This window comes from Hermetia illucens, chromosome 3 (assembly GCF_905115235.1).
Source record: "Hermetia illucens chromosome 3, iHerIll2.2.curated.20191125, whole genome shotgun sequence".
In the NCBI taxonomy this organism is placed as follows: domain Eukaryota; kingdom Metazoa; phylum Arthropoda; class Insecta; order Diptera; family Stratiomyidae; genus Hermetia; species Hermetia illucens.
This window is the reverse complement of record NC_051851.1, coordinates 52,295,149-52,367,237: the sequence shown is the minus strand read 5'-3', so window position 1 is coordinate 52,367,237 and position 72,089 is coordinate 52,295,149. Positions and strand designations below refer to the sequence as shown.

At 42.2% G+C, this 72,089-nt stretch overlaps 1 pseudogene; it reads right to left on the bottom strand.

Moving 5' to 3' along the window:
• Positions 1-12,097: 12,097 nt before the first annotated feature.
• Positions 12,098-61,477, bottom strand: LOC119652016 (annotated as a pseudogene).
• Between the last annotated feature and the right edge of the window lie 10,612 nt (positions 61,478-72,089).

Below are 72,089 nucleotides of genomic sequence, written 5' to 3'. Positions count from 1 at the left end.
TAGAGTTACAACAGATCGCGTCGGTTGTAAATACGCCTCGAATCGTACCAGTTGAAGGAATTTTTATATAATTAATTATGCAGAACAAAAGAAAACCTCTCAGGAAGTAGCGTGCCGAGAAAATGAAAAATCGCGGTATGAGGGTACTCCAGAAGTAGCAGAAACTACGAAGCGATTGGAAGATTCCCCTGAAAAACATCAAGAAAAAAATAAGGAACTGTAGTGTATCATGGCGAAAAGCTAAAGCTTCAAAAGTGGGTAATCAGCAGGTGACAAGACAGCAAAAAGAAAGCAGAGAAGCAGAGGTTGTATGAGAAACTAGAAAGCGGCAGAGAAGTCTGACCGGGAGTGTTTCAAAGTAGCGGCAAAATGACGCGAAGCACCGAGAGGTAAGAAAACGGCAATTGCCAAATTCACAGGAAGATGCCATTCGAGTGACTCCAAAAGGAAGAAAGGTGCCATCTGAAAAGCTGAAAAAGGACTAACGAAAATTTGGGGATAAGCGAAGAGAAGATGAAGAAAATGGTGATATTGGCAAAACAGTAAAGAAAAGAAAAATAAAGCAAAAGAATACAACGAAGAGAAGAAGAAGAAGAATACAACGACAGGAGGAAAGGAAAAAAAGCTACAAGCGTTCCAAAAACAGGGTGCACGCATTGATAAAAAGCGGAGACTGGAAAAGTCGAGAAGTTATGCATCGAAAAGACATAAGACAACAAGTTACAAAGCAGAACGAGATTATTCAGAAGGTTCCGAAACTGCAGGTGGATGCTGCTACAAAGAGGCAGAAAGAAACCGCGAAATTGCATGAAAGTTCCAATCGGAATATTGGAAAGTTTCGAGAAGTAATCGGACATAAGGTAATTGAAGAGGAAGAGCAAAATTACGGAGAAGGAGTAGACCATGGAAAGGAGGTCATAAATGAAGATGTAAACTGGCAGAAGGAAGAAATGCGAAAACGTAGGTAATAGCAATAAGAAATTTGTAAGCAGGGTGAGAATACTTGGCAACATAATGCAAAGCCGGAGTAGATAGTAAGAGATGATGAGTCGACAGACGGAAAGTGTGAAGAGGCAAGAATCGAATGACAAGAAAAACTTGAGACCGTTCAGGACAAAGGCGGCAAACAAGGATATGCTGAACGGCAAGGAATTTAACAACAGTGTAAAACTCGCTTAGTGACTTGAAGGCAATGGTTTGCCAAGTTGTAAAATTGTTGAGCGTAACACTTATGCTCATTTTTAGAAGCGGGTGGCATGATTAGAGTAGAGGAAGGTACGTAGCACGGAATTATAGAAAGCATCACAGGAAGCGGAAGGAACCAGAAGGGTTGGATAAATGAACACGGAAAAGGCAAGAGTTTTGGGATAATTACTGTGAAGAAAGCGAAGTGATATTTAGAAAAATATAGAGAAGAAAGGAAGACACACGAGTGAGTATCGTAGAGCGATCCAGTAGTGTTTATCGTTCTAGTGCTAGGGCAGGGAAACAGCTGACTTTCAAGCAAGCATTGCAAGACTCTAGAAAAGTGGTACTAGTAAAGAAAACAATTAATTTGGAAGAGCAGAACAAAAAGGAAGCTGGGATGATTTAACGGTCAAAAGCTGCTAGAATTTATCCGGCATGACGACAGGATCGTCTGCAAGTGGGTAGACACATTTTCGGAACGTTTCGGAAAATGAAAATCAAAGGGTAATAGTTGTGTTACGAGCAACGGCACGGGGCATCATTTTGAAGCACCATGAAAAAGTAAGCAGTGAAAATTTGGATGCCACCGAAACCATAACGAAGGTTAAACGGCGGTTGGGCTAAATGCTTAGGATCATATTACATGAGATTAAGTGAACAACATGACTTTGCAAAATGGCCGAAGAGACGTGTGAGGTGGGAGCTACCTTCGGAAGTTTTATAGTTGAGGTAAAGCAGTCATCAGAGAGCAGTAGGGCAAAATTACAACCTTCAAGTATTTGATGTAAGAACCAGCTCTGTTGGCTCTTTCAAGGTTCAATTGGTATTGCTCCAGAGTTTACAGCACAAGAAAGGGAGAACACTAAAGTTGCAATGGAAATTGGATGTGCTTCGTTGGCAAACTACGGAATTTCGTTATGACGTTAACTAAATTAAACGTAGTGGAGTACCTGGTAAAACGGGCACGATTCGGAACACCAGGCAGATAGCGATGATTCTCGTTTGGAACGAACAAGTTTAGCTGGTGGGAAGTGTGTTGAGAATCACTTTGGGAAAATTATGTGTGACGTTACTGTAAATCGTAGAAATGACAATTAGCCAGGACACCAAAATTATACACAGTAGGGACAATATTTAGTTAGGATAATTGTTAACAGATTACCCCAATGCCAGTAAGCACATCTTATCAAAGGCACAAAGTAGTTTTCTAGTAAAGTGTTTGCATGCCTTTCTGGAATTTTCCGTGGGGCCCCTACGGAGTCACTCTAGTTCTAGAGTTAGAAGAGATCGCATCGGTTGCAAATATGCCTCGAATTGTACCAGTTGATGGAATTGTTCTATAATTAAGTACGGTTGTGTAACTTATGTAAAATAAATAACATTAAAGTATAGAACGGGCTTTTGTCTAATGCTATGTAATCCAGTGATACGAGTCTACCTAAAACAACAACATAACAATAGATAATAGAAAGGAATCCCAGGAAAATAGGATTGGAATTCTTTTATAAGGTAACTGAGTAATAACTTGACTCATCTAGCCGTGATATCAGAGGCGAACTGGAACTAGGAACAGTGGACGCGTATCAATTCAGTTAAGACAGTTACTTCCTCAGGTGTGGCAGTGACTTATTGCATAAACCATCAAATAATTACCTGCCCCCCACAGCAGAGAGAGTGAGAGTAGGGACCATTGGTCCCAAGAAAACGTACTTGGAACTAAAAGGTAAGCATTCCAATATACAATATTTCAGTCGGCTGAACTTACGAGGAATGGAACCCTCCAAGGAGCTCATAGGGAAATATAGTCCAAAGCGCTTGTAGAATTTTTGAAACCTCACCAAGAGAAGCATTAGAATCATAATGGAAATATCTGTGGACGCTAACTGCAGATACTGGGGGTGGGGGCAATGAAACCCCAGGAATATTATGGGATCACTCCGTCACATCTGTGTAATACTTAGACGCAAAGTTAACACATTACTTTACTCACTATAACTATCAAAATGCAGTACAATTTCCCTCGCATCAGAGCGATGTTGGGTTTTAAGGCAAAGTGTGTGCGACCATGCGAAAATGTACTGCAACAAGGTTACCCATCTCGTTCGTTCGCTCCTCCCTCTGCTGTTTCGCAAGGCCCTCATCCAGTTTTTTATCAATGACCTCGCCTCTACCCTCTCCTGCCCGTGTTTACTCTAAGCAGACAAGCCTCAATTATTTGCCTCTGTTTCGTCCCCGCTGGACTGTGCTTTCTTGCAGTTCAAACTTGATTCTCTCGTCCGTTGATATTCAGTTACCAAGCTGGCACTGAATGCCAGCAAATGCCACTGAATATGCTATTCGCTTAAACCCTCCCAAACATCCTTCTGCTATTCTCTCGATGGAAAACTCTATTCACTACTGACCTCTTTCCAAGACCTAGGTGTAATATTCGATGACAAACTTCATTTCAATTCCCACTTCGTTAACATCATCAATAGAGCTTCCAAAATGTCTGGTTTTATCCTACATTCCTCCTCCGACTTTACCACAATTCAGCCCTCCTTCTCAACTCCGTTGTCAGAAACATCCTTGAATACAGCTGTGTAGTCTGTGCCCCTTTTCACATTTGTGACTGTTGCGCTCCTGAAGTTGTACAACGCCCATTCACCTGGACCCTCTTTTACAATAAGAACCTTCCCCGAACTGACTATCCGTCACGACCCCACACCTTCAATCTTCCTTCCCTGCAGCAACCGTGCAACTTCCTTCATATGCGTACCCCTTTCAAACTGAGTCATTGCGTTATGGACTGCTCTGCCAAGTTTGATATTATTTGCCGCACCGTCTCTCATAATACCCGTAGTGCAGATATTTTTGAAGTACGCTTCGCGATGCTCGACATCTACTTTCATGCTATGCCGGCCCTACAGAGAGAGCCTTAATGTTACAGTGCCCTATGGCTACCTCGAAAGCTAACGAAGATATTTGGAGAGCAGCCGCTGAAATACTGTGTGATGTCACTGCAATTCATCCGATAGGCCCATTTCTCTAAAGTTTCAGCTTCGTCAGTCGCAATCGTTGAAATATTTCTTGTAAGTTGTTCACGTGTTCTTTAAACGACCTCTTGATAATAATGGCATGATGTTAGTAGACAAGGCAAGTTTTCCAATTGAGAGTGAAATCTGTTAATCTTTCGAACGCATAACGTTGAATTGCAATAAGCCACTGTCCACAATAAAAGTGCCTTTCTCCTTATCTTTATCCGCTATTTCCCTTGACCAGCAATCACTTTTAAGATCGTAGAGAACCATTGTGCTTTCGTGAAAATGTCAATGACGTCATCAATTTCTGGTAGTGGATAACTGTCCTTTTTAGTCACTTCATTCAATCGTCGGTAATCCACGATTACTCGAGAGGTCCACAGGCTTTTGGACTCCTCGATGATACCGTCCTTCTGCATCGCCTGGATCATAGAGGTGACTTCATATCGTTTTCCCAGAGGAATTCTCCAAGGAGGTTGTCGTATTGGTGTTCCACTACCAGTATCTATTCGTTTCCAAGATCGTTATCCCCAGTAAAAAATATATCGCCGAATTTCTCTGGCAGCTTTACTGTCTGTTTGAGTTGATTTAATTGCAGACTACTGACTCGTAGAAGTGCTGAAGTGACCTTCTTCCTCGCTTTGTATTGCTTAGTGGCGGATCCTGGTATTCTTCGTCAATCCTGGTTACTTGAGAAATCTGTTCACAGTTTCCAATGATGTTACCTTTTTTAATGCTCATAACTTTCTCAGAAATATTGACGGCTCTAATTGGAATTTTGTGAACTCCATGAGAGGGATATTTAGCGCATATTAATTTTCACAATGCGGGTGTTACCTCTGGTCCAAACAGACAGGACTAGTGGTTCCCGGGATCACCATCAAATTTTGCAAATATTAAATTTTCTGAGGATTTAGGGATATCAACGTCGCCCAGCACAAGACTCAATTTGGATTTCGATGTTTCGCCATATTAGCACCCGTGAAGTTAAATCCGATTTACAGTAATATGTAACAAGAAAATCCATTCCTAGTATGGAAAAACTTCGCCCAGTTTAATTTCCCCTACTATTTCGCCATATAATTTAGCCGTTTCCCCTCTCTTCTTTACTGCATTTGTAGCCAAAGTGTGGTGTTTCAAATCCTCACTTCGACGTTCCACACCTTTCCCTTCACATGCGGGACAAAACTTTCTTTTCCGCTTTCTGTGTTCGCGTTTCAGATGTGCAATTTGATCAGAATTGCAAAAACATCTTCTTGAAATCTAGAGTGGTCCCCTGATGTGTGTTTTGCGGCCTCAGATTGGAGACTGCATGCCAAGCTTCTTTGCCGGCCAGTTTCACCTACTGCAGTTCTGTTTCACGCAGAACCTGGATGAATGCATCCGCAGCAGCTTCGTTTTTATTTCTTTATAGAAAAAATTAAAGCATTGGCCCTTTCTTGTTGACTTCACCCACTGCTTATCGCACCAGTCTTGAATCTTGTCAATATTCCAGGAAGTTTGTCCATCAAATGCTGGTACTTCTAGGTTTTCTGACCAATCATTTCGGTCTTCATATTTCTTAGAATTAGCCAAATCTATTTTTAATAGTTTGATTTCCAGGCTTTGTTTTTCAATTTTCTCGTTGACCTCGTTCTCAGAAACAACTACAGAAAACACCCTACTGCTGCCTCTATACGGTGTTCAAGCCTCAAAATACTCTGCATGCTGATATTTGTTCAAATTAAATGAGGCTTAAGTTTCTCCTAAAGTTCCAAAAATTTTCATTAATATAATATGAAGGATGATATCCCTGGTCGAAATCGTACTATTACTAATAAGGTTACAAAATCTGAAAGTAGTCTTTTCCGTGTAAATTTACTACATCCCAAAATACTAAATATCTTTATCACATTAAAGTGAGCAGTTTGACTTGTTAAATATAAATATACAATACAGGCTACAGACAAATGAGATAGTTCTGCACTCAAATATATTTACATAAAAACAACCAAAACCTTTCATACCTGAAGTGTCTAGTTTCCGGGTTCCCGATTTCCAGACGCTCCTACATATCTCCTCTTCCGATGTGGGAAATCCAGTACAGTACAGTATTGTATTTCAGAAGTATGGCCATTTTCCCCATGGTTAGGGTACATATTTTATAGCTGCAAAGCTTCCAAATTTTTTCTTTTTCGGTCAGAGTGTGATTCATAATTCCATTCAAAATATTGTGATTGATTGTTTTATTCTCAAATGATCTACAAATAACTACATATACAATTATTGCCTAAAGGGAATACTGGACTCCAACGATAGTAGGGTTCCGAAAGATTCCTTGAATATAAATTCTCTTCCTACAGTTCCCGATCTATGATAGGATTTCACCTGAAAATACTTTGAAAATCAGAGCATTCTACAACCCCGTTTCACTCTAATGAGCTGGATGTGTGCATACATTTACATTTTTCCTTCAATGAAATCTAGCAGTGAAAACTCATTTAAACCTCAGCGTCCGCTAATATAGATAACAACGCGCTATTGCAAAGGTAGACAAAAGACTATCCACAAAGTCTCATTGTTTTCCAGGCGATTGTTGGATATTTTCATTTAGCTAAAAACTTTTATTATTCCCCCGGAGACTCAGCTCCTAGACTCTTACCCGTTTGAAGCGTCTCCTTGCCTCGCTTGCTGTACACCTTTAATAAGGACGTTTTGAAAATTATGCTTATCTCATCCCTTAGTAGCTATCTACAAGAACTACTATTGTTCTCGATTTCGGTCGTACAGTTTTGGATTTAGAGTAAAACGAGATCTGATGACAAGCTTTTATCTAGTCTGAAAGTCAGCTAATTTCACTTGTAGACCAGGGAAAATTTATATTCAGTGCTAAAATATACGGTCACATGATGCTATTATAATACTGTTAGGATAAGGTATTATTCGGGTGGTAGCTTGTGATATCTTTCAACGTGGGTGGTGTCCTTGTAGTTATTGACGACAAAAATTTGATTTAGCAGGCACTGTCGCTGTGCATCCCGTTCAACCGGGTAATACTCAGGATAATTTTAACTTGACTTTAATCAGTTATTTTCACTCTTTATTGATCCTCAAATTAGAATGATATGCTTACGATTTAAAAATATTCAGTTAAAAGTTGGATAGAAGCTTTACATTCCCGCATCCGATCAAGGAAGCAAAACCGTACAAAACTTCGAAGGAGAAATGATAAAAGGGGTACTGCTGAAGATATGAGGAATACAAAAAAAAATACCAATGTTTCCAATAGCCGTTCACCAATGAATTATAAGACCCTGTATCATGTTCAACCCATGCGAGTGAATATCAAGAAACAGAGAGGAGAGGGAACCCACATCGAGTGGCTGTGGTATATTCTGATTTACCAGGAAAATTTTATTTGTGCTATGTAGACAAATAGCAACCTTATCAAAATTTAAGATTAGTCTACTATTTAGGGAAGACAGAATTAGTAGCAATACTACCACTGTTGATGACAATCATCACTTCGAACCACACTGTATTATCAGGAAAGCACGGCACTTATGGAAACCGTCCAAAGAAGGCATATAAGAACCGTGAACATTTAAGAAATAACATTCTTCTTCATGAATGTGTCTCTATTGGGTTGGTGGAGAACAAGCATTGCCGCTGTGCGCTCAGATTGTAGTGGCCCACTGCACCCGATACAACAGGACTTCCACCAGCGGATGTTATACAACCCGCCACAGCTGGGGTACAAAGGTTTGATGCCAGATATTTCCATAGAGAACGTTCCGTAGATTTCGCTTCCTCTAACAAGGTGGACTCTTATCATCTTGCAAAACTCCTATTCTGAACATATGCCCAGCTTCTGAAATATAGCCAGTCAGAATGCCCATAATTTTTGTGCAAGTCTTAATGCTTTTTGGGAGGATAAACTTTACATTATATTCTGGTAGGAAAAGTTTGGTGTGAATAATGGCACTTGCCCCTATAAGAAGCTGGTCCCCAGTTTTTGATAGCAGCATGAGTCAATGCTACGCACACTCCAATTGCTGGCTCCAGTCTCAACATGGGAAAGATGGGGCCTATTTTGATAAGGCATCCGAAAGTTTTCCCTCTAGGCCCCAGTGACAAGGAAACCAGAGTTGTTACACCATGCTCAATTTAGGTGCAGAGTTCAAACGGCTCCTCCAATCCTGACCGACTTTTGGCGTGCTGTTCATCGCTTTCAAGCAACTTAACTATCGCAGCATATGGCGATGCGTCTGTCCTTTAATCGCTCATCAATCATCCAGGTTGCTGCCCTTAAAATCGTGTACATCTTAGTCTGGAATACCGCTATATATTCTCCCAAGGAAAAAGCCAACTTCTCCGTTTTATCCCAAAGGTAGACTACCAGTAAAGAATCCTATTCTGTTTTTGAGCTATCCATGTAGAAAGCCTTTCATGCCCGTTGTTTTCCCATAGACCTAAATAAATTAGTCTAGTTAATCATCTTTTCGTTGTGAAGAAACTTCATCTCTAAGATAACTCCTAGATATATCCCATCTCGGAATGTTGAAGCGTTATTTCCCTCATCTTTGGAAGGCAAATGCCATCCAGTTTCCTTTTTTCTATAAATGCGTAATACCATCGTGGTTTAATTTCGATTTACTGAAATCCGATGCCTGAGGCTCAACAGCGCATTGTATATTTCTACACACCGTTCCGAGGTGTGATCCATAGCTGGCGCAGCCATGCCATTCGCATAAACGCAGAAGGTTACGCATTTCTAGATATATTCCATCCATGCCAGGTACTTTGGAAGGCTCAAAGGGTAGTAAAGTCGCCAGACAATTTACCTAGGGTTCCGTTTTTTTATTGCAGTCTCTTCCTCAACGATAATCAGATTAAATTCTAAATAACCACCCCAGTCTCTCAACAACTCTCACATTTTTTAAGTGCAAATGTTAGGTCAATCAATTACTCCATTTCTCCTTGGCCCGAACAGAAGTAGTCCTACCATAAGCGTCAAGGCAGCATTGGAAAGTAAAACTCGAATAAATATATAAATATATAAATAAATGAATATATTCTTCACCAAATGTATGCTTATTTATTATCATCTTCATTAAGACAGAAATTGAAGAACCCTAGAGGTGGCTTTATTGTATACGCCGGAACAACAAAATCGAACATTTCAAGGTTCAGATAGAATCTTCAGAGCCAGTCCGTAGTATTTTCGAAGGATTGCAGCTCACCCACTATGCAATTGGAGGTCCCCAAAGAATTATTCATCACGCGTCCGCAGCCTGGCTCTAACTAGAGCTAGACCCATCACAGAAGAGATGTTTCCTCTCCACAACTTCGGAAATACTAATTGTAGGATACGCTGCGTCTGGCGGCAGGGTTTCCTATAATCGACTATAAAGTGGTAAGAGTAGATTTTAACCTCAACCCAGCCTGGCCAGTCGGAAGGAAACTTCCTCTGTCACCGTGTCGCCCAGGATATAGTCGTCACTGAGTACAAAGCCTTTATACAAAGCCTATATTACGCCTGGTGGTCACACCATGCCATCGAGTATCTCCAGTACCAAAACCTAGAATACACTGGTGAATCTTTGAAGATTGAATAACTCGATTACACTGTTTATATTCGAGAAAGCGCCCGCAGTTCCACAGACAGTCTTTGATCGATTAGTGAAGAATACAATGCCATAAACAAGGAAAGCCTGGGAGGCGCACACCAGATTCTTTCTGCGTAATCCGTTGAGAATGCAAGACTTTCCGATATCACACACTACGATGCCACTATAGCCATAGCCCCGTTCACATTAGAAATCGCGTAATCTTCTGGGCATCAAATAGTGGACACTTGTCGATTTTGTCGAAGTTTTCGGTTGAGCAGTTTCTAAGATAGAGCCTGTGAAAGAAATCATCATTTTATAGCCTCTGCAGTCCCTGCCGTACAACAAATGTCAAAAATTAAAACTTCAAAAAGTACTAATCGAGGCCTTTCCTCTGAATCTCGACCTGACTATATTTGGTGGAAAAGTTGTTAACTCTTCTTACTCATTGCATGCGGTATGATTCACAGTTCCCACGTTTCCACCAAATTTCGCAGCAATTGAAGAAATTTTTTCAGAGAAAATGAATGTGACAAACAGACAGACAGAGAGATTGAAAAACAGGTAGACGGACAGATAGACACACAGTTCTGGACGCAATGAAAAGATTCCGGGATTCCCAACAGGCGGTGAAATTGGCAATGAGATTGGCACCAAGCACATTCCCATAGGTATTCACTAACTGGATAAAAAAGGGTATTTCCCCGCCGAGTAGAAATTACAAAAGCTTGTATCGATCCTGAAGCCTGGTAAGCCGATAAGTAAACCAACACCCTATAACTCTGGCTTTTTAGGGCCCCAATTGCTTAAGAAAGCCGTTGTCTTCGGATTCGCAGATGACGACCCCGACAAAGTCGAAGCAACATGCATAAGTGCAGGGATAATCCCACTGGATATTTCAGCAGGTGAGGCAAGCCGTTTGTACGAGAAGCAGGAAGGGAGTCTAAGCAAACAGAGTGGTTACATTTCAAACAACATGGGACCATTGAAGAATAGTTGGACACAGAGGCTTATCCCAAACATAGGTACTACACGAAACCACAGTGAGACGAGTTACGATTTGACTCAGTTCGCAACTAGGCCCAGTTGATAAATACAGTTTCGATTAATCACCCGATTGTGATACATGCAGCCGAAGATATAGAACAGAAAGCTCACTTGCAACTGACCTAAATAGCATTGAATGGTGAAAAATCTGGTAAGGTGCATGGAGCAATTAAATTCCCCATGAGACGCGGTAGTTACAATGGTGCAAGGCATCCATCAGCGGCTAAAAGGAACGGAAGACGAGCGGAGACATAGAAGGGAAGCTACTGCAATTACCACCACGCAAGGGTAGTACCTCATGTGGACTGAACAATTCATTGATGGATTTCCCTCAGCTCCAAAAAAAAATTGACAGACAATAAATGGTTTTTAATAAAGTTTTGCTTTACACAAAATTTTAACAAGTCAGAAACCGAAAGCTCGGCTCTTCAGGTTTTTGTTGATTTTTTATGTAAGAATAATTCGGTGCACTATGGTTTCATTTATATAATATATAGCTGGCAGTGGAATATACCTGATATTGAATTCGACGTGCTAGTGACATTTTATCTCCAAGGGAGTAACAATTTCGTGGGAAAAAGACAACATTGATCTACCAAAACTGAATTAACAATAGTAGAATTTCATCCAAACTCTCCTATATGCTGTTCCATATTTAAATTTATAATACTATTTTCGGATCTAGAATAAATTTCAGAATACAGTGCTTACTATACTATTGTAACTTTTTTTTGGGCAGACACTAAACGGAGAGTATTTCGAGGCCTAGGTACCATGTGCATGCATTACCACATTTTTTTTAAATTTTTCAGTTGAGAAGTTTCTGAGGACGGATCTTTGAAGTAATTAACGCCTTTTCTTTGCCTCCCAATTGCAACTAATGTCAAAACTAATACCTGCTACGGAAAGTACTAGTGAGGACTTTTCATTTGATACCCCATATGGAGATATTTGGTAAAAAAAATGAATGTGTGGAAACCCTCCTCGTTTAAGTGCAACGTACAGCAATGCAATTCACCGCATGCGTGGGGTTCACAGTTCTAAACTCTCTACCGAATTTCGTGCCAGTAGGTATAACCGCTCCTGAGAAATGCGCATGTGACAGACAGAGAGACGGCCAGACAGATGGCTTGTAATGAACTTATGGGGGGAGGAAGACCAGACGATCATCCTAATTGGCCGAGAACGACCTAGGGGGAAGAGCTATCGCAGAAACCTAAAAAGTTGGCGAAATTGACCGTAAGCGGGCACAGATCAAAATCGCTTCAGCCCTCTTCTCGCTCTAGCCTTAGCCTTCACTCCTTCTGTGCGAACTTCTTGGATGCCTACTGTGATTTTCTCAAGATCGGGCTGCGAAAACGACACTTTTGGTTTGCATTGTGATATTACCGGAATAATTATAACACCAGAAGGTCCACCGATCACCAGAATATCAACGGTATTCACATCAACTTTACATGAGTCAGAAATGAATTTTCAAGCACGGACAATATCCAAAGTTGAAACACCGGAAAGACGACGAGGATAGTACTTTCCTTTGGATTTTAGAACTTCTGCGGCAATTGGTACACACGAGTTCACAGGATTTGTAATAATCGCAATTAAAGCCTTTGGACAATTGTCCGCAATGGCAGAAGTCAAATCGCGAACGATACCAGAATTGGTGTTGAACAAATCATCTTGAGTCCTTCCAGATATACGTGACACGCCCGCGGGGATAACAACTCCATCGGCGCGTTTAAAACAATAAGCAACTTGCTCTGCTCCAACGTATCCTTTTACACCACTGGCTGTGCCCATGTGGGAAAGATCGGCTTCAAGAGTCAGTGCAGTGGCTGCTCGATACCACCAGATACTCCATTGAAAGTCCCTCGATAGTTACCTCCCGTCTTCACGGCTGACTCCGGTGCCAATCCAAAACTTTTTCCTATCTTACCACCAAGAACCGGTCCCCATGCCGCTACGCTCGCCTTGAACTCTGTATCGAAAGTAAAATCAGTAATGCTACAAAATAAAGTTCGAGTCAAAGTGGTTCAATTCAGATTCCGCCAGAAAGGACATCAATGGAGAAGAGTTGAGTTTTCTGGTGTTATCTGGTATGGACATTAAATTGAGTTAAAGTGGGCTAATTATTAAGGTTTTGTGTAAAATACAACCTTAATAAAAAAAATCGATTTGGTGTCTCTCTGTCTATCTGTACGTTTGTCTATCTGTCTGTTATTCTGTTCGTCGCACGCATTTTTCTAAGGAAACGGTCACAGCGATTGACATCAAATTTAGTGGAAAGTTAGAAACTGTAAAACTGTGTCATGAGGAGTATCAAATGAAAGATCTCGGTTAGCACCTTACGAAGCTGGTCTTAGTTTTCACATTTGTTGATCGTTTCTTTCACAGACCCATTTCTAGAAACTATTAAACCAAAAATTGAAAAAAAAATCAATAAGCTGGCACTATATGGTGCCTAAGCTCCGAAATACCTTCCATACCCTTATCTGCTCAACTAAAGTTAATAATATAATATTACTATAATTTTTAGTAATTGACTATCCCCCTTAAGTTCATCCTAGAATCAGGAAATTCTGCGCCAATCCCATCAAGTTTGGTGAAGATCGCACTATTACTAACAAAGCTGTAATAGATCAAAGTTGTCGCTCCGTGCTTCTGTGTGTGGATATTCTCACATAATATATGCATATATTACGTATTAGGTACTAATGGGAGAAATGTCCACTCAAATATTTTTATAAAAGAAATACAAATAACCTTTCATACCTGAAGCGTCCAGCTTCCCGTTTCCCGACTTGTTTCATTTATATTTAATGTATTAGGTTGTTGCATATAAAATGGCCGATTTTGCAATCAAGTTAAGTTAGTAGCAATTTTGCTGTATGAAGCCATCACCGATTGGCGCTGTTGGTGTCAGAGAATGAAGTATAGATACTCCTACATTTAATCAAGGAGTCATTTCAGTTTTGACCATCGTTGAGATAACAGGGAATAGAAAGGAAAAAAAGGATGGAAAAGCGCCAAGAACGTATACTTTTCCTGTATGAGTTCAAACTCGGTCATAATGCAGTGGAGGCGACCAGGAACATTAACAGCGCATTCGGAGCTGATACGGTAAGCGAACGAACAACACGGCGGTGGTTCGAAAAATTCCGGTCAGGCGACGTATACCTTCAAAGTGAGCCACGTGGGCATCCAGGACCATCGATTGACAACGACGAACTGCGTTTGCTAGTCGAATCCGACACACGTCAGTCTTTGAGAGGCATTGCAGAGGAACTGGACGTACATTATTCGACAGTTTCTCAGCACTTGCAACAATTTGGAAAGGTGAAAAAGCTGGGACAAATGGGTTCTGCATGCCCTTATGAAGCAAAACTTGCAAAACATACTCTCCCGCAACAGAAGCGATTCCTTTTTGCACAGAATAGTGACATGCGATGAAAAGTGAATATTGTACGACAATCGTCGTCGATCAGCACATAGGCTAGATGCTGATGAGCCACCGAAGCATATGCCGAAACCGAGCCTCCTTCCGAAGAAGGTAATGGTGTCTGTTTGGTGGTCTACAGCTGCAGTTGTCCCCTATTCTTTTTTGGCACCTGGAGAAACGAGGAAATGCACCAAAAATTGAGTATTCAACGGGCGAAATTGGTCAACAGAGGTGGTGTGATACTCTTTCACGACAATGCACGACCTTATCCAGAACAATGGTTCAAAAGCTGAACGAATTGCAGAATGAGACTCTGCCTCATCCACCATATTCACCGGACCTTTCGCCAATCGACTACCACTTTTTTAAGCATTTGCATTATTTTTTGGCGGAAAAACAATTTAGAAACGAAGAGACTGTCAAAATTGCCTTCGACGAATTATCAACGAATATCAACACCCGACAGTTGGACTTCTACGAAACTGGCATACATGCTCTTGAATCTCGCTGGGAGAAGTGTTTTGAATCGACTGACACCTATTTTGATTAAATAAATAAATTTTTGTAAGCTTTACTGTCATTTCAAATGTTAGTACCAAAATGGCCATTTCATTTGCAACGACCCAATAGAACAAGCAATATCGACAGACAAACAAAATTTAAAGCAGAAACAAAAAGTTGCTACGAGAAATTCTCAAATGTTGTTTCAGTTGAGAACGGTTTGAAATGAAACTAACCAGAATAACTATATCCACACTAGAAAGACTATATTCGAATAAAAGCAGACACCGTAGCCTCTTCATATGAGCATCTTTGTGCAGCTAGCAATTATGAGAACCGCTATTACGTTTAAATTTTTTTTGCAAACTTTTATATGAAAAGTTCATATAAGTTCTCCTAATTCAGGCTTTGCTTATGTAAATCATTTCCCAAAAAATATTCCTCACTGGCACATGTACGTTATCACAAGCTTCTCCTAAAACCCTTACAGAGCTCTGCTTGTTTCCAAAACTCATACGAAACAAAAAGGAGAGTTCAAGGATGAAAAGTTTGAAGTTTCAAATTTCACAGTAGTACAGAGTATGACCGAAACACCACCCATGGCAGAATGAGGAGGTGGAAGCTCCGGTTTTGAAAATTGCTATTTTCTAAACAAACTTGATTTAAACTCCGACAGAACGTATCAGGCATGACAAGTCTCAAGATAGAAAGGATTCCTTCTCTTCCTTCGTTTCTTTGCTTTTTCTCAATGGGGGCGAACATACAAAATATTTTCAGCTGAATAGATGATGGCGAACTAGTGGAACTTTCCAAGGGAAAAGTTTCTAGATGATAGCTTCCTGGATGCTACTATAGGAGTATGATGAAGTTTGTTGTCTTCTGGGTGAATTCTTATGCAGCGATGGAGCGCTGGGAGTCGGCATTCTGTACCCCCTTGCCATGTGTTGATTAGATTACAAGTTTTGAACTGGTTAGATTATAAAGTTTGATATGTGGCAAATTAGAAATATGGATTGTTCAATCCCTCAACAATATCCTTCTGGTTTCAACCGGGTTTGGAACACATATATATCAGTATTATACAGATTCAAGCTTATTTTCAAAAACGTCAAATAAGTGAAGTATTTATACAAACCTGAAGAAGTTGACGAAGACAAAAGAGTTTAGAAGTATCTCGACAGAAAACATCCTTGTGAAAGTTAAGCAATTCAAGTCATTTGGCAGCGATTGTTGAATGTTGAATGAAGCTTCAACTTCACCTTCCCAAAATCATTAAATTATTCCATCGCCCTGCCAAATTTCTTTCATAACGGTACAAATGTATATTTCTTTCTTCCATAACGGTATATATATACATTTATTGTAAAATGTTAGATTAGAACATTAAGAAAAATTTTGAGGACCGATTCCGGTGTTTTTTTTTTGTTTCTTCTTCCTAGTAAATTTTAACTGTAAATAAACGCCCAGATAAAATGGGTTACACTATGCCGACAAAATGAATTGCCAATGACTACTATTGATCGCGACTTTAAGGGGGTCATCCCGTGGGTCGGATCTCAGGAATCGAATCATTGTATCTAGATGTAATAAAGAAAGTGATTTTTTGATATTCGGAGTCGTTCAGAAATTATAGTGTTAAACACATAATATGTCACATGTCGATCGCCGCAATAAAGCACGTATTTATCGGTCCGAATAACGTTCAAATGATTTTGCTAAAAGGACAAAAATTTAAGCCAAGGCTGTACATGTGTTTTTTCAAGAAACCTAAGGTTTATGGGCTAGGTATAGCAGATTAATGGTCAGTTAAGATTTTAAGGCTAAAAATAGCATTCTACTTTTTAAATGAGTTTTTCTCGAAACTGCATATTGAAAATCTGCTGCCACCATAGGCCAAAATCTATCCAACGAAATTTTTTCAATCACCACTTATTCAGGACATATTTCTCTACAAGTCGCAAAGTAGGATAATTGCGATTCATACAGCAGTTTTTTTTATTCATTACAGACGTCCTAAGAAAACATCACAATTCACAAAAAAAGTTTATCAAGGCACCAAAAATCTAACTTTTAATATTTTTCAATAATCCTAGTTTGCGGACTGTGGTTAAGTTCGCACGTTAAAATCCCGTTTACATTTTTTCTTTAAGATGATCAATGCGCCCTGTAGCGTGGCAGCAGAAAAACACATCTTTTTGGAGATAGGTGTGTAAATTGCTCTATATTTCAATAATGAACTACGCTATCGAGCTGGAACAAATATTACGCATTCTCAAGATATCAATAAATATATGGTGAATTCGCATTTGTATCTTTATCCAGTTCTTCGGAATAAATTTCTAAAAATGCGCGAAAAAAACGGGATGACCCTCTTAATTAAAGGCTCATTTAATGTTGAAATTCCATAATTTCTTTCTGAATAAAGTGCGTATGACAGACAGACCAATTTATATACAATGTAACGATCCCTACGAGGTTACACCCAGAAGGGAAATATACACTACTTTGAAACAACAGTTCAGTTGGATGAATTTGCGTAAATGATGCTAATTGCAATGAGAAAACGAAGTTTATTCGAATCATTGCAGAAGCCATAAATTCCATAAACTGACTGTCCAGCAAAATAAAAGCGAATACAGGATGGCCCAAACGGGCTCCATATACATATACAAAATAAAAGAGAGAATGTATTATTGAACAGCACACCAATAGCCACCTTATTTTTCCATTCGGTTACTCTATGCTGAAAATTCCCAATCATATTCTGGGGAGTCTTCTTTGTAATTTACGTAATTTCACTCCAGATCATAGATTTCAGGACCTTTTTTGGTTAGTTTAAATGCACCTTGCTCGTCAGATCGACTCCCTCTCAGCAGCATTAAACCTTCGTGGCAATATGCTAAGTCGCTCCATTTTGTCGGAACCATATTCTGGATAAAAATATTCACCTGCTACGTAAAACGGTGATAAACAAATTAACACGTCCAATTAACCACTACCGTTGATAGTCACGTTCAATACTTCCTTTTCTAAAAAGTAAGGCTCTATGGTTACCTTTGTCGAGACTGCGGCAAACAATGACGCTAGAGGAATGTTTCTTTTCTTTTGATATTCCCAGCTAAATCCAAATGAGCTTCACACATTGGAAAAACTTCTTTCCAATCGGCCGAGTTTTCGCCGTTTATATTTAAAATTCTCTCCCAAAATTCCAGCTCAATATCAGCTATTGGGTCATCTGAATTTTATACGGGTGCATGTTCAGATCCTCTTTAACGATTCGTCGCCCAGAGGTGAAAAGAATCTTCATGGCTAGAGAATCTCGACGCATTGGTCTGTGCGGCGTTCGTTTCGTCCTGCTTGCACATTTTCGATAGTGTTCTCGGTCATAGTAGAACTCAGGGCCCCGTGATTTATAACCCTCGACGCTCTACCTCTTCTTCTTTTTCTTCGGCCTTTGTCCCGTTCACAAGGGGGGTCTTCGCGGTCATTTCGCCTTATCAAATGACTGATTTGGATGCAGTCGCGAGGCTTTTAAATCCCCACCCAACGTATCAAGCCACCGTTGTTTCGGCCTGCCTTTTGGTCGCTTAACATTGACTTCGATGATCAGACCAATCTTATCATCATCAACGGCGCAACAACGAGTATCCGGTCTAGGCCTGGCTTAATAAAGAATTCCAGAATCCTGGTTTTGCGCCGAGGTCCACCAATTCGATATCCCTAAAAGCTGTCTGGCGTCCTGGCTTTAGGCCATCGCTCCATCTTAAGCAGGGTCTGCCTCGTCCTCTTTTTCTACCACATATATTGCCCTTATAGATTTTCCGGATGGGATCATCCTCACCCGTACGGATTAAGTGACCCGCCCACCGTAACCTATTGAGCCGGATTTTATCCACAACCGGACGGTCATGGTGCTCATAGATTCCGTTGTTATGTTGGGTTACGGAATCGTCTATTCTCATGTAGGGGGCGAAAAATTCTTCGGAGGATTCTTCTCTCGAACGCGGCCAAGAGTTCGCAATTTTTCTTGCTAAGAACCCAAGTTTCCGAGGAATACATCATAGTCTTGTACAGTAAGAGCTTTGACCCTATGGTGAGACGTTTCGAGCGGACCAATCTTAGCAAGTGAATTTTCGGCAGCGCGAATTACGAAGACATTTCCCTCGCAATTTTTCCACGATCGGTGCAACCCCACATCGATTGCGGATATCCTCATTTCGGATATGGTCTTCGTCTCCATTAGAGAGAGTCAGTTCTTTTATAATTGATCAAAACTCACAACCATAGAGAGCGCCAGACATTGCGGTAAATTTTAGGTTTGAGACGTTCGTTGGTACGTCCATCACAAAGAACATCACCAACTTCATAACGCAGTCCTCCATTGGCTGATATCATTGGCCCGAAATATTTAAATCGCTCAGTTCTGGATAGATCACTGCCCCTGACAGTGACTGTGCCTGTTTCATGGGGATTGCTAGTCAAAAATTCAATTTTATTTAGATTCAATCTGAGATCGAGTTTCATGAAGCGATCGCTCCATTTTCAGACAAGTTGCTCGAAATCAATTTTTGCTATTAGATGCTAGGAAAACATCATCTGCATGTAGCAGTGTATAGGGCGCTGGACTTTGGATGTTTCAACGATCTCGCGAATACGGTTGTCAAGGATGGGTTCAAAAATCTTCATGGTATGGGAAAGTAGCCGGATCGGACGGTAATTTGAACATTCTGCTGGACTCCCCTTCTTTTTCCATATAAGGACTATAGAACTTTTTTGCCAGTCAGATGGTGTACATCCTTCCTGAATAGCCCGATTTAAGAATTCACTGAGCGGCAGTGTTGGCTCCCAGGTCTTCACTTTCCAGAGCTCAGATGCGATTTCGTCAGGTCCTGTGGCTTTCCCCGATTTCATCCGTTTTATTGTTTCCTCGACTTCAATTGCGTTGATAGGCGGAACTCGACATCAGAACTCGTTCTGATGTCAAAATTGTTATAGGTAAACATGCTGCGGTCAACTTACAATACCAGGTTAATGGTAAGAGGAGAAACGTCATAGTTGCCTCTACCTGCTTACCCTATGATTCTTTGTTCCCTCCGCCTACACAAGAACTAAGGGATCTGGTAGTGTGTGCAGAATCAAGTGGCCTTGAACTTTTAATAGGTTGTGATGCGAACGCTCAGCATATTTGTTGGGACAGTAGCAAATGCAATCCTAGAGGAGAGAAGCTGTTTGATTTTATCACTTGAGCTGCTCTGATGACCGCGAACATAGGGTGCCCCCCTACGGGATCGAGATTTCGGAATGGTGTATAGAAATTCCCAATGCGCCGTTGATTTAATTGGCAGTTGGTGTCTCAGGCATGGACTCTCCGTAAACCCAAATAAAGCCACAAAGATATTATTCACAAAAGGCAGGAAACTGTGTAGGCGGACCTTTGCCTCGATATAGGAACCTAGGCCACAGGTAGTAATGTGGATACATAATATGTTACTAAGGTAAAAGGCAAAAGGTAAAAAAGGGTTAAGGTAAAACAGAAAAGTTTGCGCTGTAAACTAGTCACACTGCAAAGAACTGTGTGCCTGGGTATCACTGGTGCCATGAGCACCACATCCGGCGCAGCTCTGAATGCTTTACTCAATTTGCAGCCCTTGGATTTGTTTATTCAGAGCACTGCAATGAGAGCAGCTCATAAACTAATTCGATTAGTCTATGGGAAAACAATGTTCGTGGGGGACACGGAGCAATGGAAGAGGCATTGGGAGAACTGAATCTAGTTTTCGCAATGCCTTTCGATTCTCATATCCCCATACATCTGTTTGATAGAAGTATGATGTTATCTTGAAACGGAGAGAAAACTGAGACGAACCAGAAGAATGCGTGTCAGGATATACTGACGTTTTCGATGGCTCAAAGACAGAAAATGATTCTCGAGCAGGAGTCTACCTCTCGAGTAAAAACGAGAAGTGGGCTTTTCCTTTGGGACAATATACAACGGTCTTTCAGGCTGAAGTGTATGCGATCCTAAAGGCAACCGGGATGATTGACGAAGGGTTAAAAGGCAAGCGCATCGCAATCTGTAACGATAGTCAAGCTGCATTGAGGGCGTTGAGTAGTACTTTGACCACTTCAAAAATCGTTCAGGAATGTTGAAACCGATTGAATTCTGTTTCCGGATTCAATATGGTGAATTTACTCTGGGTACCTGGTCATTGTGGTGGAGAGAGAAATGAAATTTCGGATGCCTTAGCAAAAGAGGCCACAACTACTGCAAAGTTTAGCTTGCCGAAAAGCAGGAGGACTTGCAGAAGTATTGTGAGCATTCTGACTGGCCATAATTCACTAGCTGGGGATATGTTCAGAATAGGAATTATCCAAGATGAGACCTGTCCATCCTGTGATGAGGAAGCGGAATCCACGGAACATTTTCTATGTGAGTGACCCACTTACGGACGCATCAGAGATCTGATCTTTGGTGCTGATGTGCTCCAACTGCAGCGGATAGCATCACATCCACGAACGGAAATCCTGCGATACATAAACGAATCCGGGAAACTCCGTTAGACGGGGGAATCGAGTGCAATGGACCACTAAGGTCTGAGTGCTTAGAGGCTTTGCCTCTCCCCCACCTCAAACACAGACACACACACGTTGCCTCAATCCCTCCTCCTTTACCTGTGCTTAGAACCAGCATGCTATGTTAACAGCATGGCATGGTTAACAGGTTAATAAATACTGACCTATAGTTAATTTATTTAAATTATATATTTATATCACATACCAATATTTGAATTGTCTTTGCTTCAAAATTCCGCCGTGTTCAGCTTAAATCAAATTAAAGATCTTTTGCTTAGCGTCTGTCCATTTGAATATTCTTCCTTATTAGCATTATTCAAAACGAATCATCTAAATCGTCGTCAGTCTAATTAGTCAACTTTCAACTTAGTGCAGTCTCCGGTGATTAGGAGACTAACACTGTTTAAGAAAATGACTGCAATCGAATAATTGCCCCTAACTTCGTTTGGTAACCTTTATGTAACCAATGCATTCTTGCTTTGAGCCCATCCTTACAAAATTCTATATGCAAATAGACTCTGAAAAGATGTGCTTGGTCTTTGCGACACAACCATCCACAGACACATTTAGAATCTACAGTATCTTATCGTGTACCAACATAAATTGAACATCAACAAAAACTCATTATTATCTCTTCGTTTTTTCAAGACTCGCGTTTTTCATCTTTTTCTCGTCGTTCACTACGTTTTGTTTATGGCTCGATTGTTGTATGATATCCTGACGATAAAAATCCCGATGAAAAGGACTGTGCCATTGTCTCTTCGCCATAAAATTGGTTTCTAGCTAATAAGGACGAAGTCATTAGAAATAAATCAGACAACAAACAATGGTCGAGCAGAAACTGTAGAGTAACATGGCGTCGGCAACCAGGGATGAAACATCCACCGAACGAGGGTTACTCTAAGGGAAATTTAATATGGGATACGACTTTGAAAACCAACAAGAATATTATGCGACACTGAAGAAGAAGGAGAAAAAGGCTTTTCTCTATGTTTATAAATATATTCTACGGCTTCGTTCATAATTCGCAATATCCGATAAGGATCTCATACATACACACATATATCGCAGGGACAATACAGTTAGGATTTCGTTATTTGTTGCTGACTTGAAAGTCGCGTAGTTATTCCATTCAATTCATTTTTCGATGATATTCGATGTTTACTGGGACACTGAAAAGATACGAGAAAAAAACTAAAATTTATGTTGTTGACGCTTCGTTCCTTCCGAAAATGTCGTGCTAAGAATAAGATAAATAAAATTACAGGAAACTACACAATAGTAAAGTATATTAAAGTGGCAATAAATAGTGGGAGCAGCGTAAATATATTGTGATGATTCCCATGAAGTTCACACATTTGCGACCCTATATTGGCTATAGGGACTGTTCACATTGTATTGTATTGTAGCGTATGTTTAGACAAAAAATATGGATAAATCGCAATACTATAATAAACTGCTATGTACATATTTTGGATCCTCTGCATTTCATTAATGCTTCCTATAAAGGTGGGTTGCAGGGCAGTAATTTCAATTGGATGTTTGTTAAAGAAGTAGTGTTACAGATTACAGATAAGCAAACAAGGAGCCTTTATTGAACGACCTACCCTCAGGGAGGGGTTTTATTTGGTATCGTTTGTTTCAAGAAAAAAATAAACTCAATTTGTTGAATAATAATAATAATAATAATAACTCCGCCGAAGCCGGTCCCAAGCCCGGTTGTGAAAGGAGGAGGGATGGATAGCTTCAGTCTGAATGGCTGTACGCCACCGCAGCGTCTCAGGGGGTAGGTGAGGAAAGTGCAGGAACTTTGCAGTCTTGCAGATTACTCACTAAGGAAGCTATCTACACACCTGGCAGCTAGGGATAAAATGCATCACCAAAAAAATGAGAAGGTCCGGTACGGATAACCGGCGGGAGTCGTCTGACTTGGTGACTGGGTCGGGCTCTCGTAATGGACAGCACGGCGTCGAAACCGCTAGTCGTGGGGCGGTTCGACGTCTAGGCGCCACGACGACCAGGAGCACAGCTCCGCCTGCTGCAGCTGTTTCGCCACAATCTGTGGCGACCACTTCAGCAGGTTCGCGTAGGAAGCGGATGAAATGGACTGAAGAAATGAACCTCTTCATCATCCGCTCCTACTACGAAATAACGGCGGGGGCGGGTATAACATCTTACCGCCCCTTGTTGCACCAGAGATTCATCGAGCGTTTCCCGCAATTCGCGGACGTGACTGTGCAGCGAGTCGCAGACCAGTACCGCTTCATCACTCGCAGTGACACAATCCCGGCCACCATCAGGGAACGTGTTCGACTTGAAGTCATCGGGGAAACTGGTGACCGAGAGTCGATGGGGGCAGAGGCGGCGGCATCAACAACACCACGCCGCACTGCAGGCAACAGTACTCGCCGAAGCACTCTTCTCCACCGTCCAGCTGAGGTTTCCGCTGAAGTTCGGGACGAATTCCAAAGAGCGTGTATAGAATTCTCGGATATGGATCCTTTGCATAGACCAGGTATTCCCAGGCTCTATGCATCTCCAGCAACTCCGGGAATTCTATCTCAAATCAATGATGAGATTGCATCTCGACTGTGTGCTGATATGTCGCTGCTGCAACTACAATCACTTGTGTATTGTGGTGCAGTTGCGGCTATCAGATTGCACGGTCAGAAGATTCGCTTTCGCGTTATTGGTTTGAGTGACAAAAGAGATCCACCATGGAAAATTCGTCTGGAACGTCGGCGGGACTCACTAAGGCAGGATATTGCTAGACTGATTCAGATCAGCACTGGCAATGCCAGCCGACGGGTGAGAAAGAAAGTGCAGAGGGTTTACCGGAACTATGCCATCCTCTGTGAGACACCCGTAGTTGAAATTCTGGACACACTAAAACAGAAACTTTCTGTCATATGCAGTCGGTTACGACGGTATGGCGAAAGTTATTCCAGACGTGTCCAGAATGCAACATACGCGAGGAACCAGCGGAGCTTTTTCAGATCTCTCAACGAATCCCAACAGAGCGCCCAGACAATACAGTTCTCGGTGACGGAAGCGAAAGAGTATTGGGGTGGACTTTGGGGGTTACCTGCCCAGCATGCTGAGTGGATCACCGCCGAAGGCACCCGCCATGCCAATACACCTGGCATGAATTTCGCGGATGTTACCGAAGAGGAAGTTCGACGAGCTATAAACATCTCGAAGAACTGGAGGGGCCCAGGTCTGGATCGGGTGCAAAATTTCTGGTATAAGAAATTTACCAGCGTACACAGTCGGTTGGCACGCAGTATAAATGAGGTCATGAGTCGGCCGGAGGAATTTCCACCTTTCCTCACTGCGGGAATTACCTACCTTATCCCTAAGAAGGACACGGTGCAGGACCCCGCAGACACAAGACCGATCACTTGCTTACCAACCCTCTACAAATTCATCACGTCCATTATTAGTGGAAGGATCAATGCGCACCTCGAGACCAACAACATTCTGTCCGAGGAGCAGAAGGGCTGCCGAGTTGGGTCAAGGGGTTGCAAAGAGCAACTCATTATCGACTCGGTAGTTGTAGGACAAGCAACTAGAGGCCAAAGAAACCTCTTCAGTTGCTATATCGATTATGCCAAGGCTTTTGATAGCGTTCCGCATACCTGGCTAATCGACATCCTACATCTGTATCGCATTGATCCGAAACTAATAAAGTTTTTGGCGACAGTCATGGAAGGGTGGCATACCATCTTGTCAGTCCGTACATCTGAGGGTGCTAATACCTCAGAGCCCATCCGTATTCGGAGAGGCATCTTCCAGGGGGATTCATTGAGTCCTCTTTGGTTTTGTATGGCACTGAACCCCCTTTCATGGCTACTGAATAATGCTAGAGGGCATGGCTTTGCAATAAAATATGGCCTACGTGCTAAGTGCGAACTGACACACTTGATGTACCTAGATGACATCAAGCTGTATGCTGGTACTGACAACCATCTTAGAAGTCTGTTGCGAATAATAGACATGTTCAGCCGTGATATTCGGATGGAGTTTGGATTAGACAAATGTCGAATCCAAGCCATTCGCAAAGGTCATCACGAGCCGCATGCCGGACATAGCATTGGTGACCTCCACATCGAAGCTATGACCGAGACAGACTTCTACAAGTACCTAGGAATTCTGCAAGGAACCCATGCTCGAGTTGGTGATCTGAAGGAAGCTCTGCTGTCCGAATTCCTGCGACGTGTGAAGCTGGTGCTGAAATCGCATCTCTCGGGGAAGAATAAAATAAGCGCGTTGAATGTATTCGCTATCCTTTCACTGGCTTATGCATTCGGAATATTGCCGTGGACGAAGACTGACCTGAAAAACGTCCAGCGGCGGATACGGACAACTATGTCCAAATTCCGAATGCATCACCCAAAGTCTGCCGTGGAGCGGATGAACCTGCCTCGTGACATCGGAGGTAGGGGCGTGGTTGACGTGGCGGCACAACATCATCGCCAAGTCGACTCGCTGCGCGCTTATTTTTACAGTAAAGAGCAGGCGAGCCCCTTGCATGCGGCTGTCTGTAAGGCAGACTGTGGACTGACTCCACTTAACTTGAAGGATCGATCTTTCAATCCTCTGAGTGGGGTGAAGTCGGACCAGGAGCGGATCGAGGAATGGAAGTCGAAGGCAATGCACGGTAAACACGTTAATTGTCTTTGGCAGCCATTTGTCGATTTGCATCTGCCGAACAGGTGGCTGTGTGCTGGGGAGCTCTTTGCTGAGACGGAGGGGTTCATGTGTGCCATTCAGGATGGCGTGGTCGCCACCCGAGCTTATAAAAAGCTCATCATGAAAGAACGGGTGGAGAACGACCAGTGCAGAATGTGTGGTTCGGCGTTAGAGACGTTGGACCATCTCATTTCTGGCTGTACTGTTATGGCACCGGTGCAATACATCACCAGGCATAATGCTGTATGTAAGGTTATCCATCAAAACCTTGCATATAAGCATGGGCTAATCACGGGGACATGTCCGGTTTACCGATATGAGCCGCAAGCCGTACTTGATAGTTCTGCTTACAGCATGTATTGGGACCGGCAAGTTCTGACTGATCGCCATACAGCACACAACAAGCCTGACGTACTGTTAGTTGACAAGACGGGTCGCTCCGCGTATATTATTGATGTTGCTGTCCCCCATAATAGCAACATTGAACGGAAATACGTGGAGAAGAAGGTGAACTATGAGCCATTGGCTCGGGAAATCAAAGAAATTTGGCGTCTCGAGAGGGTGGTTGTAGTTCCCATAATATTGTCAGCTACAGGTATTGTAACTAAATCCCTCACGGCTTCCCTTGATGTCCTGGGACTTTCGCACAGTCTGGTTCAAACCATGCAGAAGTACACCATTCTGCATACGTGCTCGATGTTGCGGGGGGTACTCGACGGATTCTCCCACTGACCTGCCACCGGCCGCCACCACCAGTGCCCCTTTAGTTTTTAAGTAGGTAGGATCGTCCGAGCCTAAATGCTTGGCACTTAGTGCTAGTATTAGGTAAAATCCGGCATCTGCCGAGATTGTGATAACTCGGAAATAATAATCGTTGGCACAACAATCCATGTTGGATCAGGGCCTTGAAGTGTGTTAGAGCACTTCATTCAAGACCGTAACGGTACACTAGGAGGCAATGTGGTCAGCATTGCGCTCGCCCGAGATTATTACCCTGATTTGACTCAGGTACTCATTCACAGCTGAGTTGACTGGTATCCGACGTCAAATCACGATACAAATTCCACTGCCACCAGTGAGATTTGAACCGCGACCTTCCGTACGACAGCCTTGCTCTCTAACCACTCAGCTATTCGGAATAGTGGAGAGAATGAAATAAAAAGAGTTTTCAGAAAAGCCGATGTTTTAAAAGGGATCCAGTTTTACGAGATCTAATTTTTCTCCATAGAAAAGGAGGAAAGGTAAAATTTTGCAGTATACAGGTTTTACTGGCGTTTGCTTAATGTTCTCTTGTTGAAAGATTTTATTTCTTTAAAGTACGTCCATTGTCCAGAATTGCTACTTTTCTTATTATTTCGCTCTCTCAAGAATTTACACAGAATCGGATCAATATGTGTATGCCTCAATTAAATTTCTGCCTCAATCACTTAATTTACTCAAAAACATAAATCTATTGCCAGGAATTTCAGAGAGTCTATGAAACCATTTACAAGCAGAGAGGACCATGAATTTTGTTGAATTTAAGGGAGGATTAAACCCGATAAGGGGAGGATAAAGGCGGGGCAAGAGACGATTAGCTCCGAACCTGAAACTTTTTAAAGAAAAAAAATAACAAAGGAGCATAGGTTTCACCCCGCACATGAACTGTCACCATCATCAACGATGCATCAACCGGTATCCGGTCTTAGCTTGACTTAATACCGACAACTTGGTTTCGCGCCGAGGTCCACCAATTCGATATACCTAAAAACTGTCTGGCGTCCTGGCCATAACTACTACCGCCCCCCCCCCCATATATGTGTTCAATAACTTACGGTCAATTTGGTTGGAAGTGGTCTCGTCTGGAGAGGCCACGTTTGTTTGTGGGCCGCTTTCCTAGCAAAGCAGGTGCTTCCAAAAACTACTTCCTGTGTCACTGCTAATTGAATAATCCGTGGTCCATTATCATTGGCATTTTTCAGCAAGCTGTGCGAACCAGCGTATCATTTAAATACGGAATCCATGCCTACTTGATTGTTAAAATCTCCATGTCTGATTTTGATTTCGTGTCTGGGACAGGCTTCAATACTTCGCTTTACTGAATCGTACGTGGTATCCTTCTCCAACTCTGTAGTCTCCTCTGTAGGGGCGTGAACATTAATGAGGCTTAAATTTAAAAATTTACCTCACAAGCGCAGAATGCATACCCTTTTACTTATGTTTTCAAAACCGATAACAGCAGGTTTCATTTTTTGGTTGACTAAGAAACTTACTCCGAGCACATGGCTTACTGGATGGCTACTATAATATATAGTATAGTGACTCTTTTCCTGGAAACCAGTCCCAACTAGCACATCTATAGTAACGCTGGCAGGAGCGCGTTTTCCATGTGAAAATGCGCAAGTCGTTCGTTTGTTTCCATTGCTGGGTTCGCCGTTGTAATATCCTCCCAGGGCGGGGCTTCATAACAAGTTATTTTCTGTGTAGGGTTGTCAGTCCTACCCAACCGCCAACCGACGGCAAATAGGAGAGTTAGAATTCACAATGTATGCTGTGTTTGAAATAATCTTGAACAAAATGGATCCAATTTTAATAGTTATAATTAGCGGTGACAGGAAAGGACATGCCACCATATGTGTATCATGAAGGTAAACACACAGGTCATTATGCTGAAACAGATGGAAACAGAACCGGTGAATAAATCTATGCACCAAAAGTACGCCGGATATGAGCTCATCCACGATAATTAAGAACTGAAAGTTCAGCCTACAGATCAAAAACGAGCCCCTAAAGTGCTAAATTTTCCGTTTTCACACCACACAAATCCAAACCATCCACCCAGCCCATATCAATATTGATTAGGGAAATAATAAACGAATATTGAATTGAATATGTTGGTTTAGCAAGGCAAACTGGAATCAATGTAATAAGTAAACTTGAGGTGTTAAACGAGTTGAATAATAGCTAACACCAGCTTAAAACCGTTAATGTTTAAGTCCCAAAAGTAAGCCTGGGAAAAGTAAAGGTAAATTTTGCTTTACATAGAACCTTAAAAAGGATGACTGACCACAAAAACTCAAAAACGACCGACCTCCTTGTAGCTTGAATCCAACTTTCCCCAAAAAAGGCCGCAAATCCATACCTTCCGCAGTATGGCATCCCTGGAGTATCTAATCAAACAATAATTTCGCAGCACCTTTAACTTGCAACTTCAGCTAATAAAAATCTTTTTAACCATTATTGGCAATCTACAGTAACTCACCAAGCTAATCAAACAAATGGAATTCATTATGTAGACCTGTAAACAGTAGACCTGGTATTGAACTAAACAATAAACAAAAAATATTGTATGTTGATCCTAGCAAGGTTTCAAATGTGACGTCAGGGAAAGCAAACTTATTTGAATTGAAACTATTTTTTTGATAATCTCTACTGTAGGGGTCTACGAATATTGATCTTTTGCCTATATATTAAACGAAATAAACGTAAACTCTAATATGGTCTAACTCTTCCGCGCTCTGAAATAACGAAACCATTGCATCCAAAAAATTATTCAGGTCTGTTTTCTCTGACAAACGGAAGTGGTACTTAAGTTAACTAGTTACAATGATGAGGCACTGGTTTTCACCATCGGGCGAAGAAAATAACCCTATAAAACTCCAAACTTCATTTTAGGCTAATATAGGCGATACTCGCACCCTCAAAATGTTGCCCAATTCGTTTCCTTTCGAAGTATTATGCTTATCAGTAATGATTTGTAACGGCTTATCAACCTTTTAATGCGAATCAAAACATTACTATCGAAATTTTTCTAATCTCTGCCGAAGAAATTAAAATAAAGAGCCCTTCGATATCATGCGGTCAAATAATCGGCGCTGATGAGAACTTTATGGCTACAATTGAACGATGTTGATGCGAAACAACTCAACGGTCGGCCGAAACATTGATTGCTTTATGTCATTTTTCTTAAACACCTCAACTACGCTTATGACATTTGCTAGCCCCCGCATTGAGTCATGAGAGTCGACCTGATGATGAACACCAACAAAACCAAGGTTCTCAGTCTGATGGGTTATTCCACTCTCCCTATCTGCATTAATGGGCAGAGCATCGATTGTCAATCAATTTGTATATCTAGAGCGCGTAATGCCTGTTGACAGTGCCATCGAACTGGATGTCGCTGGACGCATCACGGAGCAAAATACGCTTCGCTGCCCTGTCTAAAATTTGGAAAGGCAACACCAACACCAAATTGAGCTTGTTCCGTGCTAGTGTTGTTTCTGTGTTACTATGGGAGTAGCACATGGAAAGTAACCCCCACTGTCACTCGAAGGCTCCAAGTCTTCGCCAACACCTATATGCGTGGTCTCATCAGAGTATGCTAGTCTGATACTATTTCAAATGAAGAACTTGGTTTGCACACAGACCTCTCACCCGTACACGATGTTACACATTAAGTAAGGACGAAAATTGTATTGTTGCCTGCGCCATCTAGTGGCACCTATTCTCCTAAGATAACCTATGAGTGGGTGGCCCCAGGAGCACAGGTCCAAAAGACGAGCTGAAGCGCAATTCAACAAACCGCGTGCGATGGCGTGTAGGTGTGGTTGATACACTACACCCCACAAAGATGTAAATGTTGTTGATACCACTTCAGATTTATGACTTCTAGATTCCATATGAGCATTGTGTCTAAATACGATATTTTGTGATTGAATTCGGCTTTGAATGTGAACTGGACCTTGTTATGATATGCGAGTTAGTGGATAGCATTATCCCTTTCTACCCTGCAATGGATCAAGAACAGATCGCTGATAGATTTGTTTATACGTATATGTTAGGGTTTTGGGGTTCTGCTGATCGATGCTTGGAAAAGCAGGGGACGATTTTAAGCGCTTGTGTAGTGGGAGCATTGATGAACAGGTTCTTAATATCAGAATTAGGTCCCGCTAATCATGGATTTTTTAACGTTGAAATTTTGAGTGGGCGTTGACACACCTGGTGCCTCTGGCACTCTGCAGCTCGTACTCACAGTTCGCTGATTTAGCGCCTCTTCTTTCGCAGCCACGTCTAGTATGGGCATGGTTTTGCAACAGAAAAAATTTAGTCCGAAGGGAATCAACATATTCCAATGAAAGAAACCCTTAAATTGGTGGGCCTTTCCGCCGATTTAACAAACGTCTTTCTGTCCCTTTCCCCGTTATCTGATAGAATTTCAAGGCGCTTTCCAACCCTTGGTATCCCCCGGTATAACCTTCTTTTAATATCATTGATATTGCCCTAAAACCTCCACAACCGTATAGATTATTTTTTGTTGGGGAGGCTGGGAGTCCTGAGTCCGCACCCACTTTATGACGGACCGGGCAACTCGGGAAGCAACTTACTTCCGCTCATGTGATCCACGGACTCCTCTTTTTTGGGTTAAATACCCACCCCCACCATATTGCATACGGAATCCTCTTTCGGAACAATTTCTTTAAGCCGAAATAAGTTCTGTTAACTACTGATATCATACGTGAGCAGGCTTCGAGTGTTCATTCCGTTCCCTCTTATAGGCTATTATTCCGCAACCCTGGAGTCTCCACTGTGGACACTTATGATCTCAGAGCTGGCAATGGATTTCAGTTTTTGGCTAACTAGGAAACCTACATGGTTTTGAAGGTACCCGTTATATTATAGGGTGTAATTGTTCTTCTCCAGGAAAACGGTCCCTATCCTGCGCATCTTGTGCTTTGCTGTGGCATCAGTCTCAGGACTGCCGAGCAACTTTCACCTTGAAAGGGAAGTACACGTTTCATGAGAAAATGCAGAAATCAATTGTGCTTTTTTTTGTCGGGTCCATTGCTGTGTTATCAGTCCGTCAGTCAGTTCGAGGCTTCTTCCATGGTTTCCCAGCACTCGTTTTCCTTGCAGGGTTATCAGTCTTACACAACTCGCAAGAAAGACAAGTTAGCGTTTTTAGGAGTGGGAGTCATTCGTACATAGTAAATAAAAGAGAACAATTCGCTACGACCAACAGTCCAAGGGGACTATAATTGTGAATGTGCCAGACCCTGCCTTACCTTCTGCTCTGTCAGAATAAAAATTCTACTTTAATTCAAATAATTCTAATGTGCACGAACATCTTGGTGGATAGCATTCAATTCTACAACTGCTCATAAATCGCATGCCTTAATTAAGTTTTCACAGGAAGTGTTCGTTTTGTTCTTCAGTCAGTAATAAACTTAGTCACTATATAGAAAAATCCCTTACTCCTCCTTACAATTTAAAACTGTTCTTGGACACATATGTGCATCCACCATTAACAAGCATAAAATTAATTTCCCAAACGTGCTGATTTTGAACAACTTTCTGCAACACCTTCCAAAAACATGCAGTCAATAAGGATATAGAGTCCTTATCGAACACGTCATTACCACCAGCATGACATTATTTTCCCAACTAAATCAAAACAGGCTCTCAACAGGCACATATCGGAAAATAATTACCGCCCAGGAAAGTATGCAAATTTCATCAGGAATTATCCTCAATAGTGCCATAAAAATGAACACGGAGCATAAACAGGGCATAAATTTGTGTAAAATTACATGGTTTCAAGACTTTGTTGCCTCTTCGCCAGCCACACTTTCACAAGGGTCACACCACGCAACGGAGGGTGATGAGTGGTGCTGTTTGCCCTCTTCCGGAACAATGGCCATCACATCTTCATGTAACAAGTGAAACACACATAAAGACTCTTCTTGACTTCCACATCTCGAAACTTTGACTCCCGCTCGGTATTATCCTTATTTATATTATATTTTAAAGTTAACTAACAACAACCTGACAAAGAACAATGTGGCAACGTTAAACAACAACACCAATAAAATTGCCTCCAAATGTACTATAAAAAGGTCAAATTTAATAGGAATAGCTATCACCAGACGATAGGGAGGGCAGTTGCCTGATGCCAGCTCCGAATCGAGGACAAACCAAATTCAACACTTAGCCCTCCGGCATCGGACACCACACACCGTGCCAAGTAGGAAAAAACAACAACAACCGACATTAAGTCGGGTGGGAGAAATTTAAAACAATCCCCCAATCATTTTCTCCACATTAAGGGGCCGCCATAACATGCCACCAGTGTACGGCAATTTTATTTCGCATTAAGAGATTAAGATCGAAATTAAAATTTAAATTAAACGTACCAACACATCAGGGCCCCAAGCATTTGGATCGAAGGATGAAAACAGGCGAAGGACTCGGAAGCGGAGTCGCGGGACAGCAACGGAGTCCTGATGGAAATGAATACGAAACGGATATTTTCGGAATTCAGTGCAAGATACATTCACTCAAATGAGCCGAAGGGGAGGAAGTAACATTCGCACGCTAGTGATTTTCAACACCCTCGTTCTCTAAATAGCGATTTTGAGGCTGCCTTGGAAATTTGTGTCCTATTATTTGCTTGTGTTAAATGCGCTTCTAATACATTCGTTTATGTGTTGAGGGCGACGGGTGCCATTTCACGTAGAATGATAGGAAATTAGTGGGGATATAAACAAATCACAGGTGAATGAAATATGGCGGATGGACTCAGATTGGGGTAGAGCAAAAGATGGCAGTGACTAAACGCTAAAAAAATTGTCACAAAATTATTACTATTTAGTATGTATGTAGCCAATTAACCAATTAAGGTGCTAACTGGAAAACAGACGAATGCTCTGCGGGATGAGATGAGATTTTTCATGGATGAGGACATGGGAACTGCGGTATCTCCAAGGACGCTTTTCTCAGAGAAGTCAAACACGAGGGGATCGAATCTCTGGCGGTACGGTGTGGGAGAAACCCCGTCACACGCGGCCTGCCACATACGCTTCTAAATGATTTCCATAACACAATAGACTAAGTTTATGTCGAAAAACATAAAGATTGGTCAAATCAACCTGCAGCATGCGAAAGCTCCCTCCTACCTGTTGGCAGCGAGAATGTCAAAGCTACAGGATTTCCCCGACATCTTTCTGGTGCAACAGCCGTGGGTTCGATTTAACAGAATCTGTGGCTACGATCTTCTACGATGAAAGATCTATAAGACCGAGAGCTTGCGTCCTGATGTCAAGACGGTTAGAAGCAACCATGCTGAGACATCATCATCATACGAAACCAGATAAATAGCGAGAGCAAAAACATCATGATATGATATGATTCTTTGTATCCTCCACCGACGCAAGAGTTTAGGGATCTGGTAGCGTATGCAGAATCAAGTGGTCTCAAACTCTTAATAGGTTGCGATGCGAATACTCAACATATTTGTTGGGGCAGTAGTAAATGCAATCTAAGAGGAGAGAAAACATTTGATTTCATCACTTCAGCTAGTCTTATGACTGCAAACGTAGGGTGCGCCCCTACATTCGTGGGACCGAGAAGAAGCGAAGTACATTACATACATTATTCTGTTAAGGGAAAGTCGCACCGCGAACTATTGTGCCCCTTTTACGGGTTATAGTGTACCTATTGATCATAGTATCTCAAGCAGGCCTGTAACCGTTAGGAACTTTAGTATGTTCCCTACTTCCAGATCTTTCAGCTTTGCATCTGGTATTAAGTGTTCTCCCAGATGCCACGACCTACATTGCACAAGTGCCGGACATTGTCCCCGGACGTGTATAAAGGTTTCGTCATCCTCCTCACAAAACCTGCAGGCAGTGTCCCTAGCTTCCCTAGGTGATAGTTCAGCCGACATTGACCAGTGAGAATTCCCACTATGATTCGGAGGTTGTTTTTAGTGAGGTTTAAGAAATCCTTTGTGCGTGTGGGTTCGTATACCCCAATAAGCACCCTGGACTGCTCCATCCCTGGTAGGCCCGCCCAATATAGTTCCCTCAACCGTTTCTCTTCATTTCTTAGATTCATAGCCATGAAACCGTTTCCGATTCCACAGAAGGGTTCTGACCCGTGTAAAGGCGTCCCTGCTCCCTTCTTGGCTAGTTCGTCCGCTGCCTCGTTGCCTTCCAACCCAGCATGGCCTGGAACCCAAAGAAGCGAAGTAATTGACCTAACAATCTGTACCTCAAAAGTGTTACAGTTGATTACACACTGGCGAGTGCCAGACGAGGTCTCACTGTCAGATCACCGATACCTAGAATTCAATCTGACTATTGCGGGCGAACAGTCGGAAGTACAAATACAGAACCCTAGGAAAACGGATTGGACAAAGTTCAATGAACTTCTTGGCAATAAAGTACAGTTCCCTAGGCGATTAAGGACCCCTTTGGCGCTGGAAGATGAATTGAAAACTCTGAACTGCACACTGTTAGAGTGCTATGAAGAGGCTTGTCCTATTTCCCGAGGCCAAAGCGGTAAAATTGTTTCTTGGTGGAACCGTGAACTGCAAAAACTCAGGAAATCAACCAGGCGACTTCTAAACCGTGCTTGCAAAAGTAACAAGAACGAAGACTGATTAAATTTCAGGAACTCACAGCGTGAATATAAGAGGCTCGTTAGGTGTTCGAAACGTGACTCCTTTAAAATGTTCTGTGAGGAACTGGAAGGCGAAAAAGAGACTTCAAGGTTGTACAGAGTCCTCAAAAGGGATGAGTCAGCCAAGTTGGATTCTCTTAGAAAACCCGACGGTACTTTCACGAACTCCAGACTGGAGTCAGTACAGACCCTCCTGGAAGTACACCAACCGAGGAAGGGAAGTGGCAGGGGGAGAGTTGACGGTTCTTGCAACCCCTTCAACATGCAAGTGCTGCAAGGGGAACACTGCGAAAGCGGTTGTTACCCATGAAAAAGTGAGAGTTGTCATACTGTCCTTTGAATATTCTAAAGCACCTGACATGAATGGCATATCCGGCAATGGTAAAGGAGGGTATGGAGCACTTAGAGCGACCTCTAAGAAATATTTTTCGAGGATGTCTTGCTCTGGGCTACGTGCCTTCCTCTTGGCAAAAGGTTAAGGTAGTCTTCATACCGAAACCTGGGAAAGATGACTATTCTAATCTAAAGAACTTCAGACAGATCAGCTTGACTTCATTCTTGCTGAAAGGTTTGGAGAGACAGGTGAAGCGTCAGATTCGTGGAAACGCACTTAGGTCACACCCAGTTAGTGAAAACCAACATGCTTATCAGCGTGGAAAGTACTGTGAGTCTGCTCTTCATTCGTTGGTCACAAAGATAAAGGTGTTCGTGGAAATTGAAGGGGATTTTGACTGTGCCCCTTTCCAAAAACTTTGTGATGCCGCCAGAGAGCATGGTGTTGATGATGCTTTAATTAAGTGCATCTATGCTATGCTAACGCAGAGATTGCTAGGTGCTGAGGTGGGTGTCGATCGCTACCTGACTGAAGAAGCAACGAAGGGCTGCCCCCAAGGAGGTGTGCTTTCGCCACTTCTGTGAAGTATGCTGATCGACCCACTACTATGCGAACCGCAAAATTTGCCAATACACGCTCAACCTTATGCTGATGACGTGGCTGTGCTTGCTGTTGATCGGGATCTTGGAACGGTGTGTAGGAATATACAAAGCTGGTACCTCAGACATGGTCTGTCAGTTAATCCAAACAAAACCACAATGGTTTTATTCACAAAAAGGAGAAAACTGGATGGACTTTGCCTCCCTGAGATGAGGGTTACTACCCTTCAACTCTCCGAAGAAGTGAAATAAGTGAAAGTCACTCTAGATAAAAACAAGTCGGGAAACCGGAAGCTAGACGCTTCAGGTATGAAAGGTTTTGCGTATTTCTTTTATAAAGAGATTTGGGTGTGCATTTGTTCCATTAGCATGTAGCACGTAAAATATGCATATATTATGTGAAAATAGCCACTTTCAAGTGATATTGACATTCATAGTCTTGAATTTGCAGAGGAGCGCAGATTTGACCTAGTATAACTTTGTTAGTAATAGTGCGATTTTCACCAAATTTGGCAGAATCATTTTGTGGTTCTAGGGTGAACTTAAGGGGGGTTTTCCTGTCAATTACTAAAAATTATTTTAATACACTATTATTAACTTTATTTGAACAGGTATCGATATGGAGGGTATTTCGGAGCCTAGGCACCATATAGTGGCAGCCCCTAATTTTTTTCAGATTTTCCGGTTGGGTAGTTCCTGAGAATGGGTTCGTTAAAAAAATGACCACTTTCAACCCCCCGCACTCCCCACCTTTTCAGCGAAAGTCAAAACTAATACCGGCTTCGAAAAGTACTAACCGAGACCTTTAATTTGATACCCTACATGATTATATTTGATGAAAAAAAAATTTACACCCCCCTTTTGCATGTATGGGGACCCCCCCTTATATTCGTCGTAAGAGGATGTAACTCACTATATGCGTGAGCGTTCATAGTTCCCACCTTTCTACCAAATTTGGTGTCAATCGCTATAACCGTCTCCGAGAAAAATGCGTGTGGCGGACAGACAGACAGACAGACAAACAGACAGACAGACGGACAGACAGACAGACAGTAAACCGATTTTTACAAACAAAACCTTAAAAAGCTTCTTTGGAACAAACATGTAGAGGTAAAGATGAAACGAACTCTCACAGCTCATGGGCTGTGCAGACGGACCTTTGCCTCGACTTGGGGACTCAGGCCTCATGTGGTAATATATGATATGTTGCCATCATTAGGCCGTTGTTTGTATATGCATTCGTAATGTGGTGGGTTAATGGGAGACAAAAAGGTTTTCACCATAAACTAGCCGCATTGCAAAGAACTGTGTGTCTCGGTACCACTGGTGCCATGAGCACGGCATCCGGCGCAGCTCTGAATGCCCTGGATATATTTATTCAAAGCAGTGCAATGAGAGCAGCTCATAGACTAATTCGATTAGATCTGTGGGGAAACAACGGATGTGGGGGCACAGAGCATTGGAAGAGGTACTGGGAGGGCTGACTCCTGTTTAGTAGAAGATATGAAATTACACTGAAGCGTAGAGAGGACTGGGAAGACCCAGAGGAATGCGTGGGGCGATATACGGAAATCTTTTCCACCGATGGCTCAAAAACAGAAGAGGGTTCTGGAGCCGGAGTCTACCTCTCGAATAAAAACGAGAAGTGGACTTTTCCTTTGGGACAATACGCAACGGTTTTTCAAACCGAAGTTTATGCGATCTTAAGGGCGGCAAACTGGGTGATTGAAGATCGGTTGAAAGGCATACGCATCGCAATCTGCAGTGACAGCCTAGCTGCATTGAGAGCGTTGAGTAGTCCTTTGATCACCTCGAAAATCATTCCGGAATGCAGAAACCGTTTGAACTTTATTTCTAGATTCAATGCGGTGGAACTACTCTGGGTACATGGTCAATGTGGCGTAGAGGGAAATAAAATCTCGGATGCTTTAGCGAAAGAGGGGTCAATCTCCCCTATGCCGGGACCGGAACCAGCAATTGGAGTATCAGTAGCATTGACTAAGTCTGTTTTCAACTGGGAGCAAGCTTCCCACATTGACAGGTGGCAGAGCCTAAATGCTGCTCGACACACCAAACTTTTCCTGCCAGAACCGAACACGCGTACCGCAAAGTTCATCCTGTCGAAAAGCAGGAGGACATGCAGGTGTATTGTGGGCATTCTGACAGGCCATAATTCACTAGCTGGGCATACGTTCAGAATATCAATTACTCAAGATGATACGTGTCCCTCCTGTAATGAGGAAGCGGAATCCACGGAGCATTTCCTATGTGAATGACCCGCCTATGGACGCATTAGGCATCAGATCTTTGGTGCCGATATTCTCTCCGGGTAGCATCACATCCACTAACGGAAATCCTGCGATACGTTAACGAAACCGGAATATTCCGTTAGACAAGGGTGGCGAGTACAATGGGACAACACGGCCTGAGTTCTCAGAAGCACACACACATGTATTAGTTAAAAGTACATACATATATTAGTAATTACAATAATATTATCTTAACGAGGATGACTATATTTAATTTGAGCTCATTACCTGGTATTCGGCGCTTTGGAATACAAAAATTTCGGACCTGACTGACTTACAGTGTTTGAAATGGTTGAAATAAACAATATACAAGAAGAAAACTTCTAAATGGAAACTTCGTGAAACCTCTGTAAACGGGGAGACTATAATAAATAGCTATATCTTCAAGTCCAAAGAGAAGAAGAAGAATGAATGGATGTACTGAAAACTGAAAGATTATAAGGCGAAAAGGAAACCTCAAGACTGTGCAGAGTCTTTAAAAGAGATGAATCGACCAAGTTAAATTCTCTTAGAAAATTGAATGGAACTTTCACGAACTCCAGAGTGGAATCAGTACAGAACCTTTTGCTAGTACACCATCCGGGAGAACTAATGAGAAAAGTGGAAGGGGGAGAGTTGTTGGTTCCTGCAAACCTTTCGACAGGAAAAGGCTGCAAAAGGAACTGAGACACTACGAAAGTGGTGCTTACCAATCAAAAAGTGAGAGCTCTTATGCTGTCCTCTGAAACTTTCAAAGGGCCAGGCATGGATAGCATCTATCCAGCGATGCTAAAGGATCGTGTGAAGCACTTAGAACAATATCGAAGAAATATTTAGTGAGGATGTCTTGCTCTGGGCTATGTTCCTACCTATTGACAAAATGTTATGGTTATGGTTATGTTGTCAGGCCAAGGTAGTATGACTATTCAAATCCAAAGAACTTCAGACAAATCAACTTAACATCATTCCTGAAATGTCTGGAAAGACTGGCATCATGTTCGCGAGAAGACGCTAAGGTCGCACAGAATTGATGAATACCAAGACGCTTATCAATGCGGAAAATCTGTGAGCCCGCTCTCCAATTTTAGGTTTCAAAAATAAAGGAGGAAACTCTGAAAGACGGGTACGCAAGGGGGGTGTATGTGGACATTGAAGGGGCCTTTAATTGCGCACCTTTCTAAAAGCTTTGTGATGCGACCAGAGAGCATGATATCAATGGAACTTTGGTTAAGTGAATCTATGCTGTACTAACTTAGAGATTTTTGTGTGCAGAAATCTACCTCTCTACCTAGTAAACGGGACAGCGAAAGGTTGCCCCAAGAAGATGTGCTATAGCCGCTTCTGTACGTTGATCGACTCACCACTATATGAGCTGCAGAATCTACAGTTAAGTCCTTGAGTGTTTAACGTAGGTACCTGTCGTGGAGACTTAATCCTACGGTCTTCTTAAGACACGGATTAATTCTATACCAAGTGCATGGCTTAGCATTCATACTGGTGGATTGCAAGACCTGCCTAAATCTCTACCGAACTAAGGAGTACGGCACCCGTATTGAAACGTATATTGTAAATAATAAATTGGATTTAATTGAACATTTATGTTTATTATCATGTAAACATCGCATATATCAGCTAATTCCTGGGCTAATTTCCCTGTGGAAATTGGTTACTTCCATTAGTGGGTTTTACCTAATATCCACATTTCATGGGGTTACAGTTGCAGAAGCTTATATTCTACAGAACTGTCTGGAACTCTTGGTAATTATCTTGTTGTTGTCAAAAAAACAACTCAGCAGCATTTGTATAATTGCTTTCAAAGGACCCTTAGTGTGGTATTCGTATACTAGAAATGAATATCAATATGTATTTAACTTCAAAGGCGAGTTTTCATAATATCAAATATGTCATTTCATAATATATTAATATGAGCAAAGATATATGTAAATATAAAATTCAAATCAGATCGAATCCACTCAAATAAGATCCACTACTAAATAAAGGCCATTATTTAACATGATTAGCAAAATTTAATGGCGCTGGCCATTTCAACATGAACGACTCAAATGAGAGAAATATCTGCAATGGCACGTACTATTCAAAATCGAATCAAAATCTGATGACAATGCGAAATTCATGGAAGCTGGCAAAGTTAGCAGATTTCCATTCTTGACTTCTCCAGACGATTGCCGCCACAATACTATCGTCACTAGGAATGAATTCAATTGAAAGTCCAATACAGATATGTATGTACATCCTGTTCCTGTTCTATCCTCGAAGTTACTAGAAAATTGGCAGATAGCATTTCAAGAACACAAAAGTTTGTTCTATATATTTTTCAGTGATATCATGAGTCTACTTGCTGAACAGTGTTGAAAATTCACCATCAAGGGTTATCGCTTTATTTCAGCCTAACATACATACTGTATATTGTATAGTGAGTGTATTCCAATTGAATCATTTAATATAAAATTCCTGGCTGCCGTCTTGAAGTACGTCAGATCCAGCATTTGTCAAATGAAAACCGTTTCGCAGCTCCCCCAATATCTCCTGTGAGTTTACAATGATGATTTATTAATAGTTAGAATTCTACCCGAACTAAAGAGGGGATGTCTAAAACAACTGATAACTCAGTCATCTCAAGTCGAAGATAGTCAAACATATCGAAAAGCCTCAACGGTAACTCTATTCCAGACTAATGGCAACAGTTTGTAACAACCAACTGCACTAATAAAGCGAACAAATGAATCGATGCCGTAGACATGCTTCGATTTTCTATATTTAATGATTTGGTTATCTACCGAACCTCATCCTCAGACTCCTTTAGAACGTCACATCAGCAAAATGTTTTCAGTTGAACGGGAAGGTACCAAAATGTTATCCTTGCCAACCCCATAGCGAAGAACGGATCTACTGCAACGTAAGCGTCGTCGTGATGTTGAACTTACTCCCACATTGTTATTTCGAGCTCTATTGGAAATTATTAAGGAACAACTGTATCTATTCTGGCTCGTCACTGTCAGCAGCGAGATGACGTGTCATGTTAAAAAGTTTGCAGGATCAGGAAAATTAAATGAAAGCACTTTCGGCAATTGCGACTTAACATCAGAGGATGAACCCTCAATGAAACATTAATTTAAAAAATTTGTGCACGAACTTTGTCGGAAGTAAATCTACTAACAGTTGACAGATTTCCCCAGTTGACGATATTATTTCAAAATGGTTGTATATAGTATTTGCAACTATATAATAGAAATATTTGGTTACCTGTTGAAACCGGAAAAGAATAAAAACACACACTCTTGATCACTAGAAATTTTAATTTCTAAAAACATAAGGTCTTGTGTAATGAATCTATAAGGGCAGCGTTGTATCTCAGGTTGATTAGTAGCAGAAGATATTATATAAAGTCATCTACATCCAAACCCAACTACAGAAAAAACCCGACGAATCGCCATTCAAGTTGGTTCAGGAAGTTCAATGGGATTTTGTATCACTTCTGTCATTATTGTAAAACCCCCTCCCCAATTCTGTTATCAATAGCACTCCCAGCTGGTCATTGCCTTACCTCCTTCAGCTATCAAACAGCGGGTTAGTGTGGAGACAGCATCAATTCATCGGATGAGTTGAATGGCCTTCATTTCGTAACTTAATTTATATTCAATTTTAGGAATCTTCTGACTAACTTACATATCTTTGAGCTGATGAGAGTCCATCCATTCGAGGAATCGCTTACAATCAACTAGTATATATGTACATTTCCTCAATTTAAAAAGCCGCCAGTTTGATAATCAACAACTATTCTGTGAACCATATTATGTCCTCCAATGCGACAAGCAGGCGGCACGAAACCTTGGACCGCACATCAATAAAGGCAAGACAAAGTATATGGTGGCAACGTCAGCACCAAAACCCAACCAACCAACAACATCAAACCGCACTGGTCAAACGGGTAAAATAAAGATGGGAGACTACAACTTAGAGACCGTTGATAATTTCTCCTATCTAGGGTAAAAAATCACAAACGATGCAGTGAAATATCATATGCTCTGGATCCTCCGGTATGCCATCGCATCTGGGACAGTTCGGAGAATCATCCAACCCAAAGCGGTGCAGATACTGAATGTGGCAACCACCGTGTCCCGTGAGGAACTGGGTAATGTGGTAGTTGGTCTCCCCATGTTTTCGCTCAAGCCACACCCTAATGTTGGGAATGAGCCTGTGCGTCCACCGACCTTTCGTAGACTCGCCTCATCTGCGTTGCCAGAGATCAAGCGAATCTGACCTTGCCGCATTTCTACGCTATGCATGCCCCTCCATACGTCTTGCATTGTACAGGACACTCATTTCTTTGGCCAGAATGTCAACCGGGATCATGCCTGCCACCACCAATACTGCCTCATCTGATGTGGTTCTAAAAGCACTGCAAACCCTCAAAGCCATCCGCCGGTAAACCGAGTTCACCAGCTTCCGTCTCTGAGTTTGCAAGCGCCTCTGCCCACACATGCGACGAATAGAGCAGAATGGAGCGCACCACTCCGGCTAGCACCAACCTCCAGCAATGTTTCGGTCCACCAATATTTGGCAACATTTTTGCAAGTGCCGTGGTGGCATTGGCATGCATATTCTAGGGTTCCCTAAAACTCAATTTGGTGTGAATTATTACCCCCAGGTATTTAATAGCCGGCTTTGATACGACCGAATGTCCACCGACCTCCACAGTGTTATTTTTTCTGCGGTTCGTTATTAAGACCGCTTCCGTTTTCGCGTCCGCCAAGGTCAGCCCGGCCTTTTCTAGCCAGGATTTTAGCGCTCTCACTGTTTCCGTCGCGTAAACCTTCACATCTTCTGGGTATTTCGCTGCAACAACCACAGCTAGTTCATCAGCAAAGCCGACAATCGTAGTCCCCTCTGGGACGGGAAGAGCAAGCACCCCATTATACGTGATATTCCACAACAGGGGACCAAGTACCGATCCCTGTGGTACCCCGGCTGTGGCAATGTACTTTCTGGGGCCCTCATCCGTCCCGTACCAGAGAGTTCTCTCTGAGAGGTAGTTTTCCACCAAATTCGCTAAGTATCCGGGGACACCTATGTCAGCCAACGCCCCTTTAATTCTATTCCAGTTGGCCGAGTTGAATGCGTTTTTCACATCCAACGCCACCACGGCACAGCAGCTGCCAGAAATGAGTGCACCTTTTGCCAGGTTTACCACCATGTTAGTTGCGTCTACCGTAGAGTGGGCGCGTCGGAAACCAAACTGGCGTTCCGACAAACCATTGCTGGCTTCGACGATGGGCAAGAGTCTGTTGTAGATGACTCTCTCCATCATCTTCCCCATTGGATCCAACAGGCAGATAGGACGATACGACGCTGGGTTTCCAGGTGGCTTGCCAGGCTTCGGAAGCAACACCAACTTTTGCTTTTTCCACTGGGCAGGGAATATTCCTTCTTTTAGGCACGCCTCGAAGGTGTTGGCGAAAAGGTCGGGCCTAGTCTTCACTGCCAGTTTTAAAGCTCGGTTGGGGATGCCATCCAAACCTGGGGCCTTGTTGTCACCGAACCTACCACATATTTCCAGCAGCTCCTCCACAGTTACAGGCGGTATTATGCCGTCATTTAGCTGGACAAAAATTTGCCTTCCCCTATTTTCGTGGTGAGGGAACAGAGCGGTAACAATCTGTTTCAGGAGGCGCGGACAGGTCACCTGGGGTGATTTCCGCAGCCTTTTCATCACCACTCTGTAAGCCTCGCCCCAAGGGTTTATGTCGGCATGATCGCACAGCTGTTTGAAGCAGTTCTTTTTGCTCCTCCGAATGGCTTCCTTTAGGCGGCCACGCAATTACTTGTGTACCTCCTCTCGACCGTCGCCACCGGGTTTTCCCCTGAGCCTCTGGCAAAGCCTCCTTGCCCGAAAACATGCGGCTCACAAACTTGCGATTTCGTTGTTCCACCAGTAGTTGGGTTGCCTACTGGGGAGCAATCGCCTTCTGGGCATAGTAGCATCGCATGCTTCCGTCACCCAACGAGTGATCTGGGTGGCTTTCCCTCCAGCCGTAGGGATATGTCGGATTTGAGCACAGCGGAAAACGTGTTCCCCTCGAAAGCTTTCACTGTCCAGCCAAGCATGCCACCGGCATTCTGCGAAAACTCTTCTTCGAGCTCGATCCGCCCTTGATCTCTATGCAGATTGCCTGATGGTCGCTGTGAGTATAGTCCTCACTAACATGCCAAGCGATTCTACTGGCTAAAGTGGCACTCACGTATGTCAGGTCCACTATAAACCCCAGGCCCCTTCCCAGGAAAGTGTACGAAGTCCCAACATTCGCCCCATAGGCTTTCCTTAGCGTTTTCACCACTGACTCTTGTAGTCCGGCAAGATCGAACTGTTTTTCCAACGCTTCGCGAACCTCCTCCTTCGTCGTGATTTCGTCTATATCTTTGCAGGTTATAGGGATCTCCGGCCTGCTAGCTCTTATGTCGGCTTCCCGACCTGCGTCCGCCTTTGAAGGTTCTATCCCTTTTCTCGAGGTAGCCACTGCAATATTTTCACTGGCAGCTTCAGACGTACTTTTCATGAACTCCACCCCTTTTGGGAGTTGAGCCCTTTTTTCTTTTCGGGGTTTGCTGGCCTGTTGAGTCATTCAGCTTCTCGCGCAGCCTCTTCCCCGGTTTCTCCCCTTTTTTGTTTTGAAATGGACCCTATAACGAGTGCAATAACTTTGAACACCAAATATAAAGATTCCTGAATTCCACATATTGGTTTGAAGACATGATTGATATTTCTGTATCATCATCAAACATATAACTTGATACTTTTACGTATTTTAAACATATAAAAATAACCAGGCTGGCGCTTATTTCCATTACGGTTAAGTTTCTTAAAGGTTACACGTTTCCCTGAACTTCCCCAATATGGTGACGTGCAATCATTCAGTCAGTCCTTCAAGTGTAAGCAGTGCTGAAATATTACAATTAAAACTTCTTGAAAAATTGGAAAACCATATGGAATAAACTTATGAGTCTGAGTAAAGCCTGCCATCAATTACCCCTGAACAGTTCATATTTTATCCGACTGCCTATTGCCTTAAAATCAACATACACTTATCGGCAGGCCGAATGGCACCGGCAGTTCAACCCTGGTCGTAATACCCGTGGGCATAGAGTGTCGCCACCGCATTGTGGCAGTAATAGCCCTTTCAGTGGAAAATTTCCCAAAAAAAATTCAAATAAGCGCTGGTGATTTTTCTTGCCTAATTATATACCTTATCCTTGCGATTTTGTTCTTTGTGCTATTCTTTAATATCACACTCTAAGGTAGTAACTGCGCCTTTACCTCGATTTTGGTCGCATGCGGCGGCACTTGCCCTAAAAGGAGCAAATGCCGGTGCCATGACATGGCTGGAGTTAACAAAGAACCCCCTAACATGGGCATAAATAACCAGAACCCCTCACGCCAGTCAGTTTCGGATGCACATGAAGTCAAAAGCTCCAACTACAAATCTCCAACTTAAAGATAAATAAATCGGGAAAGCGCTTGAGGTATGAAAGGTTTTGTTGATGTTTCATGTAATAATATTCGGGTATATGATCATCATATATATGATATATGATTTCATTTGGAGATAGCTCGTAGTGTATATGCGTTCAACGTACCCAATATTCAATTCGATGTTATACTAACATTTTGTCTCTTAGGGAGTACCCATTTGACGCAAAAGAGGCATTTTTGACCAAACTTTCCAGTAGGCCAATATTAATGCGGGTCTAGGATAAACTAAGAGGGGCTTCGCAGCAAATTTTAAAGACATATTAATATACTATTATCGACTTTATTTTAGCAAATATCGATATAGAAGGTATTTTGGAGCCTAAATGTCAGAGAGAGAGGCACTACATTGATTTTTTCAGATTTTTCTGGTATGTGGTTTCTGAGAATGGTTCTTTAATTTGAGAGACCCTTTTAAAGACCCCGAACTCTCCCGTTTCAAAATCAGCTTTAAAACTAAGATCCCATTTGAAAAGTACTTATCGAGACCTTTTATTTGATATCCCATATGATTATATTCAGTGAAAAAAAAATACATATTTCTTTTCCGTATGTGGGGACCCCCTTAAGTTCCGCATAAAATGATGTAACTCACTGCATGCAAGGGTTTTCCCAGTTCTTACTACAATAGGTACAACCGTTTCTGAGGAAAGTACGTGCGACAAACAGATTTTAGCGAGCGATTTTAATAAAGTTTGGTTTTTTCAACAACAAAGCCTTAAAAAATTCATCCGACTACCCTCTAATCGATACTGTCTAAATCCCAGATCGTCACCGCAACAATTGGAACAGTCATCTTCCGATCAAATCTTTCTTTTAAATAGCCGTGGCAAGTAGAAAAAACATGTCAGAAGTCATGTAAATAGATGCATCCTCATCCCCTAACAATAGCCTACCTCCCCAACTAGAAACAACCCTGTAAGATTCTTCCTTTTCCAGTACGGCATTCCCCATTTTAGTCGAGTAGTTAAATACATATGAAGGCAAGATTGTCCCCCTACCATCGATAGAGTCCACTAACCTCAAGTTAGATAACATCCACAAAATTGAGGGGAACGGTTGTGGCCGCATTAAAGCCACCCTTGACACAGCGAAAGACGCTAACCAACTAATGTGTCTAAAGGGTGGACTTCTATGTAGTTCAGCCTCATCAATGCGCTAAATGTGTCAGGTTACGCCGCACGGAAATTGTTGCACATCTCATGTTCATAATGGTGGATCCGAGGGCAAATGTGAAGGAAAATGCACAAAAACCTTCTATGTGCAATGTCAAAGCTCAATTTACAATGATCGATAGTATGTAAAATGATAAGAACACCAAATATTGCGTCAAATATGGTAGCGGCAATTCACAGTACAACAGTTTGGGAAGCAAGAAGAAAGTCCGCCAACTATTTTTTATACTTAAATTCCGATGAATCACTCGACAAAAACTTCCCCATGTTATCCACCCCCAAACCCAGAAGGAGTTGAACGGATAGATTAACAGCAAAATGTAATATAAATTGGTCCCTAAGAAAAATAATACGCCCGCATCATTCCCGTAGTATCCTCGAGTGGCAATGCCGTTTGAACGTGCGTCGTTCGCCAAAGTGAGCCATCTCGAGCGGCCCAGTCCAACAACATTGAACCTCAGAGAACCTTATGCGACATAGTCCAAAATAAAAATCCCCTCCTAACTGCATTTGCTGTTCAACCACCTGAAAGTTAAATGGCCAAAATCTTTCAGAACCATATCCAAAGTTTATCCAAGAATAACCTTGCCTTGTAAAAGACCTACAGAATAAAGCACAAACCTAAATGTGTAGCCATATCAGGACTCGCCCTGGTTGCTACAGTCAGAAATGACTAGTACGATAGTGCTATCCCAGCGGTTAAGGAAGGTATCCACTTACGCAAACTAAAATTCCAGACCCATTTTGGTTATCATTCTAAAACTATGAACCTTATCCCCAAACTCACTATAGCGTCAGTGTACCTTCCTCTTCATCTTCCCACAGACACCTTTCCAAGACTAAAGCCTTGGTCTTCGGAGACACATATTCCTCACCTAAAGGGCAAGCCATGAGGAACCTTGTCGAATTTAACTTCTTAAACAATGGAAACTTTACTTTAACGGCTCGGAACATAAACGACGCAACAAATGCTGTATGTTCCTGAAACACACTGCACAATCCTAGCTTCAGTAGCCACTACTCAGTCATCTCGCCGCAAATCAGATAAATTCAACTTGCGCTCAAAGTTACAACACGTTTCGATCCCTCCTTCTTAAAGCTCTTATGACGATCTTGTCAAGACAGAAGAACCGCGTACTTAAATCAACCTTCCTGACCAATGGGAAAGAGCAAACCCAAAAGCGTGGTTATAGCTATCTTTCAACCCCCTTTTTATAGGAAGAAGAGCCGCTTTAATAGAATTCGGAACCTGGGCCACCTACAGTCGACGAGAAAAAGAAACTCAGGGAGCCTACCCTTCGAAAACTCGCCTCGAATCATCAAAAACTTCCGGGTTAAAATAAACAACTTCAAGTTGCTGCATGAGGAAAACAGGGGACTTTTCGTATGGGACCGCCAAAACAACAGTCGGTACTTAGGCATGCTACATGACCAAGACCAAAACCCTCCAGCCTGTATTCGTCCAGCAGCCTCTTGCTTTAGAAGAACTCCACTCAGTACTTACCAAGCGTAAAAGACGTTCGGTTCAGGAGATGGACGAGTAATTGGGTTGATATTAAAATACTTCCTACTTCGAAAAAGGGCCAAGATCGCCATGATCAGATCAATTTTCCTGATATGCGTCTTCGCAAAGATTGTGAACTATACGACTAAAAACATGCTGATGGTTTTCCTTGAGAAGCAAGACTATTTACCACCTAATTCCTATGCGCGTAAAATAGGCGAATCCACGGCATCCTGCATACTCAATTGCCTCCTCCACGTCTCTGTTGACAGAGGTAAGAGACGTTACGATTAGGCCATAAAAAGAAGATCTTATCCCCGTGAAGAACATGTTGGTGTCAATCCAAGTACCCACTGGCATATCGGGTCTCGGTAGTCAGATTCTTGTTCCACAAGACATTGATCCTAGACGAAGAAACCATCGAGGTGTGCAATGACATTACTCAAGGTTGTGCCCTCAACCCAGTCCTCACTCAATTCACACTAAATTTAATTTCCTAATATGCAGATGTTTGAGAGCGAGTTGTGAGAGCGACATGACTCACGGAAATGAAGGCTTCATTACTACTAAGACAGCGGAGTCATGAATTAAGAGATGGATGCACGAAGTTGAAACTGTCGCTCAACCTTGAAATGTCTGAGACCATCTCCTGCATAGAATCGCACATTAGGGGTTTATATCTTCGAATTAACAACACCTGCCTAGAACATGTGAAGTTCATCAAGTCTCTAGGAAGGGTCATAAATAGTTCACTTACCGTCGGGTGAGATGGCTTGCAGATAGCAGCTGGAATACTCAGTTTTGTCTCGGGGCTTGCAAGAGATCTCCCACCTCAACAGAGCTTAATAATTTAGAAAATCGTCATCAGAACCATAATTGACTAAGCAGCTACCTCCACCCTGCTCGCCCGAAGTATATCGAATCCATTGAATCCTTGTCGACGTTTCAATATGGGTGTCCGGTCATTGTGGTGTGGAAAGAAATGAAACCTCGGAACCAGCAATTCGGATATCAGTGTCATTTACTAATGCCGCTACCAGGAACTGGGAAGAACCTTCGCATAATGGAAAACGCAGAGCCTTAACATTGCTAATCACACCAAACTTTCCTTGTCAAAACCAAACAAACATACTGTCAATTTCATCCTGCCGAAAAGCAGGGATATTTGCAGAAGTATTTTGGGCATTCTGACAGGCCATAATTCAGGAGCTCTCCAAAATGGTACGTGTCCATCCTGTAATGAGGAAGCGGAATCCAGGGAATATTCTCTCCGTGAGTGCCCTGCCTTTGGACGCATCAGACATAAGATTTTTGGTGATGATGTGCTCCAAATGCAGCGAATAGCAGCACATTCACTAACGGAAATCCTGCGATACATAAACGAATCGGGGATATTTGGTTTGACAGGGGAATCGAGTACAATGGAAAGGGCAAAGTGGCAAAAATTGATAGAAGGAATTGGAAAGCTACGATGATTGGACCAGTCAAACGTGGAAAGGTAAAATCCCCGCAAAGAAGGAAAGGGACGAAGAACCTAGAAAAACCCAACAGTAATGAATTTCGACAAACTGTCAAACACTCATTTATAAGGTGGAGAGAGAACAACACAATCATAAGAAAAGCCGGAGGTTCGGCAGGGAGTGAATCTTTAATTTCAATTATGACCCTACCGCCAATACACAATACTTGCGTGATGCAGTCCGATCCTTGTGGCAGCGAAAGTCGAATACCCTTCGGGGGTTCGGAGTTCGGAATTTAATCGTCAAGTCAGGTTTCAGAAATACTAATAGCATAATGTTACTGAACCAGTCTTGTTCTTAAAACCCTAACATTTTAGTAAAACAGGGGGACAGTGAACATGGAGCCAAGATGAACGATTTTGAAAGAAGCTGTCACTCGGTTGGAGTTGCTTTCTTTTGTCAATTCAACATAAGACAATGGTGGAAATAAGCTAGCTTTGTACTTCATGTATTTCAGAGCCCGTCCACAGATGTATCAAACGTTTCAATGGTAGCACTGTTTTGCTTGGTAGGCCATCTTTAACCCAGGGCCACTAGGACAAGTAAATGAAGTACCCGGATTTAAAGCAGCGGCGGGAAGTAAAACTTGATCGGTGATCTTCCTAATCTGCTGAGGCGTTGAAAGTCTACGGAAGCAAACAGGATCGAAGACTTTTCCGGAATAGCTCCTGTGAAATACTGGAGCAGCCGTGCTGCTACATTCTAGTGTGTGTGGAAACAAACCTAGAACTTGTTATGCCGGATCGTAAATTCAAGATGTCGATAAAGTGTTTGGCTTACTTTGTGTGCATTTGCAAGCGCTTACAGCCGATCCGATTAAGTGTCAGTTTTTTGGCGCAAATCAAAGTAATTTTGCTTACATGCTCAGAAAACACACGAACTTTCAAACATGTACAGTATGGTCCCCAAGATCATATCAAACTTTTGTTTTTGTTTTTGTTTTTGAGCATAACAATTTCTGTCAAAGTATCTACCCATGGCATACTCAGATACCCAGCACTTATTCCACTGTTGATTCCACTATGGGCCTAAAGATACGTGATTCATTTTCAACCCTAATTAGCAACACTAATAAACCAAATAAAACCAAGTAATTCGTACTTCTAGGAAATCGAAGCAAAGTTATAAATTAACATTACATTATCAAATAAAATTGAATTGTGATTTTATTTCACTATAAATTTAACAGAGGGAGCTATAAAAAATTTATTTAAAAAAAATCCAATCCAAATATCTTCTAAACGACCCTCCCTTAAATCATTATTGTCTTAGCTCACTAGCAGGCAGTAATTTCACACCAGTAAGTAATAAACCATCTTTGAATTTCCGACTTTGCAATTATGACAAACGCTCTAATTACCATCTTGAATAACATTTTAATGGTCCCTAATTAATTAGAAAGGCGCAAGTCCATTCCTCATCCTACCTTTCGTCATTATCGTCCTTAGAATTTTCCGGAATGACTTCAGAAGTGTATGTATTCTACTCCACCTTCACATTTTTGTCACAAGGGAATTGTCTTAAGCTTATTTGAATGTCCTTCGTTAGTGATAACAGAAAGCGTTGTTTGGTATTCGTATAGTGATAAAGGGGGAACAGATGGCCAGTAACTGAGGAGGAGGTTACTCCAATTAAATTTATAAAATCCAGAAACATTTCCAAACTACCACTCCCCTCCCGCTACTTTAAAATCAACATTTTGAATTCAATTGGTTTCGAACCGAGCCCCCAAAGTCAACATATGGCCTAAAGTTAAAAATCTAACTGCCTTGCTTCGCCCATTCTCTCCTATTCAAAAGGCAAGTAGAGTACTAGGAAATCAACCCACGATTTCCCGGTATCAACCAAAGACCAAGTAACAGTAGAGTAATGTTGACCATGCCCTTTAAAAAACAGCTAGAAGGAAGGATTCTTTGATTTTAAGCAGAGACGAAAAATAAGACCACAACCAGAGATGGTTTTCGTAACCCTAGCAATAATGAGAAACGTGCAGTGGAAAACAAAAAGGATGCCGAACTGAACTAGATGACGCTGGAAAAATTGTTAGAAAATAGACTGAGCAGGAAATAAGACCTTCATTAGAATGTTTAATGATAAAAAATTTTCGCGTTTATTATAATGGGGCTGTCAACAGTGGGGGATTCTTCCGCTTTCCTTGCTACTTTTCTCACTTCACTGTATTTAATTTTGAAAGGATGATTCTTGTGGAGAACATCCTCCTATGTTACAAAGAAAGACAAGAAATCTTGCCTTTTCTTATGAGCGGAAATTAAATTTCGACCCTTTTTAATCAAATATTGTTTTTGAAGGTTAGAGAATTGTTGTTGCTTACATCCAAATCTATAAAAATAGTCAACTTATAAAAGTGTTTACTCACTTCCGGGAGAATCTATTGAGGCGAATAAAATCTCTCTCAATAGGTCCTTGCATTTTTGATTAAGTCAGATAAGATGAAACAAATGTAAAAATACTAAACAATATGTTTTCTGAGAGGAGTATATAAAATCGTATCTGAAAACACTATTACTTAACTTAACAACTTTGATCTGAATGATATAAAGTCGAATTTCAACCGTGGGCTCAACAAAGCCGTTGCAGTAGGGATCTCAACATCTTGGCGTCAAAAATCCCATATCGTTTCCTCTCAAGCTTTTTTTGCTATCTTCCTTCGACCCCATAAACCTACAACCTTTTATTACGGCGAACTACATATTTCCCAGATTCACAAATGCATATAATAAAATCAAAAAAGCAACCTTCAGATAGGAATATAATGGAATATGGAGAAAGATGGAATCTCAACCAAACTTATGATCTGTAAGGTTTTTATATTCAAAGTACAGAGGACCCTCATGGTGACTTTATTATGATATTCGAAGTTTGTTTTAAAATAAATAAATACAGATTAACAAAAAATAGGTGAATACATTTTTCCAAAAATTCACTATTAACGTAAGTTTAAAATAAACTATAAAAAGTTGATATATAACATATAAGTTGTTATATATTCAGCCGGTTTCAAAGTGTCCACCCATGCACGAATACATATGGTTATTCATTTTACGAAATTCCTAGGTACGGGGCCCCTCTACAGGTATTTTACTCCAATTTCGAGGCAAAGCTTGCTTCTAGAACTCCAAACTTTCACGGCGTGTTACACATGCCTCACACTTTAATGACGCTGACGGTTTCGCTAACATACTCTTCAGCGTCTTCAGGTTGTTTCGCGACACCACCCACAGCTAGATCATCCGCAAAACCGATTATCGTGCCTCATTTAACACGGGAAGACAAGGAAAGCGTTGTATATCACATTCCACAGGAGAGGACCCACACTCAGCCCTATGGCACTCTGGCTATGATGGTGTACTGCTTAGATCCCTCATACCTATCGTACCAAAGTGTCCTCTCCGAGAGGTGACTCTCGAGAAACTTAGTCAAATAATTCGGGACACCCGTGTAAGCCGATGAGCTTTTTATCCACTCTGAATTGCTTCAAAACGACTTTTACGGCATCGATCGTTGAATAAACTCCATGAAAACCAAACTGTCATTCCGATAAGTTATCCCCATATTCTATGATAGGGAGAACTCTATTGTAGACGACCCTTTCGATCATCTTTCCTACCGCGTTGATGATGAATGTTCTGCATATTTATTGAACTTCGGAAGCAAAAATTTTCTGCACCTTTTTGAACTACCGCAATCACCGATGCATTTCGCAGTAAGCAGCGCTTGAGGAACAACTGCTCTCTAAGTCGGCCAACGACCCTACCTATTTTTTCTTAACTAGCCGCCAGTAGTTTTAACGCTGCTTCAGCCGGCAGGCTTACAGTTGCCATTTGCGTGCCTCCATGTGCCCGGCCCTCTGAGAGCATATGCTCCAGGACAATTCCTGGAGGATGTGTTCTCGACCCGGTTATTTGCGGTTGGCCCCCTAGTGGGAGTTTCATGGTGGTTGTGGTTATGCCTACATCGCGGGCAGAGCTCCTCGGAGCTCAAGCGTGGAGTTGCGCTGTTCAACTCGGGCGCCGTACCCCTTAGTTGCGGCAGAGGTGTTAGATAGGCCTCGCATCCACTGGTATGAATGCTGAGCCTGCACTCAGTATAAACCAGCGCTGTGCTTGCATGGGGAGGCATGATTGTGGTCCCAAAATCAATCCGTGTCGAAGAGGACCGTGTGATTATGCCTACACGGCAGGTACTCACGTTAAACCCCCAGGACTTTCATGTGCCTTCCTGAGTCGTGCAGACTCATGCTCTGACCATGTTTTTTGTCCTTTATGAATTCGAACTCTATTATTTTCCGAGTAGGGCGAATGATTATTCGTCCGTATTCAGACATCATTTCTCTGTTTAGCTCTTCACCTCTGCGCTTTCACATTTATTAGCTTTCCGTGAGCTGCCTGATTTCCATCCTTCAACGTCATTACCTTGGGGTGAGATCACAGGATCGTCAAGCTTCTCCTAAATGGATCAGGCACTAGTTCCTGCGAGATCTCCCGCCCAGGTGTAGTCACCTCACTATGAGCTGACGAATGTCCAGTCTGTGAATCACATTTCCACGCCTTTAGAACAGACGGTCTTAGGTGTGATGTATTATATTCCTTGTAACCGCTTCTTTCTCTAGACTACTTGTATCAGATGCGAGAATGGCCAAGTAATCCGCCACACTCTAATCGAGGAATATCGACGACCAGGAGCCTGTTTGCCCACTGCTGCCGGTACTGAGGTTCCGAGCCCCTGCGCCGCAACTTTTACTCTCTATTCTTCCTCTTGTTCTGGAGGTCCCACAGTCATTTTTGTCCACGAGTAAGTGTTTTTTTCTACCTACCCAACCGGCGCATGTTTACGCCTATGCAAACACACCACGAAATCCGTACAAGTGCATGCTCATAGGCATCCGCCCAGCATTTCCTTATAGGAACGCATCTGATGGGGGATCTGAGGACTCCACATAGGTATGTCTGTTTGTCTATTTGTCACACCTTTTATCTCAGAAGCGTTTACTCCTTTTAACACAAAATGCAGTAGAAAGGCGGGACCTATCGATCAAATTCCATATTTTGAATAATATAGTAATTTGTATTTACGGGGGGTTCGCCATATATGCAAAAGGAGGATGCAACATTTTTTTCAACGAGTATAGTCATGTAGGATATCAACTGAAAGTGAGTTTAAGGACTCTATTGAAAATAGCATCCAAACCAAGAGCTTTACTATATATACTATTTTCAAGCGAATCTTCCCAAGCGCCTCTACGATTACCACACGAATGGTAAAGATTTTCAACACTTGGTTATGGTTTTTGGGCTGCTTTATGCGGGCGAAGATCGCCATCTCTATATCAAGAAAAAGATGCGGGCAGGTCAATTGGCGGTGTTTGCCATCTCATCTTCTTCATAGCGCTGTACGCCATTCCTCACCGGTTTTTGGCTGCCCCGCGTGAAGTACCTTACGGTATTCGCGATCGGCATATCGGGTTTAGGCTTACCTCCAAGGTTTGCGTATATTTTCCGTTTCTCATCGAAGTCTGAAACAAACACACAAAATTGAAATCATCTCACTATCAATGCACTCTCAAATTAATCGCTGGACCTCCAGTTTCTGATGAGCTACTATTTTTACTTCTATGGAAATCTTGTTAATCCCCAGAAAGCGAAGGAAGAAAATGGTCGTTGAGATTCTGAAGAAGGTTACCCGCCTTGCGTGTAACAATTGAAGGGTTTTTTACGTGCTTACATCAACAACGTGCGGGTTAATTTGGAGGGCAGCTGCTCCATCTGCTCCTCATCGGTTTCAAAAAGGCTTTCCACAGCGTGAACAGGAGGAAAAACATTTTCAATTCAATTTCAATTGCGCGTCCTTTTCTTCCGTATTCAAGAGTGTTGGGACCGATCTATACGATCCATTTCAAATATAAAGTCAGTTTCTCAACAAAGATTCAAAAGATTCAAAGTCAGTTCGGTCTGACTACGGCACCAGCCTGACAGAGGCATCTCTGATTGCTGCTGATTTTAAACATCATTTTAAACATTGCTGTCATCTAACCTCGAAGAAAGCATGATACAGCTGCGCATTATCTGGCATCAAAACCCCCGAGCATAAAGTTGTTTGAGGCCGCAGTCGCTTGCTTTAAGCGCTATGTTTAAAAAATGCCTTCAATTGCAAACTTTACATATGAAGACGTCCTTACAGAAGTTTATTCTTCGAAGGTCATCTTAAACAGCAGGCCTCCAGTGCCGGCTTGGGACACCTCCAATGGTCAAAATGCTCAATGAGGGCTTACCTGCGACAGAACGGTGGCTTGAAGTTCAGGCGCTACAGACTCAATTTTAGGTGAGAGTTCGGGAGCCTGCAAAGTTGATATAAGTGGAAGAGTCTGGGGTGGCACCACTTGAAAAGGTATCTGGTTCTAATTAAGAAGTAGGAACACAATCCACTCTAGTCCAGTCAAACAGGGGTAGCGGAGGAGGGCAAGACCATCCGAAAGCTCGGGCCGTTGTGGAAGCTTGAAGAGGAAGATTAGCCAAGCTTTGGTATTGTATTATGTTTAATTCTTTTTCCATCTGAGCAACACTCGTAGTCGAAAAATCCGGTATTAGAAGCTAAAATGGTGAATATTGACGAGGTCCAAGGCGCCTTGAGGCCAAGAGCACCTAAAAATCGCCAACAGCTTGTGGACAATAGAAGTTAACCTACAAGAAAAATCAAGTCTATAGGGCCACACTGGTAATTCTGATCGTCATTATGTATTAAGTAGGTTCCAGCTGTCCTGGGCACGGATACTGTATCCTATATGGGTCACCGGGATTTAGCAGCTAAAGAGATAGAAACAGATAGAAGCCATGAGGAGCAAGTAAACTAAAATTGCGTCTCTGATGCTTATCATCACGGACCTGGAGTTTTATCAGGTGGAAAATCAAATGAATGCTGAAATGCAGCAGCAAAATACGGTGACGCTGAAGCAAGAGATTTCAGAACCCTTGATGGAATTGCAAACGTTGATGGCAGAGGTATGGGTCAAGCAGCAGCAACAGGGAGTTGTCAGGGAACGTAAGATGGCTTCAAAGGATTCGAAAAGGCCCGAAAGCATTTTCGAGGTTCATCTGTCGTGAACTTGGGAAAAGGATAGCTTCGTAAACATTGAGTTCCTTATTCCCTTAGCCTCCAAAGATCGATTTGTCCATGTCGAATATAAACCCACAACCTCCAATCCTAGGGGTCTCGTTTAGGAGCGATCAAGCAACTAATGTAACTTTTGGCAAACTTGCTTCAGATCTTGAAGGTCATCTTACTCCACTGTCTCTCTCAAGCGGTTGAACCGCGTTGTGTTGCGATGCACCAAACAGAAAGACAGGAACTCTAACCTTCTGCATTGGCCCTTATGCTTTGCTTCGCATCAGCAGAAATATTACTGTCATCACTATCCCCAACACTTTCCCTTTCCTTGAAACCGTCCTAGGAATCAACGATCACGATGCCATAATCCTCGACTTTCAACTTCCTGGTAGAGCCATACGCCCCACCCCAGCTTAAGTCCCTTACTCCAAGAAAGACAATTGGAAACGTATAAATACAGACCTCTAAATCCAAATTTCAACCACTCCTACTCCTGTCCAAAAGCCAAGTCTCCTACGATGTAATCGACCTAACAGTTCGTCCATACGCTAAAGTAATTCATCCAGTATGTGATAAACTGATGCAAACCCGTCCTCTCAGTTACCGCCATTTGATGTCCCTTCCCAAAAATATCCTGAAAATATCCCCCACTTTAAATGAAATTCGATCCCTAGACAGGTCAATCCGCGAGAGGGTCCGCACCCTCTTCACCAACCACCTCCTCAACCGCCTCTCAATACCGAACCTACCATATACAAAGAGCTCCAAAAACCTGTCCCCACCATGGGAAAATTTTCCACCAACATGCCATCCTTCCCCAAAAGCATCTCCCTCAGACCACTTTCTCCGAGCACACCGCTTCGCCCTCCATCTTGATGGCCCGCGTTTTGAAGATGAAGTCTATGAATCCATTTCAAACCCTCTCTCACGTCCATCTTTCCTACCTGGACAAGCTGGAACTGCCTGACCCCGAACTCCGGGAAAGCATCTCGCCCGATTGTTTCGTCAGTCAGAGCACCGTAGCAGCTTCAATAAGCGCAGAAAAAAATTAACAAGTCAGAAACCGGAAGTATGAAAAGTTTTGTTTGTTTCTTATATAAATATATTTGAGTAAAGACCTATCCCATTTGTACGTAGCCCGTAATGTAATTATTCATTTCAATGTGATATTGATATTAAGTATTTTGGGTTGCAGTTAATTTACCCGGAATTGACAAATTTGAGCTATTGTAACTTTATCAATAATGGTAGGATTCCAATCAAACTTGGGAATATTATGCCCTGCACTAAGTCGGTAATACCGCAAATTTATATAAACTTAAGGTGGGGAGAGGGGGGTTTCTAATCGATTTCCCAAAAAAACATGATAATATACTATTATCAACTTAATTAGAATAGATAGTGACGCGGAGAGTATTTTGAGCCCCGTATAGAGGAAGCTTCATGATTTTCAGATTTTTCGCATAGGTATTTTCCGGGAATCAGTCCATTAAATGAATTACTAATTTACCAACCCATGGCAAAACTAAAACTGGCTCTGGAAAATACTAATTAGAACCTTTCATTTGACATTCAACGTGACTATATTCAGTGAAAAAAATGTACACCCCATTTTGGATGTATGAAGATCCTCACAAAGGCAAGCACTGTGATGCCATCAACTCAATCCCTGATTTCCAATTAGTCAACCGACCGACATTTTTCTAGGACCGAACTGGAAAAGCCCCACAACCGACTGTCTCTTCAATCTAAGGAAGGCTTTCGACTAAATATGGCAGTACAGACCGACCTTTAAGCATTCCGGAGTTCTAAAATTATATTCTTATCTCTGCAAACTAATCCTTAGCTTCCTTACTAATGTCCTGCTGGTATCACACAAGGATCAGTTCTTTCTGCCACCCTCTTCTCCTTGTTCACCGCCGACCTCCGAACACCACTTTCACATCCGAGCCTTCCAATATGCGGACGACCTGATTCTCTACAGCTCCAGGTAGATAAAGTTCACCTGAATTCGTATTTAGATGAGGTTCACAAATACTTCTCTCCCTAAATCTCCATAAATGCCAAGTCATCCTGTTTCATGGAAACATCTGCTTAACGCCGAAAATGTGGATGGGATATCCCTACCCTATCCCGCAAAATTCACAGCGCTCCCATCCCAACTGTCAAAAAAGTCGCCTATCATGGGGTGATCATTAGCTACCTCATATCACCAAGACTTTCAGATACCTATGTCCTATCATCGAATACAACATCCGAACTCCTCAGAAGGTTAACCTTTTTTGATACAAATGGTTTATCCATCCCATCCTCGTTCTCGCCTTTATTTTTTGGTCTGACTGTTAGTGTTTCCTGTTCACTCCTTGTCATCTACACACTCAGGTTGTGCTTCAGTTTCACACACTTAACGCTGTGCAAGTGATAAGCTCACAGCAGCGATACAAACACAGACACCCACGACGGATTTGAGCCCAAAGCAACGAGATTGGGAGGCTGACGCTCTACCCCCTCAACCATCGCGCCGCCATCCCAAATGGAACGACTCCGCCACTGTTCTAACTCCTCCCAACCTATCCAAATACATCTTCAACCAGACCATAGCCTGTCATGCCCTCAACTTCCTCACCAATCTCATCTCAATCCAGTCATTACCCAGGCCATGCAGATCGAGATCGTTGAAGAAAACCTTATTCTGGTTTGACAAAATGTTTTCCAGATTTTCTGTTTCATTATACAGTAATGGGATTGCGTAGCGATGTTCCTCAAGACTCATAGCATTTTACGCATTGATCAAGTTCTACGCTTAGTCTGTCATTACAGGCATCTCCGTTTTTATCAAAACATGCTTAATATTATTTCGTGTATTATATATACAAGTGCACCCTCACATAACATCGACGGTCCTACACATGACGCTCGTGCCCAATTACAACTTAATTTCCTCTAAGTGCTTTCTTTTTGCGACATCGATACATTGTACGTGTATGTGCGAATCTACTTCTCGTAATAGGACATCATTAATCATAACGACGTACTAAAGAACTTTCAAACCAGACGGTCGTCCCCAGCCGACATCGCAACTGAAAATACTGGAAAAATGACAATGAAAAAATCCCAATAAAGTCTAAAGGTACCGCCATCATGAGTCCTCCTTCCTCCAGCAATTCGTGGCGGCACTTTAATTAGAAGTCATTAACGTTTTAATAACTTTTTACTGGAATTTTTGGTGTGACGTGGAAGGTGGTGGGTATTCAAGTGTTTTTTTAGTGATTCTATTTTCAGGTGGGTCTGCTTCTGTTTTCAAATCTTAAACATAAGAAACTGTCAGCTTTCCTTGTATACAGTTAGAAAGTTTTATCCATGCAAACACTGGAATTAGAAAATCTACCGAGTTTTGATGAAACTTAACCGTCAGCAGGGACGCTGCTTTTACTCATTGTTGAGACAATCTTTCGCAGTATGCTGGGGGTTGATAATTTTTGGAGCTAAGATAGAGGACACAGTATGTGTGACTGTTCCGCGCTACCATTAAATCCAATTCACTCCCGTTATATACCGGTAATTACTGTCACGTGACAGCATTGAAGAGGGTAACAATGGTGACATAGATCGCACGGTGTATTCTCTTTCTCGGAATTGCGTCTCTCCCGGATCCACTGAAACCATGAAGCTTACAATTGTAAACATACATCTGTACAGTCTAACGCTTGCTGCTCCCTGGTCCCATCCTTGATCCCCTTCCACAAGCGTAGCACACAAATTCTACTGTATGAGATTCGTCGTCTTCATCCCTTTCCGTTGCTCTTGTTCGTGCTATGTTGAGGGAAAACTGTTCAACGCCACTATATATGACAATATATACACTTACCATTTTCGTTTTGCAATTTCATTAAATTCCAGCATCCCGCCATAAATCTTCTGATAAAGGTGGTTTGAGGGTTTCACAGGACGACATTTTGTTTTTCTCGTATAGAAGGCAAGGAAAGTCCCGACGAAAAGAGAAGTTGGCATGGTGGATGGCACACAGCAATGGAAAGAACACAAAAAAGCGAAAGAAATTTTAACGAACGAACAACCGACGAACGAACGATTCTATTACGATAGTAAGGAAATGGAGAAGCAAAACTGGAACTAGAGCAAAATACGAAAAAAGTGTCCTAATAGGGCTGCACTAAAGTAAGGGAGGGAACTGTGTTTTAGCCTGAAGCTTCGTGAATTTCCAGATCGCTCACATGGCGATGTAAATTTTGATGAATTAGAGAAGCCACGGTTCGAGTGTTTAAATCTTGGGAAAGATATTTATTAATATTTGTGCATGAAAAGATTTAAAAGAAATATAATATTTTGCGCTTTATATATATACACCTGTCAATATTGGTAATCAAGAAAACACTTCTGCCAGAACTAGGCAAGTGAGAAATGTTGAGACATTGGGATCCCTGTAAGGTTTTTATGAAAGCCGGAGCTAATGCAAGCCTATTCCTTCAAAAATCTTAAAAGTGAAAGGTAATGCGTAAATTAAAATAACGAAATCTCTTTTCTCACCCCAACACAAAACGCCGAAAACTGACAAAGATGGGATATTCGCTCCATGTTGTGCTGCTTCCACTGTAACTACTGCCTTCATTCAAAACGAAAATACAGGGCTTTAGAATTAAGTCGTACCAACACCTGAGACCAGGAGCGTGAATGTTTTGCATTTAAGGATGCGGATGGTAATATTAAAATGTATAATTTTACATGTAGATTTTATTCGATATGTTTGCAGGAAAACAGTTGCTACTTGTTTGTTTAGCTTTTAGCAGCATCTGCTAGTTAAAAAGTGATAGGGATGAATTTAATGCGTACAGTAAAATGCATATGGGATTGTGTGTGGAAAGAAAGCATAGTAACTAAAGTAATTAAGGAACAAAGTTATTCAAATAAGATAGCTCACAATATTTTGAATCTGCTAAAAAAAGTTGGGTCCTGTTATATAATATACATAGTTAAGCATATCAAACGATAGCTTAAGCACATTAAACGATATGCAAAGTACTTATATGGTATCAATATTTTTTCCGAATTTGGCAACAACTGATCACCACCACCACCACTTGGATTCAGCTTTACGTTCTGTTTCTTATTTGTTTTCCAACTGTACGTTTTTATACATTTTTTTTTATCGAAAAGGGACATTTCACTGTTAGGATGCAGTGAAACTCTTATGCTCATTTTACTGGTTAAGTGTACCTATTATCATAACTATAGTATGCCAAGCAAACCTACAACCGACAGTAATTTCATTATTTTCCCTACTTCCAAGTACTTCAGCATCATTGCCTTCTAACCCAACATGGCCTGGAGCCCAGAGTATAATAATCGTTGGCGCAATAATCCATATTGGATCAGGGCCTTGAAGTATATTAAAGCACTTCATTCAATACCGTAACGATACACTACAGTATACCGTAGGAGACAATGCGGTCAGCATTGCGCTCGCCCGAGATTATTGTCCTGATTTGACCAGGTACTCATTCACAGCTAAGTCGACTGGTGTCCGACATCCAGACACGATAACAAATCCCTGTGCCACCAATGAAATTTAACCTTCCACTACGACAGCCCAGCGCTCTACCTAAATTAGTGAACAATGGCACATAACATGCTCCGGGTCCTCAGGTGTGCAACCGCACTCAGGACGAAAGGAAGAATCATCCAGCATGAATTGGTGCAGATACTTCCCCTAACCACCATGACCTGACAGGAATTGCGTCAGATGGTAGTTAATCTCGCCACTCCACTTGAGCCATCCAGACAGAGAGTATACAAACCTTTGAAGGCATTCCCATATCAGTTTAGAGTTTACCTGGCTGGACCTAAGTATAATACCTTGATCGCCACGTGGCTGTCGGTAAGAATAGCAATGTTCTGCCCCTATAATCCCTTTGAAAGTTTAAGGAAGCACATATATCTTTGATGTATATTTCTGCTTGGAATATACTAGTTACCCATTGGTTCAAAGTACTGATGCGGTTGGGTATGTCCTCATTGTCCCAATGATACACACGCAAGCAGTCTTAGGAATTTGTGTAAGCCCCAAAGCTGTTGCACTGAGTTCAGTTGTTTCTACAACGCCACTTTTCAAGGTCTTATTTAAAACGAAACCTTATTAACATCGGTTTACTGTCTATCCGACTATCTGTCTGTTTGTCTTTTTTTTTTATGGACAGAGGTAGTAATATAACAAAAACACTGCCGCGCCAGATTGCAACAATGTGTAGGATTCTCACTCACTAAAACCACCCCCACTTTCTCCTGCCTCCTTCTCCGCGGAACCGCCGCAAAGCATTACTGCGCTTTAAGCGACCAAACCTTCCGTTCTTCGTATCTTCCTTGCGCACTCCGCTTTTCCAAATTCCTCCTGTATACTTTTGAATGCGGAGTTCACCGTACACCAGTTTCCCTCCAACTTCATCGTTTCCCCGACGATGTTCTGCGGGCTCAGGTTGATTTTCAAGGAGTCTTCCAGGATCCTCCTCTCTGAGTAAAATCGTGGAAAGTGGAACAAAACATTCTCCGGGTCCTCAGGTGTGCAACCGTATTCAAGACAAAAGGAATAATCAGCCGGCCTAAATTGGAGCATACACTTCCTGTAACCATTATGATCTGATAGGAATTGCATCAGATGGTAGTTAATCTCGCCGTGTCGTCGCTGGATCCACTCCTCAAATACGGGAAATCAAACTGTGGGTCCAGCGACCCCTCTGCGAGTCATCCCACCGTTGCTGCCAGTTTTCCGTCTTTTGGTATTCTGCATCCTTTTCAGGTGAATTCGTTTTCCTTTTCACCGCCTGATATTGTTCTGAAGGCACTGCTTACCCTTAGCGCCATTATGCGGTAAGTCATATTTAACCTCCTCCGATTACTCTCACACGCTAGTACTTTGTCCCAAACTGGTGCTGCATACAATAGTGTGGAGCGAACCACTCCGGCCACAAGTAATCTGCGGCTGTATCTTTGGCCCTCAACGTTAGGCATCATTTGTGCTAATGATACGCTCGTACATTTCGTTAGCGTACACTTCAACATCTTCTGGTTATTTCGCGACAACCACAGCTAGATCATCTGCAAAACCGATTATCGTGGTCTCTTTGGCACGAGAAGGACAAGGACCCCATTGCACATGACGTTCCACAGAAGGGAACCCAAAGTGTACTTCTGCGGTGACGATGTACTGCTTTGATCCCGCATTCGTATCGTACCAAAGTGTCCATCCGTTTAAGTCAGTGAGCTTTTTATCCACTCTCAGCTGGCGGAACTGAACGCATTGCTGACGTCCAATGTCATCACGGCGCAGCATTCATTAGACGACATCGTGTCTGGAACCAGCTCCAAAACAACGTCTACGGCATCGATCGTTTAATGGGCTTGTCAAAAAATTGTCATCCTTATATTCAATGATAGGGAGCAGTCTATTGTAAATGGCCCTTTCGAACATCTTTCCTACCGTGTCTTTGAGGCAAATCGGCCGGTAGGATGATGGATATCCTGCGTGTTTATTCGGCTTCAAGAGCAAAACTAGCTTTTTTCCTCTTCCACCGGTCTGGGAAAACTCCTTCTACTATGCTTGTTACAAATATGCTGATAAACCCGTTGGGTCTGGTCATAACAACGAATCTAAGAGCTCTCTTAGGAACAGCATCCAGATCGGGTGCTTTGTTATCACCATGGACGTCACCTCTGGACGAAGCTACATACACTTCGATGCTCATCCTGCCGTGACAAGGAGGGAAATCTGATTTCCGACAGAATGGGCATATTGGAGCGATGGGTTGAGTATTTTAATGAACTGCTCAACAACGAAAATATCGGCGAGTTGGAGGTCCTGCCAACTGAAGACGACGGACAAATACTGCCACCACCAAGCATAGAAAAAACAGTCCGTACAATCCACCAGCTTAAAAAGCATAAGTCACCAGGAGTCGATGAAATTACACCCAAGTGGTTGATCAGCTAATGCTCAAGATGTGGGACAGCGAATCAATGCCTGACGATTGGCAAAGAGGCATTATCTGTCTCATACATAAAAAGGGGGATATCACGCAGTGCAGCAATTATAGAGGTATCATGTTGCTGAGTACCATCTATAGGTTATTCGCCTCCATCTTACTAGGCCCGATAGCCCCATACAACCAGAACATCAGTGGCACATACCAAAGAGGCTTCACTCCAAGCAAATCAGCAAAACATCAGATTTTCTCTGTGCAGAAAACAATGGAAAAACTTTTGGAATATGGACATCAGTTATAACATGGTCAGGTTAAAACTGTACACGGCCATGAAAGAATTCGGGATCCCGACGAAGTTGGTAAGACTGACTAGGCTGACTCTGACCAATGTGCGAGGCCAGATAAAAGCAGCAGGATCACTCTCAAGACCATTCGACATTAACAACGGTCTACGGCACGGGAATGCCCTATCATGCGTCCTCTTTGACCTGGCCCTCGAGAAAGTGATCCGTGATGCTGAGGTAAATGCGAGGAGCACGATGCTCTTTAAGTCCATCCAACTACTGGCCTATACTGATAACATCAACATCATGGGAAGAACGACGCGAGACGTACAAACTGCATTCATCCAGATCGAGCAGGCGGAGATTGGCGCGAGATCTTGGGCTGCACACCAATGAAGACAAGACAAAATATGTGATGGGAACGTCAGCACCAAAAGCCAACCAACCAACAACATCAAACCGCAATGGTCAAACGGGAAGAATAAAGATAAGAGACTGCAACTTTGAGACCGTTGATAGCCTCTCCTATCTGGGGTCGAAACCAATAACAGCTATCACGATGAAATCTGCGCATAGTTGTTGGTAGCCAACAGACAAAAACTGTTTCGCCCGAAACGTACCATAGGGTCGAAGCTCTTACTGTACAAGACAATGATCTTGCCAGCCCTCATATATTCCTCGGAGACTTGGGTTCTTAGCAAGAAGAATTGCGAACTCTTGGCCACATTCAAAGGAAGAATCCTCTGAAAAATTTTTGGCCCCCTACATGAGGATGGACGATTCTGTAACCTACATAACAGCGAAATCTATGAGCGATACCATAACCGTCAGTTTGTGGATAAAATCCGGTTGAATAGGTTGCGGTGGGCGGGTCATTTAATCCGTATGGATGAAGAGTAGAACGCAGATAAAGAAGACGAGGCGTAGGCCAGCTTTTAGGGATATCGAATTTGTGGACTTCACAAAATCGGGATGTCTAGAGTTCTTTATTAAGGCAGGCCTAGACGGGATACCGGGGGGAGTACATGAACACTCTGACGAAGTTCCTATAGTGGTAGATAAAGAAGTTCTGAATGCGCTAAAGAGATTCGTTGAATATAAGACCCCAAGGCCGGATCCCTAACACTGCCCTGAAAGTGAACGCCAGGACAGCGCCTGGTGTGTTCGCCCAAATTTTCACGGCATGTCTTAGAGAATGTTTATCATTGGCAATTACTATGCTCGCTTTTGCGAAAAAGTAAAAAGGCCTTTCGGGCAAGCAATTTGAATTTTGTAAGGCGAACGTAAAACAGAAGTAGTTCAGTGGAGACGCTGCAGTGTGGAGTCAATTAACGGAGATTCGTACGAGCTCCATACCAAAGTACCGCAACTCACCACGAATCGAAACTCACCCGCTTGAGTGGCTCGCCTACCTGTTGGTAGCAGGTTGACTCGTGGCTGTCAACCTGGCAACCGGGTAAAAAGTAGTCTGCCGTGAAAATTTCATTTTCATTCAATTTTAATGTTTTGTAAATTAAACTAATTAAAAAGTAAAATAAAATATAAACGAATATATGATTTGTTATTAAATGTAAACTAAATTTTAACTAAGCTACTAATCGGCAAGAGAAGAAAGGACACAACCCTGAAAAGTTGGCGAACAAATAATTTACTCCCAGTCATCGCTTAAATGATTGACAGAAAGCTCAATTTCAAAAAGCATATAAAGTGTACGAAAACTAAAGTGTCTTCTATCGCTGTAACCATCTCGAGGATACTACCGAACATTGATGGGACAAGACAAGGCAAGGCAAAATATGATATATGGTGGCAACGTCAGCACCGAAGACAAATCAACCAACAACATCAAACCGCACTGGTCAAACACAAACATGAACAAGGATAAGGATAGGAGGATACAACTTTGAGACCGTTGACAATTTCTCCTATCTAGGGTCGAAAATCACAACCGATAACAACTACGATGATGAAATCCGCGCACGGTTGTTGTCAGCCAACAGAGCCTATTTCAGCTTACAAAGACTGTTCCGCTCGAAACGTCTCACCATAGGGTCAAAGCTCTTACTGTACAAGATTATGATCTTGCCAGTCCTCATGTATTCCTCGGAAACTTGGGTTCTTAGCAAGAAAAATTGCGAACTCTTGGCCGCGTTCGAGAGAAGAATCCTCCCAAGAATTTTTAGCCCCCTACATGAGGATAGACGATTCCGTAGCCTACACAATGACGAAATCTATGAGCGATACCATGACCGTACGGTTGTGGATAAAATCCGGCTTAATAGGTTACGGTGGGCGGGTCACTTAATCCGTATGGATGAAGATGATCCCACCCGGAAAGTCTATAAGGGCAATATCTATGGTAGGAAAAGAAGACGAGGCAGACCCTGCCTAAGATGGAGCGATGGCGTGGGTCAGGACGCCAGACAGCTTTTAGGGATATCGAATTGGTGGACCTCGGCGCAAAACCGGGATGTCTGGAGTTCCTTATTAAGGCAGGCCTAGACCGGATACCGGTTGTTGCGCCATTGATGATGATGATTGATGGGTCAGAACAAAGTCGGCGTCTTCTTATTTCAAAGGTAGTTAATTCCGTGCTGCTCTACGCAGCTCCAGTTTGGGCAACTATTCTGGAAAACTTAAATTAAACTGCAGAAAACTAGGAATGGCTTATCAGCTAAGTGGACTCCGGATATACACCGCTCCCCATAGACATCCTGACTAATCTGGGAGTCCACCGCATCTCAATGGCAGCTAACGCATGGAAATCTATCGCAAAGATCAGATGAGACACAAACTGATCGTCGCACATATCGCGTCATTCCGGACATTCGAAGATGGATTGAGGGAAGCCACGAGGACTTTAACTAGGAGATAACGCAGTTTTTAAATGGACATGAAGGTTATTGTGCTTATCTACATCGATTTGGTCACGACGAACTGCCATGTAAAGTATGTTGCATTTGATTGCCCCAGGCTTACCGCGCTCCGAACAAGACTGGGAGCAGTCACTTAACATCCGGCAATATTGTGGAGTGCATGCTGGAGTCAAAGGAGGTTTCAAACCAAGTTGTAAAGGATCTGAAAACTATTCATCAATAGCTAAGCAGCTTTTAACTGCAGGAACTGATCCAGTCACGCGACGCCATACTTTATAGTAATCCCATTAGGAGATTGGAAGGAGAAGGAGGTGGTTTTAGGGTGTAGGGGTTTCAAATCACGGCATGGCGGGGGCTAACAGTAGGTTTTAAACCTTTTGACCTTCCAACGATGAAAAAGATAAACAGACAGACATTGAACCGAGATTAATAAGCTTTCATTTTTCACAAATCTTAAAAAAGCGGACGTCCAGACAGTGGACCAGTTTTCCACAAAACCATATGAAACCTATTGTGTCATCCGTGGGACAGTTTTTGAGGAAGGACCTGGAAAAAACATGCTATTTTCTTTTCTTTTTCTCCTTTAGCATTTACGTTGAGTGTTCAGCAGTACAATCGGCATATCTAAATCGAATACTCCATTTTTCTCAATCATAGGCTTGGTCCGGGTAGGGTTGAGAGGCTCTCAAATTATCATCTGGCGTAGCGCTGTTATTATATTTCGGTGGGCTTTTCGGCAGGTCCCATCAACGCGATCGTAATTTTCCACGATTGGTAACCCCACACCGATCGCGTGTATCTTCATTTCCGATATGATCATGACATATGACTCATGACTCTGATCCAATACAACATCTTCGTCTTCACCTACCTCAAGATGCCATTCATTATCTTCGATAGGCGGCAAGCACCTAGAACCATACAGGCCAACAGGGCGGTCGACACTGTGGTCAATTTTGGATTTGAGACGCTCGCTGATGCTGACAGTTGTGGAACGCCACTTCATCCAAGTTGTGTTGATGGATGGCGCAATTTCATTAGGCACTTCACCATTGGCTGATAAATTGCTCGGTCCATTGGATCACTATCTTGACGGTGATAGTGCCTGTTTCATTTGGGTGGGTCATCAAAAAGACTGTTTTATTCAGATTGTTTCGGGGATGATACTGCGTAAAGCGGTTATTTCACTTTGGATAATTTGCTCGAGATCAGCTTTCTTGTGGCACGCTAGAAAAACATGATTTGCATAAAGCAGTGCGTATGGTCCTGGACGTGCGTGACAGCGTCCGCAATATAAAGAGGGATACCGCTGCTCTTCAAATCTGACTCTTCGTATAGAAACAGCACACCAGATGTTGAAGCATACCAGATGAGATTGTAACGCAAGCGGCATATACCTTCTTGAAATCCAGGATGTAATGTAGAGAGGACAATACTTCTCACTGTCTTTCTGTACGAAGTGCATATTGCATCGCTATTTCCGCAGTTTTCCACAAGTCCGGCTTGGTTCTTAATTTAAACGACTTTACAATATAATATAAGAATGGAAACGGGGGGCAGGGGGTGGGAATTTGGACATTTAGCAGGACACCCTTTCTTTTTCAATATTGGAGCGAACGTACTTTCTGCCAATCAGATGGTATTCCATTGACTGAGGTAGAGTGTTGAATCTCTCTCGCCGAACTGAGTATCCAGTTTATCATAAATATCTTAGTAATGGTGCGCTCGGATAATAGCGGCCGCTTTCTTTGCTTCCCGGTTGACATTTTGCCATTTGTTATGATTAAAGCATTTCTTCTCACGGACCTTCATTTAGAAGTTGCCATTCCTAAGCCAAATATCTCGGTTCATCAACCACTTACCTGGTTTGCTGACTCTGAGTGCAACATAGGCTAGTTTGTGGATTGTGATGTTATTTTGATTCTATGTTTCTTCGACATTCGTAATGATCGGCAATTACGTGAGATCTCTTCTCATCGTTTTTTATGATATCGCCATCATTTGATTCGCGGTGGGCCATTCCTCACGCTATTTCTTCGGTGACTTGATTCACAAAACAGTAATAAACGGCTAATGTTGAGGTGTGATGGTCCGATAGGGAACGGCGTTGCAGTCAATGATGCTGATAGAATGCCAGTATCTTCTAAGGCTATAGTCGGTTTGCATTTTACTCGTCCCACTATATAATGTAGGAAGGTGATAAACCATGCATTGACAAGTACAAGATCCTGAGGCTCCAAAAAATCGACTACGTGCCCCCTTTTCGTGTTTAAAACCCTTTTCCCTCATGCCAACTGTTGGAATCTTCCTTTTCACCAACATCATCATCAAGATTGCTCGCAATGACGATATAGTCGTCGGGAGTCACGTTACAGTGTGTCGAGAAGTTGCTCGAAGGTATCTTCCTCGGTGAAGTAGTGAATTCTGCTGACAGCTGATATAATATCAGTTGACTTCTTTGGGCGGAAGGAACGTTTTTTGATCTTTTTGCATTTTTTCCTGAAGGGAGAACCTTTTAAAAATGTTATTAGAAAATTTCAGAAGAATTGGAAGCAGGATGCAGCATTTTGAGCAACCACGTCTCATATTTGACTCACCGCGGACTCGTGGTTTGAATGGATGTTTTGGATGTCATCAACTCCATCTATGAAGATTTGAGCGAAGATGCCTTCCTGGAACTATGTTTCGGAAGTTTTACGCAGAGTAAGAAAGGGAGTTCAAACCAACTTATTTGGAAAATCTCTCTCAGTACTTGAGTGGAACCTCTGTCATAGTTGAGATTGCAGCTTATGTGGCAGCCTGTGTCTTCAATGAAGGTTCCTTACTTTACTAACTTTTAGGCAAGGGATGAGAACCAGTAGTGGACCAAGCGCTTATGAATGGGCACGATAAACCGAGCTGAGCTGGGAGTTGAAAAACAGACTAAAGAAACCAAGCTTCGTCGTAGACAGGAGAAAAAGGTGCTTTAGACATCATGTATGATAGCAAAAATGTTTGTTGGCCTAGCATCGATGATTCAGTGTGAACTGAGTTGATAAAACTCGCTTATGAACGTTTTATTCGAAATTGATTAGTGTTCAAAACTTCAAAGCGTTTTCCTCACAACGTTTCCAAAGCCGATGCGAATCATAACTCCAGAACTACTGCACCTGATCCTTTTGAAATTTCGACCACTATTTCTGTCCATAATTTAAAAGATAACGCTGGAGAACTTTTTTTTGGAAATTTGTTAATATTTTTTTATTTTACAATAATAAATTAGCCGAATTTTTTCCGCAAAATTCGTTTTTTTCACTTCAAAGTGTTCCCAAAAACTAAAAATAGAAATTTCGAAAAACTCTCCCATCATTACGTGATTCTCTAA